Source organism: Symphodus melops (assembly GCF_947650265.1).
Source record: "Symphodus melops genome assembly, chromosome: 8".
NCBI classification, from domain to species: Eukaryota; Metazoa; Chordata; class Actinopteri; order Labriformes; family Labridae; genus Symphodus; species Symphodus melops.
In genome coordinates this window covers 27214792-27286880 of record NC_136698.1, presented here as the reverse complement: position 1 = coordinate 27286880, position 72089 = coordinate 27214792, and the positions used below count along the sequence as shown (strand labels likewise).

General features: G+C 41.7%; 2 protein-coding genes across 6 annotated transcripts in view; both read left to right on the top strand.

Moving 5' to 3' along the window:
* The window catches only part of kdr (kinase insert domain receptor (a type III receptor tyrosine kinase)), a 22399-nt gene extending 19609 nt beyond the window's left edge, over positions 1-2790 (top strand). For all 3 annotated transcript variants that reach the window (XM_079350761.1, XM_079350760.1, XM_079350759.1), the window contains exons 28-30: positions 7-91; positions 907-992; positions 1082-2790. In XM_079350761.1, the coding sequence (XP_079206887.1) occupies positions 7-91; positions 907-992; positions 1082-1298 (388 nt within the window). In that variant the 3' untranslated portion in view covers positions 1299-2790. The remainder of the gene's footprint in view (positions 1-6; positions 92-906; positions 993-1081) is intronic.
* Positions 2791-40320: 37530 nt separating this feature from the next.
* On the top strand, positions 40321-67511 carry kita (KIT proto-oncogene, receptor tyrosine kinase a; the record flags this gene model as incomplete). 3 transcript variants are annotated; one of them, XM_079350786.1, is made up of 21 exons in its annotated part: positions 40321-41002; positions 43825-44079; positions 46809-47093; positions 47174-47313; positions 48805-48976; positions 49748-49934; positions 50768-50883; positions 51158-51272; positions 52732-52913; positions 54855-54961; positions 55120-55246; positions 55791-55895; positions 56178-56288; positions 56943-57084; positions 57259-57350; positions 57466-57596; positions 58826-58948; positions 61784-61895; positions 61975-62074; positions 62638-62743; positions 64458-67511. In XM_079350786.1, exons 1-21 carry the CDS (start codon positions 40948-40950, stop codon positions 64638-64640), a joined length of 2946 nt encoding a protein of 981 aa, XP_079206912.1. In that variant the 5' UTR covers positions 40321-40947. The 3 variants fall into 3 exon arrangements, with proteins under 3 accessions (XP_079206912.1, XP_079206911.1, XP_079206913.1); XM_079350785.1 differs by having other exon boundaries at positions 48784-48976; XM_079350787.1 differs by lacking the exons at positions 62638-62743; positions 64458-67511 and having other exon boundaries at positions 48784-48976; positions 61975-62078.
* Positions 67512-72089: the final 4578 nt, after the last annotated feature.

Below are 72089 nucleotides of genomic sequence, written 5' to 3'. Positions count from 1 at the left end.
GTGCAGACTGAGCCAGCAGAGCGAGCGCTGCAGCCGGCCGCTCAGCGTCAAGACGTTTGAGGACATCCCCATGGCGGTCAGCAGCGTCATGGTCAGTTTCTGTCCCACTCAACGACTTCTTCGGAGAACTACTCTGAAAATTAACTTTTTGTTGTTGTTGTTGTAAATATTGAAAACATATTCAACGCAATCAAAGTTCAATTACAAATTACACAAAATCTATTGGGGCAAACTTTCTGCTTTGTGCCGGATCTCATGAGATGGACCGGACCCCTGTGGCGCTCCACGGATTTGGAGAGACGCCTTTTTTTTTTTCCTGCTGGAAGATTTTGCATTCTTAGATCAACTTTGAAACTATTATTAGATAAAATAGTTTGAGGAAGAGTTGTCATGTTACCAGATGGATTAGCAGCAAATATCAAAGATTATCTTCTGTCTGTTTTGATTGCACAGCAGCAAATTACAAATCCTACGCACCCAATCAATTTTAGGTCATTTTTGTTTTCAGATATAATCAAAATTTTAGGCGAAAAATGTCCACAGTTTTTGTGCAATTAAGACAATAAACTGGAATTAGGATGCAGCTTTGTAAGAACTCATTCTTCTCCTAAACACTGGTGATTAAATTAAATATATTCATACCTCTGTATCGTTAATGATGAGAACATTATACTGGATTATAATCCAACAACAAGACGCAGTTTGTCCTGCAGACCTGAAGTTAGACTCGGATAACGCTGCATTTTGTTTTCTGGGAAAAACAAAAAAAATCAGAAGCTTTAAAATAATCAGATCAAATTAATAATTAAAGAAGTATTCAGGTTTTTATTGATCCAGAGAAATGTTGATGATTGATTCCAAGTGCTGCAGCTTTATGTGTTCAGCTGATGTGTGGTACTTGTACAGGAGGGTCACACAGACAGCGGTATGGGCTTCCTGTCAGAGGAGGTGAAGCGTTTGAATCAACAACTGTCGACGACGCCCAACTTCAGGTGAGCGCTCGCTAACTGAATCGTTTCTCAGAGAACCAGCTGTGAATCTGATCTTCATCACCGTCGTCCTTCTCGCTTCGTCTCCTCAGCCAGCTGCTGCGCTGTAAGAGCAAAGAGTCCCTGGCCTCCGAGTCGTCCAATCAGACGAGCGGATACCAGTCGGGGTATCACTCTGATGACACGGACACGCCGATCTACGCCAACGAGGAGGTGATCATGAAGCACAACAAGCTGAAGAGACCTCCGCTGCCCAAAACCCCCGACAGATTCAATGTGGAGATCCGCTACAGCACGCCGCCTGTCTGACCCACAACCACTGAGTCCTTCATGTACAGCATCCGATGATTACACTTTAGGAGCGATCACAACACAGCTTGGTTCACTTGATTTACATACAGAAAAAAAGAGGAAAAAATATTATTTTTTTTAAGCTGAAGCCTCAGTTTTATGTCTTGGGGTCTAAAGCCCCGTTTCCACCAAGCGGTCCGGCTCGGTTCGTCTCAGTACCGGTTCCATAGACTGATCCCGGGAAAGATTCCCAAATAACCGATCCGTATCGTCCCACTTTTTGGGACCCTTCCGTCGGGGTGCCAAGAATGTCGAGCCGACCCGAAAAGGTGGAGCTAAACACTGCAGTCCACTGATTGGTTGAAAGAATCGTCACTTCCTGTGTGACGTCGGCAAACAAAACTCCGCCGTGTTTAAACCATTGACTGTAACACAGCTGATTGTTTACGTGTGTATTTGTCCTCGCCGCTCACAGCCTTCTCTGAAACAAAGCTGGATTGAGTTCTTGTAATAAAGAGTCACATGACAGTGACAGAACTGCTGGATGTCTCCAGCGTTGGTTTTGTTTGTGTCCCGTTTTTCACTTTTGTTGAATTTATTAGTTAGCGGTTAGCTGTTAGCGGTTAGCCGTTAGCGGTTAGCTGCTATCATGTGATGCTATTTACATAGCGGTTATCGTCATCTGGCTTACACGGCGCCTTCCAAATAGGGCACAGGTGGCTGTGGAAACACAAACAGGATCAGGCTTAATGGAACCAAACTGTACCGATCCGTACCGGACTGCTGAGTGGAAACGTGGATTAAATGACAAAAAGAGTCAGAATTGCTCGTATCGATTTCAGCTGTGAAATGGGCCGTAACAAACTTTTTATATTTGTCAAGTATGCCTGATAAATCTGTCACTGACACATTCAGAGTGTTATTCTAAATGTCTGAAAACATCGCAGAGAGAATTTCCTACAAAAAATGGACGAGAACTTTAATGTCTTACTATCGTCCCCCTCGGATGACATTTGCAGCTGTTTTTTTTTTGGAGCAAAATGCCAAAAATGTTGACTCATTCAGTCATTCAGTCCCTTATGTAAAAACATGCATCCCCCTTTTCTTGAGTAAAGCTCAGGAAAAAGTGAGTTGGTCTGATTAGTGTGTGAGAGCGGCTCTCTGCGGAGGAACGCTATCATGTTTACACAGCGAGTAAAAGGTCCGTGGAGCCGAGACGCGAGGACACGCCTACTTCCTGACTCACAATCCATCCACTTCCTGTATCACAGGAAATGTCATGTGGAATTTTTAGACAATTGGAGCAACAAATGTTTTCTTGTCTTTTGGTTTTTTTCTTTCTTGTCGGCCCGTTAAATGTCGGCTGATGAGGCCGTTCCCTCGGGTGAATCAGAACAGGTTTGTAGTCACATTTGTACAGATCTTTTCTTGCATATAACTGACAGTAAGTGTCTCACTAAACCTGCCTTAAATGTAACTAGTTTTATAAAATAAAAATACTCACAGATCAGGACTGTTTGGGTTTTTTGTTTTTTTTTGACGTGGAAAGTGTTTGTTCATCTTATTTCCTCTCAGTGTCTTACGCAAAGAAAACAATACGTTCTCAGCCTTGGACACTGTGTGTGTGTGTGTGTGTGTGTGTGTGTGTGTGTGTGTGTGTGTGTGTCCTATAGGAACAATGCCCTTTCAACCATGGGTATTTTCTTAGTTGTATTCAGCTCACAATGGCTGTTTTTGCCCTGCCAAGGCCGTTATGAAAACAAACAGAGCGCGGGCCACTTTTTAAAAACAACCTTTGAAAATGTCTTTAATTCCCATTTTCTCAAACTACTCAGTTTACGACTTTAGCTTTAGTTTGTTTATTTTGGGGATTTGCTGGATCCCACAATCAAGCTCACTTGGATCCAAGTTGTTCAAAGAAGAACTGGATTAAATCATCCAGACCCAGGAACAGACCGTTCAGGGTTACCACATCCAGATCACAAGAGTTCAAATGGGGACTTCACGTTGCACAGTTGGTCCAGAAGGGTGCACTGAAATCCCCACAGATCTTTTAAGATGCACTAAATGATCAACGAATGATCCAACTCGTTAAAATATCTTCAGAGGAAAAATCTTTTATAGTCCAATTACCCTTGTGTGCCTCGTCTATGTTGTAACTGAAGCAAAACAGAGCTGTAGTGCCAAATATATAAAAACAAATGTCTTCAGATATAAAGTTTAAAATGTTTTTGCCAAATTGATTTCCCAGTCTGAATGCTGGGATCGGGATGACGCTGATTTTTGGGTGAAATCTGACACATCAGTTCTTCTCCAACTTTTAAACACAGACTGGAGGAAGTTCAAGACGGCAGCACCTGATGATCAAGGTTTGATCACTTCCTGTCAGATCACTGAGGTACAACTGGGCCCAGATTTTCCTCCAGACTTCACCTGTGATCATATAAACCCTAAAACTGAGACTGAAGTTTGTTATTCTGCTTTTATGAAGCGTTTATAGAAAATGATCACGTTTATTTTTATCACATTTAAACACATGTGTCCAAACATCAATCGCCCGTCCAATCAGATTCTGCAGATGTGCTTCTTGTTTTACAGACAGTGTAATGGAACCAATTTGTGATGTGTTGTCAGACAAGGCAAAGCAGGATCTCAGAATATCTCAAGATAGCAGAATAAGAATTTCACAGTCAGGTCAAACAGAAAAAACACCCAAGAAAAAAACCAACAAGAATAAATGCAAATAAAAGCAACAAAGTAATAAAACAAGCAGATTTACAAATAAGAAGAGGACATCACAGCAGGGGAAAGACAAGCAGAGAAGATTTGGAGCTTCTATTGAAGATTATTGAAGATATGTGAAGATTTATAAAACATGAAATCACGTCTTTTAAAGTCGTCTTTTCATGTTCATGTTGTTGTGAGTTTGAATGAGTGTGAGTGCAGCCGGCAGGGTTGAGCGTGCTCGGGCTCGTTTGTTTGTTGGGATGCACGAGAACACGACTTGTTGTGTCTACAACCAGCAACAACAAACTGCTAAATATAGCACAGGAGAGGAAAGGAGGAAATGTAACAGTGACGGGTCGATTCAGAAAATCCTCCTGCTTTACAAAGTGATCTTTACACGGTGAATACTTCAGTATGGACGAGACGTGGGTTGTTGTTGTCTCATGTCAGACACTCCAGATAAAGGACCTGCATAAAGCAGTCCATGTTTGTGTGTGTTGTTTTGACAGAGTCAATCTAAGACAGAGGAGAAAGGATGCACGAGGCAGCTGGAGAAGGATCTGGAAAACGTTTTATCTGATTAGCAACTTTTTTTTTGTTTGTGTTTATTGGACAAAGTTAATCACAGACATGTTTAATTTAATACGGCTTTTATTACGTTGATGAAAGAGAAAAACAACCTGAGAAACCCGTCGACAACAAAGACAAACAACATCCACAGTAACTCTTAACTTTCCCAGAACACCGTCAGTAGTTGATAAAGCACGATGCAGCTGGTAGCACGGTAACCATCTGTCTGCCTTTTTGCACTCAGGTAAAGATATTTTTACCGTCACGTAAATCCCTTAAATGCGTCGACTTTAAATGTCATGGTTTCCCTTCAGTGCTTAAACTTTATAGTCATAAATTGACGAGTCGTCACTGCAGCATGTACAGCTGGATTACTCCCTCATGTTTTTAGGTTCTTTAAACTGAGTATTCTGTGATTTAGTTTTATGTGCATGACTGTATTTGTGTCTACAAAGATGGATGCCAGACCGGGAAAAGATGGTTTATAAATATTTCCAATGCAAACTGCATGAAATGAAATTATTGTCAGGACTGTTTTTTTTTTTAAATTCAAGAATAACTGAGCAGCAGCGCCATCTGCTGCACTGAAGCTGTACTTCCCCCCCCCCCACAGTGTTTCCTCTATTTCACCTCATTTAAATAATACAGAAATCTCCGATATATGAAGCTCGTAAAGTCATAGCATGATCTCAAATATTGTTACGTAACAGACAGCTGCTTGTGTGTTTATAGAACCGGCACATGGCTCTCTAGAAGATTCTGTGACAAAACAAATTGAACATCTTCTTCTGCAGGAACTCTAATTTCCTCAGGAATGGGCAAACAGGCTGAAGGCAGAGATGTGCAGGAAATGCTTTCGCAACGACAAACACTCTTAATATAACACACAAACACATTAAAGCCAGCAGACCTGGTAGCCTTGCATGATTTATAACTGTTGTTTCAGAGCAGGTCATGTGCTCACTGAATGAAGGATATTCATTTAGAGTAGTCACTTAAATACAAACATTTACTTTATACTGATAATAAATCAGCACAGGCAGCTTTCATAAAGCTCTCAGCGGATATGAATATGGCATTTTGTAAAAAAACAAAACAACAGAAGCTACTAAATAAGTGCACAGGGAGTTTAAATAGCTAACATAAAACAGATTAAAAAAAATATTATTTTGGGGGCAGCAGAACCCGTAGCAACTTGGGTTGGGAACCGGAGGGTTGCCGGTTCAGGTCCAGATGTGGACCAACATATGGAAGTTGGTAGTCAGACCGCTTCTCGAGTACTGCTGAGGTGCCCTTGAGCAAGGCACCGAACCCCCACCAGCCGCTGCACTCTGACATCTCTATTGGGATCGGTTGTTCTATTATTGGTGCTATATTATTCTGTATATTGTTACTTACAATACATTTTCTTTATTTTGCACTCTTATTGTATCTGCTGCTGGAACCTAAATTTCCTGAGGGAGTCATCCCAAAGGATCAATAAAGTTTAGTCTAAGTCTAAGTCTAAGTCTCTCCATTAATGCATGTCCACAGGTCCTGCCATGTGCATGTGTGTGTGTGTGTGTGTGTGTGTGTGTGTGTGTGTATAAAACCCCTAAGCGTACATGCACCAAATAAAAAGCATGACATCACATCACGTTGAGGCACAAAATCTTTGAAACCCAAAATAAACCACATATTAAGAGAATAAAAGAACATTTCGATAACATTTGCAGACCCTGGTTATGAATTGATTAAAAGCAGCATAAAGATCAGTGAAGTCTGTCATCAGCCTTTTAAGAGTATCATTAAAGTTGAAGGTCGACAGTACACACATGTAAAAAATGAAATCAGTGCTCCCTGTACTGGAACATCTCCTGCAGCAAAACAATCGTTTGAAAGACCTGGGAAAGAAAACAAAGTTAAATGGAGCTCTAATATTGAAACAACCTGCATCCATACTTTTTGTTTCCGATCAACATGCTGCAGCTGAAACGCAATAAATCGGCTTTATTTGAGTCCAATTAGTGTGAAGGAACCATCAACTTAACGATGAAGCTGAAGTAGCCTGGAATCAGTGAAAGAGTCCACTGCACAAACTCACATCTGTCATCGCCTCTCAGTTTCACTTCCATCGTCGGTGGCATGATAAGAAAGAAGAGTTATAATGCCTGTTTATGAGACGAGTAAGTCACGGTCCTGACTTAATAAGATACATGTTGAGTAAGTCCTGGATCCGTGATGTGTAGCCATGAGATGACTGAGGGATCATAATATGTGGCCACGGATACACTTAGTTAATTCCATGTGTTACAAATTTGTGGCTCTGAGATAATTAAGTCATGACTGAGAGATAAAAATGTGATTTAAGTGCTTTTTTTTACAGCAAAATATGAGAGGAAAAAACAATTAAAGTTAATTTTTTTTTTAAATATGCCAAATGTTTTATTATATTATTTCCAGTAAAAATTACATCGGAGGGAGGAGATTATATTTTTGAATTTTCAAAATAAAGTCGCAGACAGTTTAGACGATAATTTTAACGTTTTTTTATTTTTATTTTTTTTATTGAACCAGGAAAGAAAAAAAAAAACTCTTTGAGATTAAAAAAAAAATCTCTTCTTTCAAGAGGACAAAACAAGCAGTCGTCACTGAATTTTTAAAAAAAGTTTCTACCTCTAGCCTCATGACTTGATAAGTTTATTCGCCAATTTTTTTTTCTTTCAAATATTCAAAGCACCATAGCTTTATTGAAAATGTTTTCAGACACTCAACAGAAGGCTCAAAGAATCCTGACTGAGAGATTGTCTAACTCTGATTTAATCGAGCTTTTAGTGTCATAGAAGAAATATTTAATAATAAATAAAGCTGAAAACTTTACAATTAATACTTAATGTCACTTTTTCAATAAGCCAGTCATAAGATAAAGATTTATGATGATTTATTTACTTTTTTTTAAAAATGTGTTTTCTTAATATTTCTGACTTTCATAGTTTGCAGATTTGACCACTGGAGGAATTTAATAGTTACTGATCGATGAGACAGAAACATCATTTCAATTTGAATGTTTTAGCTGAAGCTCTAACTCCCACCACCAGGTGGCGTCCTTGCTCTAACAGCCATTGTCATTAACTTTTAAAAATCTACAGTCAGAGGTCACAAAGAGGCGAAGCAGCCAAGTCTTCTGTCTCTGGATGACAGCCCCTGCATATCACAGCGGGAGACCCCGATGCAGAATGACATTTAGTATACGTGAACTGAAACGAGGCGAGGTAGCGTTAACACAAAAATACACCTCACTCTTTCCGCTTGTCTTTCTGATCACATCAGACAAGATTAACTGGAACACTACACACACACACACACACACACACACACACACACACACACACACAGGCAGGTGATTTATGGGCGTGTTGAAGTGTCAGACTGAAACAGGCGTGACAGTCAGAGATAACAAATTGTGAATTTTGGTTCACAAACCTTAAAAAACAGAACACAACCAATCATTACATCGGCTTAGTTTCAGTTTTAACACACCTCAGAACACACACACACACACACACACACACACACAGATAGATCTGACAGATGTGTTTGTTTCCTGACAGGCCCATCGCAGCCTTATCTCTGATACTGTCTCCAGCCTGGAGCTTTTAAAGGCTGCTTATTTCAGCCTGTCACTCACCTGCCGTCCTTCTGATTGACTCCATCGATACACGACGGAGAATCAGCCGTGTGGCATTTTGTGTTTGGAGGGCAGGCAGGGAGGAAGGGAGGGGGGGCGAGGCGGCTTCAGAGAACAACATGCTACGAAATATTTCTAGGTTATTTTCGATAACGATTAACAGAGCTGCCAATCAAAATAAAAGTTTAACACCAAATATTTTAATAAAGGATTACCCTTCTTTTTTTGTGATCTTTTTAAATACAGTATTTGCTGCTTTTTAAGAAGTTTGTGAATGAAAGACAGAGTCGCATTTTCTGTACAAAAGTAATGCTGCTCAGTCCTCCTGCCGGTCGATCAGTATCACTATAATAGAACATTTAACCTTGATTAAAATTAATAAACTAGTTTTTTGTTTTTTTATAGTCTCATAGTTCACTTACGTGGTCTCCACTGCTCAGCTATTAATGTTCCTATTTACTGTTTTTTTTAAAAATTGTTTTACTGTTTTTTTTATAGTGTGCATTTTGGCCTGTACAGCAATTTGGTCAATCAAGGTTGTTTTAAATGTGCCATAAAAATTTGATTTGATTTGATATTAAAGCTGGAATATTTTCCCTGATGAAAGAGTAAAAATCCGATGAACTATTTTGTTGTTTTTGATTGAAATCAAAGCAACTGAAAACGACACATTTAGATAAAAGAGAAATAATTAGCATTATTAGCATTAGCATTTCTTGCACACAGTTTTTCCGCAGAGTTTACACTTGACAGCTTTTTGTTCGTTGTCCTTAAAGACAATGTGTCCAAACGACGAACGTTGCTTCCATTGGACGTCGTGTTGTCATGTGACTCTGCCCTGAAAATATCAGAAACAATCGACATGGGCAAGAAGACGTTGATTATAGGTTCTGAATGTCAGCTTCGATTTGACTTTTCCTGACCAGAAAATTAACTGCAAAGAAGGAAATCTAAAATCTTTGTGAGGAGAAATGTCAGGTCGATAAATCTCGATCCAAATCGAGGGTCGACCCTGATGTTGGCTTTTACCCGCTTCCTGTTGGACCGCCATGTGCCAAACACCAACGGTTAGCTTGTGCTAACACATGTAGCTGTCTCAGGTAGCGTGCAGTGAAGCTAGTAGACGTTCATGCTTAGTCCTGCAGAGGCCGTGTGCTTGTTGTGGTGATGAGCAGTTATAAAGTGCAGAGCAGGAAAGAGAGAGACAAGTCCTCTGACCTACACGACTGTAGAGGTCGTCTGTCACGTAATACGACCCATAGGAGCGTTTCCTAAATTAGCGCCCCCCCTACTGGTGAACGAAGAAATGCCACCCTGCACCGTCACACTGCTTGATGCGCTGACCAAGGTAAGTGCTAATTAACTATTCTTTTAGGAAAAACGTTAGCTAGCTTGGACTTGGGTTAGGGTTAGAGGTCAAACGTCATTCAATGACGAACACACATTCACCGGATCGAGGTTATTTATACGTCCACTAGAGGGCGCTTGACTCTAAAACGTAAATATGGGTCATAATTTGGCGCTGGCACAAACGACCAGTGGAGTCGTTTTTTAGTGGAGGACAGGCTCGCAGGAAAGAGACAGCAGGTCAGACTTCCTGCTAGAACATCAGAAAGAGTCCAATTTTAATGTTGTGGATAAAACCACTTTGGACTCGTAGGGCTCATGCAGCTCCAAAAAAATTCTGCATTTGCTCTGTCTAATTCAGAAAGCAGATAAAACGATGCTTTGTGAAGAGCTGAGCGGCACTCCCATGCTGATAGAGCACGTCTCCCTCGACACAGGAAACTAGATAGTAATGTCAGAGTCATATTTACAGATTTTATACAGATTATAAAGTCAAGGTATGCGCTCAGCTCTGGGCTCGACTCGTCCCCCTGGCGTGCATTAGTCCCATGAGCTGCACCAAGTAAGGTCCTTTACCTGCTTTTTGTAAACATAACAATGAGCATGGTCTTGTTACCTGCCCTTTTGTTAATGTTAACAGACAAACAGTAAGGTCCTTTACCTGCTTTTGTAAAGTGTCTCGAGATAACGCCTGTTATGAATTGACGCTATATAAATAAAGATTGATTGATTGATTGATTGATGTAAACAAACGGGCAGAGCTCATGATTGAGAAATTAAATTATCGTGTATTACGCCTTTTTAACTTTTGTTAATTTATTGCACAGCTGTGGTTGTTTTAAAGTGCTAAATTAAATAAAGTTGGATTAGATTGGACATGGGACACAAGCTGAGGTTTGATCAGCCTGTAGCCGGCCACATCTGATGAAGGTGTCTACTGTTAACAGCCCGTGACTCAAATGTACACTACTGATGATGTGTCCCGTGTTTCATGATTCTTAGGAATCTCATCTCATCATACGGGTCCAAGTCCATGACCTACTTTCTTATTAGACTGGTTGTTTCTTCCTCTTCTGATGATTGGAGTCCCTGACTGTGTTTAGTCCAGGTAAGTCCAGTATCTGTTTGTGTGCCTGTAAAGCCCTCTGCTCTAAATGTGCTCCATAAACTCGATTTGACTCAGCGTTTGCTCGGATGATCCGTCTCCCCTCGTTTGTTGTTGAAAGGTTGAAACTTCCCCTGAAATCAAAGAGACACCACTGATGACGTGTCCTGAGATTTACATCTCTCACATCACTCTCAACATCAAGCTTGTGTGTGTTTAAACCAGCCATCAGCACAGTGAACACTTTTACATCACGTCCCGGGTTTCATGATTCTGCTGTTATTAAAAATCATACAGAGGAAGAATTGTATTTCTGATGACTGGAAAGTCTTTTAAGCAGGTGATTTTATTTTTTTATTTATTTTTTGTAAACTTTGTTTATTCACTTTTTAAACACGTTAAAAAACACAAGAACATTCACAAACATATACATTTAAAAAAAACATTCATATATATATATGTATACAAACAAACAAACCAAAAATAATAAAATAAATAAATAAAAATAAAATACAAATACAAATAAAATAATAGTAATAATAATGATAAAATAAAATAAAATAAAGCAGGCCAGTGGAGAGTTAAAACACTAATGTGTGGCTGAATGAGTACAGTCCATGTATTGCAGTCAGAGTCAGAGTGCATATCCAACAAACACCTTGAATCAGTCTTTTGAAGCTCCAGGCCGAGGACCCCAAATCTGAATAAATCTGTTGTTATTGTCAGATGAGCCATAACGTATCTCTTCTAGATATAAACAGGACATCATGTCATTCAACCAATGATGGAAAGAGGGAGGAGTCTAAGCAGGTGGTTTTTGACTGTTAGCGTTGTTAGCATACTGCATGTATTTAAAAAAAAAAACCCAAAAGGTTGCATAATGGCTCATTGAAATATTTGTAACCATCACCTATGTACAGCGACGCTTTGTGTTTTGAACCTTGGCACGTTTGGAGTTGGGCATCTCGCCGCTGCAGGTGGTCATTGAGGTCACCTGATTAAAAAAAAGAAAGAGAGAGAGAGGAGAGCGAGCAGTGAACGGGTTTTGCGGTGGTCGAGTGTGAACGTGATGTTGGACATTGCTTTAACTTTTTTTTTTTTTTTTGTTAATTGGATTTTTTTTTTGTCTGAAGTCTTAATAAAAGCTCGTCTTAAGTTAATTTGTTGATGTTAACAATAATTATTCGTTATTAATCAGAATTCATTATTAATACAATTAGTTTGTTTTTCTCCTTTTTTTAGTTCTTCATTCCCAGTTTTCATCATTTTATCCCCGAGTCATTCTGGGGAACGTATCAGACGGTTACTTTTTTTAAACTCATTTTTTTTCACAGGTTTGCTGCGTGTCAAAGCTGCACAATCCTTTTATGACTCAAGGCCTGAAACATGAAGAAGATCAGACAACACAACACATCCTGTGAGGCCGTGTTTAAAAAACTGTGAGTGTCTGTTTTAAACTCACAAGAATCTGTTCTGCCTCAGACCGTACCCACCTGGGGGAACGACCATAGGAATACGATTTATTTTGGGACTTATTTTATGGTCTTTATTATTTTAGAGGCCAGGGGGATCGAGTCTGGAACCAGGGAGAGAGAGAGAGAGAGAGAGAGAGAGAGAGAGAGAGAGAGAGAGAGAGAGAGAGAGAGAGAGAGAGAGAGAGAGAGAGAGAGAGAGAGAGAGAGAGAGAGAGAGAGAGAGAGAGAGAGAGAGAGAGAGAGAGAGAGAGAGAGAGAGAGAGAGAGAGAGAGAGAGAGAGAGAGAGAGAGAGAGAGAGAGAGAGAGAGAGAGAGAGAGAGAGAGAGGAAAACCACAGGTTGGATTCAAACCCAGTCTCAAAACTCAATCCTTTCTGTGCAGATTCTGACTCCAAATGAGAACCAAGTATTTTGGGGTATTTAGGCTTCACTTCTCGACCGGAAAAAGGTGGTTTGCCCTCTCCGGGTCGGTGGGGGAGTCCTTGCCCCAGGTGGAGGAGCTCAGGTATCTCAAGTATGACAGATCGGTTGCAGCGTCTGCAGTCATGCGGTCGCTGTATCGGTCGGTCGTGGTGAAGAAGGAGCTAAGCCGAAAGGCGAAGCTCTCGATTTACTGGTCGATCTTCGTTCCTACCCTCACCTATAGTCATGAGCTTTGGGTCAGGACCGAAAGAACGAGATCTCGGATACAAGCGGCCGAAATGGGCTTCCTCCGTAGAGTGGCTGGGCGCACCCTTAGAGATAGGGTGAGGAGCTCGGTCACCAGGGAGGAGCTCGGAGTAGAGCCGTTACTCCTCCACATCGAGAGGAGTCAGTTGAGGTGGTTCGGACATCTGGTCCGGATGCCCCCTGGACGCCTCCCTAGGGAGGAGGCCTCGGGGTAGACCCAAGACACGCTGGAGAGACTATGTCTCTCGGCTGGCTTGGGAACGCCTCGAGGTCCCACCTGAAGAGCTGGAGGAGGAGTCTGGGCGTCTCTGCTTCGACTGCTGCCCCCGCGACCCGGCCCCAGGATAAGCGGCAGAAAATGGATGGATGGATGGCTTCACTTGAGTACAACAGGAGGAGGTGGAGACGCACTGTCCATCTTTTTAAACAGCCTGTGGTTCGGGCTCAGAAGAGAGCGTCTCGGCCCGAGCGGAAGACGCGGGCTTGTCCTCCTGCAGACGATACCGTCGGGATCGAGCAGCAGTCGACGACAGAGACCTCGGCGTCCCGATCCCCAGACGCAGCTTCTGGCTGTTTGCTACATGGCAGACAGAGACAAATAACAGGGACTGTATTGCTTCAAAAAAAAAAAAAAAAGTGTTAGCAAACATGTTGACAGCAGATAAAATCTCGACGCTGGAGCGAGTAAAGGGATCGACACAGTCTGCAGGATTTATCTTCTGGGCATCTTGAATATCAGAGGACAGGATTTCAATCTATCTGAGACGTTTCAGTGTGAATAAGATTCTTGAAAAGACGCACTGACACACACACACACACACACACACACACACACACACACACACACACACACACACACTCATTAAAGTAGTTGAGGGAAGAAAATCAAGCTAATGTACTAATAAGCGCAGATAGCGATCGGGCTCAGGGGAGAGGAGGGGGAGCCATGATAGGAACCACTTGTTTGGGATTCTGCTGATTCACTTCACGCTGTTTGTGCCATCTCTCAGGCGACTTGTCTCCGACGCTCAGGACAGTCGGGGCCCTGCGGGTTTTGTGCTGTTCTTGAGACACATCCAAAAAGGAACAGACGAACAAAAAGCAGCCGCTGCAGAAGGTGACGGAGAAATAAACAAACCATGAGAGTTGATTTGAGGTGAACTTTCCTTTTTTTACTCAAACTCAGATACAGTCAGAAAGCTTTTTTTTTTCTTTTTTTTTAATCATCATTCTTATTTCAAGCCACTTTTACCCTGCAGGTCAAGATAAACATATTAAAATACAGAAAGTCAAAAAATCTTTTAAATTTCTTTTTGTTTACTAATAAGAAGAAATTCATATCAGGCCTATTTTTTTTAAATTTTTAAATTTTTTTTTATTTTGAAATCTGATTTTTATCTGCGCTTGTCAAATTAGATATTTTCTGGGCCAGAAATCAGACAAAACAGATTTGAGTTACTGCTGTGGAAGTTTCCAACCAACACTAAAGTTGTAAGCAAATCAAAGGACGATAGTTTGGTGTGTCTGCTAAACGCCTTGTGGACTGAACGCCAGATTGGATTTGAAACGGCAAATAAAGATCTTCTAACAGCGTGGAGAGACTGGTGGAGACCTTTGGAGATCATCAGTCATGAGAGAGATTGAAGGAAATTGGATTGTCTCATGTTTTACTTTGCAGCAGCAGTGAGACAGAATCTGATTTTGATATATTTTGGCTGCACGAAGTGAGTGTGAGATAAGTGGATTAGGGATCTCTTTGGTTTGTTTGATATGTAACATCAGGCTCCTTGGTGAAACTCGACGCCTCGTCGCTCTCTGTGCGGTCTCCATCCACACAGCTCCTGTGGGACGCCGGGTTTACAATTCCACACGCAGCTCCTGGAAAACAGATTTGACTCTTGGACGCCTTGTGTGCGCTCCGATCCAGTGGCCCCAGTTCCTGGTTTTCCTCTGAGGGGCCGGCATGTTGCGTCATTTAACTCTCATGGTTTGTTTATTTAGTATTTGACCTCGTGTGAAAACAGGTTATAGCTCATGGTTAATCTAATGTCACAGCTGTAACACATATACTTTGCAACACAAGCCCGTCTCTGAGCAGATTTGCAAGCTATATGTTCTAAAATTAAATGTACTTTTTACAGTTAGTCAACAAACGCAATCCAAGCACACTTATATACCAAACGCCCCAAAACAAACAAGTTACCGATCATCCATGAAAGGGAAGCTCATCTGAGAAGATGACAGGATGACAGAAGGGTTTGACAAACACTTGAGCTTAAACTATAGCAGAGATAGTTTGAAGAAAACCAGACACCCTGATATCGAGTTCCAGCACAGCCACGTCGTGTATTCAAACATTAATGCCCCCACTTTGACTCCGATTACAGCGAGCGCTCTACCCAGTGTGAGTGAGCACGCTCACCACTGCAGCGCTTTCAGACAGAAATGATCATCGGCTTCAGTCTGCTTTGTTCCCCCCCCCCCCTTTTTTTTTTGTCTGTGTTTTTTAACACAAGAAATTTGTTTTCAGACTCTAAAGCGTCTGAAAGGCCCACAGCATCCGCATCACCCCTCCCAGTCCTCCCAGTCATCATGGAAACACAAGACAGAGCGCTGATTGTTGTCTTTGTGTTAAGTCTTTTTTTACCCAGTACCCCCCCACACACACTATTTTATTTTACAGCTTTGGGTCTGAAACATTGAACCTGTTGTTGCTTTATATAACAATGTTTACAGACAGCGGCAGAAAGTCAGGCTTCTTTTGAACTCATCGGGTCGTCATGCTCTTGTTTGGATTGATATTCTGTTAGTGGTTGAATATAAGGGAGCAGAAATATGTATTTATTTTGATGGTTCCACTTGTGAAAAGTTTGATTCACACAATAATAAAGCTCCTTTTGATGAGTCGGTCTAATCTCAAACATCTGATCTTTCTCATCGTCTACATGATAAGAACCCACCGAAAAAATACATTTTAACCCACAACACAGCGTTTATGTTCTAAGACTGAAGAAAGAGCTGAGGAACTCTTCATGCACGACAAAATATGCTGCACGGTTCTGCACCAGGATCGTATCAGCGTAGACTATCAGCACAGATACTTCCTGACGAATGTAAACACTGCTGTGGGGCGTCATGTTCATGCACGCAGCTCCACTGCACCTGACCCTCGTTTACACCGAGCTGAAAGGAAGGAAGAAAAAAAAATGAAACCAGCACGGATCTCTTGTTATGAAACACAAGTCAAATATGCTCAGGACAAAATAAGAAAAGAAAAAACTGCTTTGTCCACAGGGGGCGCCAAAAACAGACAACACAATTTCACACAAACAAAAGTACATATTTGTCTTTAATTAATTTCTCTTCACATAAAGAATATTTGACTGATAAACGAGTCATGACTGTCAACAATGAGAGAAACATGAGTCCCGCCAGCTTTGTTATTTTTGGAGCTGTGTTAACATTTTGTCTTCTGACCTCTAACACGCTTGTTTGAATGTCAAGTAAGCGTGGCTAGCATTAGCGTGCTAACACAACCGTACGGTTTCATGCTGGTGCTCGTCTGATGGTTTTAACTTCCTTAACTGCTTCAACTTCTCTCTGAGAATTTCAGGGCATGCTGTCTGTCATGGACCAATGGACCAAGCAGTCAAGATAAGCGAACGCAGGTTAAAAGTTCAAAGAACAAGTTTCTTTATTCAAAAATATTATTTAACAAAGGCAAAACAAACACCGTCAGGGTGTATAAGTAAATGACTTGTTAAAAGAGGTTTTCTCTAACTCTACTGAAAGCTTGTGCTAACTAAACAGTGTGTGAACTCAACTAACAGACCTGACAAAATGAGAACTGAGGGGGATATTTAAAGCTGCTGACCAGAACCAAAACCAACACACAGGGGAGGACGGCAAACAAAATAACTTAAAGTTAACCCCAAGGGACCCTGATCCCCCCTCCTGATATTTGAGCACTTGGTATGGTCCTCCTCCATAAAGTCAAGCTCCACCCTCACCCTCATCCTTTGCTCAACCAGGAAGGCGAGCACACCAGCCAGGTGACTCAAAAGGAAAAGAGAAATGAATCACTACCACTTTACTTTATAAACAAACAATGACTAAATAAGTTGAATGTGTGTACTTAAATCAAAGGCTTTAATAAACATGCTCAGCTAAAAGAAATAACCTGTGTCATTTATTCGAAATGTTTGCAACTAACATGTGAGTGCAATGTTGTGTGGCCTACAACCTTTTAATGTGTGGCTGTGTCCATCACACAGTCTCATGATGCCGTACGGCTGGATATGAAGCTCTAGAACAGGGGTGTCAAAGTCATTTTCACCAAGGGCCACATCATCACAATGGCTGCCCACAAAGGGCCACATGTAACTTCTATGTAACTAAATGTAATGTAAAATAAATGTAATTGCTCCTTAATGTTAAAAAAACCTCTAAAATTTATTACTTCTCCAAGTTACAAATATTAAAGTTGCATAGAAAAAAAGTGTTTGCAAAAATAAATCCTAGTAATTTTTTTAGGTTATGAAAATCCACGCAACTCCATCAATCATCAAACTATCCAAGTTAATAAAACAAAATAACATCAAACAAGTTATGACATTAACTTTGTTCAAAACATTTTTGTCAGTTAATTAACTGTAAAACCAAGAATTATGAGCCGCATAGAACACGGGTGACAGATAAGAAAAGGGAGAACTAGCCGCTAAAGAGGATGTTGTGGAGGAAGTGGTTCTACTGGTGAGTGTCGCGCGCGTCGCGTTGTAAAGTTCCACTGCCCCCCTACTGGCCGGGCGTGAGAACTACATCGTTTTCACTCAGAGACCTGCCGTGTAGACGGTCTGTACTTCCAATCCGGAGTGGGGTCGTTTCGATGCGTTTCTGTCACAGCCTCTCCGTGTAAACGGGGGCCAAGCTCTCGCGGGCCACATAACATGACGTGGCGGGCCCGCGGGCCTTGAGTTTGACACATATGGTCTAGAACAGGGGTCTGCAACCTTTTTTCGGGGAGGGGCCACATTTGGGCAGAAATTAGATGTGGGCAACTGTTGAGGGCCGCAAAAAAACAAGAGTACCTGCATGCGCTAAATAATCCTTATTTAAGAGATATATCACCTGCATTTGCTTATATTTGATCATTTTTACCGCATCTTAAACTTTGATTGTTTTTATTTAGCTAGTCTGCTGCAGGAAATAATGTAGAATACTGTGTTAAACCAACAACTTTGTGTTTACTTATAAGCACACTTGGCTCTATGTTTGGTATTTCTTTTGGCCATTTTTACGGTTCTGTCCCTCGCTGTTTTTGCGGACAGTCTTTTATTTTCTGAATGATCTCGGTTTTGTTTTTAAAGCCAGCCAACAACTCGTTGGATGTTTAAATGAACGTGTCTTACACATAATCTCCATCCGTAAACGGCTTACGGCGATCTCCTGCGCTGCCACAAAGCTGGCTGATGTAGACGCATCGGGAGAAGTAATTCCATTTTATAAAGCTGATTTTGCTTTTTTCTGCCTTAAGCATCAGTTCCGATCAGCCTTCTGTCCTGCCTCCCCTGCAGGATACTTTTTTTCGGAGATATTAGCATGCTTCTGGAAATGTCTTTCTACGTCGTACTGTTTTGTTGGAAGCTAACTTATCGCCACATATTAAACACTCTGGTCGTCCAGCGGTATTTGCTGTGCATGCATACAAATCAGTCCAGGCTCTATTGAATTCTCGGTTTTTCGTCACTTATTTTCCTCTTTTTAGAATCCATTTTGATCCGCTTGAGAAAGTGCGCGCAACCTGTTGCTATAGCAACAGCCTGGAAGTTTACATATGACGACACGTCCTCTATTTTATGGGTAAACAAAGGGGTAAGAAGTACTTTCATGTTCAGTTACAGCAGTTTTCCATGTACAGAAGCCAGTACGGGACGAACACAATTCAAGAAAAAAAGATGGTTTTTTTGTTTTTGTTTTAAGTGAAAGGCCAAGGGGCCGCAGGGGGGGTGCTCGAGGGCCACGTGTGGCCCGAGGGCCGCGGGTTGCCGACCCCTGGTACAAACATTTCTATCAAAAGTGTGCTTCTGGTGCACGGACTGACGATTAGTTCTCGAACCCCGTGTACAGAATCTTGTCTGCTTGCTGCGTTTTATTTCGAACATGTGAAGGAATAATAATAATGACTTCCATTTCAATTTATTACATAAATTAACGTTTAGACATTAATTTCATCTCGACTCTGACTAGAGGCTCCTTTCCCCCCCTCTCCTCTCTTTCCACGGTTTCCTACTGTCCTTGTTAGTGTCCTGTCCTTTTCATGGATTCATTCATCTTGATTATTTTTGTGGACATATCTTTTAATTGTGTCGACATCTACGAGTAATTAAATCACACTGTAGCAGCAGATTATCTTTGGATTGGAGCCAACAGTCTGTTGCGAGCTGAAACGGATGTCTCTGATATTTACGAGTCGAGGACAAGTCTTCATTCTCGCCTGATTGAGAAGTACACAAACGCAGAGACATGTGAAATACATCCACAAATATACCAACTAAAATATTACAGTGCCTTTGTACAGAAGGAAATAACAGGATGAGTGAAAAAGATGATAAATCAAATATTTAAAATACTATGTGAGCGGGGGCCTTTACCGCCCCCGACCTCAAAGAATCAGAAGATTCTGGCCCGAGGCATTTTTTATTATTTTCCTTTTTTAATGTGAGTGAGCGCTGAAATATATTCATGAAATAGAATAATGTTTTTTTTTTTTTTTAACAGCTTTGACTATTTTCCACATTTTTTTATTAACTATGAAAATGTAACTTTGCATCATTTTTTTGCAAACAAGCAGACTGCTGTTTAACCCTTTAATAACCTGAAGATTTTATAAAAACATAAACCAGGTTACAGATTTGATTCTGAAACAAAAAAACAATAAAAAAAAAACAGACAAAGAAGAATGAAAAGTATTTAATTTCCTTTTATTAAAGGGTTTGAACACTGAGCCAGTCAGCATGTGACAGTCACTGTGAGGTCTCGGTTAAACATGTTTGAACATATGTTTATGATGTATATATATTATGTTTTTATGTTGTTCCACGACAGCTGAATAAATCTGAGATGATCCACAGTCTGTTTCACAATGTTCTTATTGTTCATTCAACCATAACAGTCACACATAAAGAGAGAAAAAAAAGCCCTTAAACAAATGTTAAAGAAAAACAACCTGTGCATGTTTGTACTTGGAGAGAGTTATTGGAAGCTGAAGGTTTTTTTTTTTTTTTTTTTTCAAATTGTGTTTTTATTTTCTGTCTGCAGAAGTATTTTAATCCTTTTTCCAAATATTTTCGCCCTCTCCGTCTGTTTTTTGGGAAGAGATTTTTTTTTGCAACATGCTCATTGTGTGTTGCTGAGCCACTGTAGTAGTCATGTGCTTTTTTTGAATCGTGGCCTTGCCCCGGGGATGACACCCTCCTCTTCATGTGATCAGGGACAGTGGGCTGTGTTGGCAGCAGCCTCGGGCTAAAGATGAGATGATATACTCTTTTCATACACCAGCCTGAAATAGAAACAACTGCCCAAAGTATTTCAGAGATCGGCCATGATGAGTCCTCCACGTGATGTGTAGCAGCACATATTCACATTCTCATGACCAATCACAGCACCTTCAGTTTTCTGTCGGCGTCTTCAAACTTGGATTAGTCCAGCTGTGGTTCAAAACAACGACGACAAGCAGCTGGAGTTGTACTGATGAAGCAGATTTAACAATCAGGGGTGGCTTCAGGACTTATTGGCCCCATGAAAAGGTATCACATCGGGCCCCTCCTCCACAGCAAGAGGCCCCCGGTGTTGCCATATCTGATGCAACCAGGTTTAAGGAAATAAGCCCCAAAAAGATATCTGCCCAAATCAAAATCAAGATGTTCATAAACGTGTGTCGGCGACTTAGCAATGATTTTATGTGATTTTGATTTAATATAGCGAGCAATATTAAGATAAGATAAGAAGATAAGATAATCCTGTATTCATTTACAGTGTTGCAGCAGCAAAGCAGGATAGCAGAAGAAAAATCACACAGTGCAAAAAAAATTAAAATAGATAAAAATATAAGTGTAGAAAGAGAAAATATGCATCAATTAAAGAGCTCGTAAAAATATGCATAAAAAAAAGGAACAGTTTTTATATATTTACTGTTTGTTAATAGTACATAAAGTTTCACTTTAAACGTCACATTTCTGGTTTAAAGCTGAGCCAGTGTCTTCTCTTTGCCCCGCTCTCATTCCTGGGCATTGTCACTCTGCGTGTGTGTGGTAACCATGGAAACGGGGTTGTAGACACCATGGCAGGTCCTGTAAAAACGCGTTTGTGTTTCCCGTTATCGCGGAGAGAATCAGGAGGAGTTCAGACAGGGAGCCAAAGAAAAGCCCAAATAAGAAAGAACACTTTAGAAAACGAGCCCAGAAAAAAACCAAAAAAAAAACCCTGAAGATGTTTGAAAGCGATTTTAGGTAAAAAACACAAAGTCGATTAAAACAAGTGGGATTGGAAACGATGACGAATCACTTTACCTCCTTTAAAAGTTTTAAATTAAGGATGATAAACTGTTCTTCTTCAAATAAATCTTGAATCTATTTCTTCTACTGTCGACACGTCGGCCCTATGGATACTGCAACTTAAAAAAAAAAAAGAACTAACTGTCCTGGTTCTGTTTCATCTGGTTTTAGTTTTCATTCTGTCCTTATGTTCTGTTTGTTTCCCTCCTGTGTTGGTTGTTTCATAGTCTCGTGTTTATTTTAGTCTTCAGCGTGTTTCTCTGTGTCCTCCTGTGTTACCTGTTAGTTTATTTCCTGTGTTGTGTTTTATGTCTTTAGTGTTTCCTGTTTTATTTTGTAGATCTGGTTTTAGGTGGAGTCAGTGTCGGGTTTGACTTTGTACTTGTCCTCAGTGTTCTTTGTTCCTTGTGTTTCCCTCCTGTCTGATGACCCTGATGTTCCTCACCTGTCTCGTTAGTCTCACCTGTGTCTGATTACCATGTCTATTAGGTCTCTGTGTGTGCCTGAGTCTCTTGTTGGTTCATTGTCTTTGTCTTTTGTTGGTGCAGTTTGTCTTTGGTCGTGGTTTGGCTCCTTGTGGTTTTTGGATTTTGTTTTTTGGATACGCTCTGTTCCTCGTTTTGGATTTATTACGTAGGTTTTTGTTAAAATAAATCTTATTTATCTGCACTCGGCTCCTCCTCCCTGTTTTCTGCCCGTGACATTAACAGGATGAATATTTTTCAAGAAGGTGCATCGAAAGGACTCTTAAAAAAGAAAAACAAATATTATTTCAAGTTAGTGCCTTGTATGAACCGCAAGTAAATAAATATAAGTCCATTCACATTAGTTTTTTTTTTCTAAATGCACATCTTTGCACCTTGAAAGTTTAGTAAATCTGTACTTTTATTTTTCTTTTATATTTTTATCTATATGTATAAAATCTTTGTTCTGTTAGTTCACACAGCGTTTTCTTTCCGATTCCTCTGTTTGTCCAGCACATGTTGAAAAATTGACAACAAAGATGACTTTGGCTAAAATAAAAGTTGCAGGTAAACGACTGCACACTGTCTAGACTGGCAGCTTTCTGCAGTAAATCAAAGCTGTGAGGAGAGAGAGAGAGAGAGAGAGAGAGGGAGAGAGAGGGAGAGAGAGAGAGAGTCTGACACTCTGGCTGTCAGAAACACTTTCACACGAAGCTCATCATGAAAACTTCCGGATGTTTTCGGGAGTTTGCTGAAAGCACCCATGAACGCTGCGTCTCACAGATTGCCCTCAGGAAACGGCTCCCATGCGTGTCCGAAAAACATTTATGTGAAGCGAAACGGCGACAATGTCGACTATTGAGCGCCGTTTCTCCATACATCATAAAAGCCCTCCATGTGAGCGTTGATGTTCCATATGTTTCCTAAACAGAGAATGACTCAGCGATGAGGATTGAATGAACCCATGAAATTGTTCAGACCATGATGTGATTTTTTTGATTTGCCAGCAGTTTATGCATGTCAGATGGCTAATTAATGTGTTATCTGTTTTTACGTGTGCTTTTATTTTGAAGGACACAGTTTTTTTTTTCTCTTCTTAAAACTCTATTTATTCCCGTGAGGCCATCCACGCACCAAGCGCTCAACCACAGGAGCCCAAGGACACATCGGAATCAAACCCTCAACCTTCCGATTTGAGAGGCAGCGACTGTACCCACTGAGCCACAGCCGAGTTAAGGAGCAACACAAGGCATGCTCCATGAAGCGTCCGTGGTAATCATTTACACAATTATGACCACTTGGGCTTCTTGTAGGAGTTGAATTTGATATCAAATACAGGAAAAAAAGAAAGTGGGATAAAAGACAAAAAAAATATTTTTTTTAAAGGCCATTTTGTATCTTTATCTGATCGTACAGCTGAAGAGAGTCGGGAAGTGTTGGGTGAGAAGACGGGGGAACAGAAACTTGGATTTTTGGGATTCTTGAACAAATGATGTTGAAATAAAGTATTTAAAGTCCAAATGTCATTTCGCTGTAAAGAGATTCTTTATTTCTGTAGATACAAGAAAAAGACGTGATTGGATAAACAAAGGTCATTGATTATCAGCTCTTTTCTATAAAGTCAACCACATCAGCTGTTTCACAAAGTCACATCGAAGGCATTTTATGTTTGTTCACTAAAAAATAAACTTTATTAGAAACATTGATACCTATGACTTTACTGTAATTACATTCAACTACTTTATTTCAGTTCCTGTGTGTACATGTGCAAACACTAAATGTGGATGGATGTTCTGTTTGAACACACTTCAGAGGGCGATCTGCCTCATGGCCGGTAAATGTTTTACCATGAAGCCATCAAAACTACGTTATGAGTATTATGCACGCTTTACGTAGGCTAGCTGCAGCTACTGTTCCCTGCTCCTCGCCGCCACCAGTCACCGTGGCCCGAGAGTCAAAAAGCATTCGCCCGCTATCTTCAAGTTAGCCTCCTAGCTGTGGAGCCTTACAAACCGACCTCTCCTGCAGCCATTTCATCAAAGCATCCGGACGCCATGGTGGCGTTTGAATACACTCCTCATGCTAACAGTTTTAGACGCTAGCAGAGTCACACCTTGTAGAAATGACCACAGGACTTAAAGTACTCCGGCACCTCGCCGGATCTCCGACGTGAGGGCGTGAGTCGAGGAAAAAAACAAATTTGTTGTGAATGTGCTTGATGAAGTTCTTCACCTAACGTTTCTAGCCAATCAGAAACAGAGTAGGGCCGGTTTTGGCAACACTCGCCATCTAGGAATATCATCCATCAATATGATCGGCATTAAAGATCAATGAACCAACAGGTCACTCCGTACCCCTCACATATGTCACAGGACTTCATCGTCTGAAGGGGACCAGAGAGAGAGAGGGAGAGACAGAGAGAGAGAGAGAGAGGGAGAGACAGAGAGAGAGAGAGAGAGGGAGAGACAGAGAGAGACACAGAGAGAGAGAGACAGAGAGAGAGAGAGAGAGAGAGACAGAGAGACTGTCATCTGGACATCTCCCCGCCCACGGGTCACCTGCTGAGATCCCGGGTCAGAACTTGTTTAAAACGGCAGTTCTGTTGTTTTTCCATCCGGAGTCACCAGAGACACCTGCTGAGTTCAGTGCGGATGTCCACACCTTTGGAAATGAGTTTTTTCGAGCAGTATCAGCGCTCAGTGCAGGCAGGATCGAATGTGTAAAAATATGTTCCTGTTCCAAAGTGTTAGACCCGCATACCAATAAACTGAACAGGTCAAGTTCTACAAAGAACAAAAAAAAAAAAAAGTACCGCTAAACAACTCATGAAACAAAGAAGCTTCACACACGACAAAGCAAAGCAGAAAACTTCAATCAAACAGGAAGAATCAGTTCCATTGATATAAATAGATGATGAAAGGCACAGCTATGGGCAAATCTTTTTTTTTTTTTTTAATCTGAATCAGCATACAGTATGTCGTGGGGGAAAAAAAAATATATATTTATAAAATGATAAACTCAGACTTATCCTCTCTAAAGGCTCTAACTCTGACTTTATAACAGTAAACATGAACAGATCAGACACGAGGCTAACACACACTGCATGTACGTATATTGCATATTTCGATACGATTGCTGACTGTGTTTTTTAACCATGTGTCTTTATGAGCTTTGTCAATATTGGTTGAAACAGATGCGGCCTGCAGGGACGGCTGCACGGAGCTCATTCTCACACACTTTGTTTGCACTTGTTCCCAAAAAAACAAAACAGAGCACATCGGGACATTCAGAGTTTTTTTTTTTTCGTGTTGTTGCATCCAAGCAAAAAATATCAAACCAGAGGTGATGTCATCAATAATCCAGCCAACATAAAAAACATCTCCACTCTCTGTAATTTCCTGCGATGTCAACGCCATAAATCTCTGGATTCAGGCACCAAGCGGCCTTTCCTCTGTGGGAAACTGCTGCTTTTTGTTTTTTATATGCACGGGGTGATGAGAAGCTGACAGCTGGCTCTCCCTGCTCCACAACACAAAGCACAGACATTATTGCTCCAACTGTGTCACTTTGAACTTCCTCTGCTGTGAGTTTCATTGCAGACTGTTAACTTCATGTTGATAGGTTGACAGCACTTTACAAACAAAGCGTTATATGGGGAAGACATTTACAACCAGAACATGTGACGTGTATAAAATTGAAGGAAGTGGAGCTACAAAGTGTTCATTTATCTGTCCGGGATCTTTTCAAAAGCGGCAGTCGTTCTGATTTATAGTCCTGGGAACCATCACAGGTTTGATAATAAACTTATTAGCACAATTAAAATACTGATTCACCATAATAACATTTATTTTTTTATCTTTAGGAGAAGTTACTGGATGGTTGTAAAAATCTCACGACTGCTTCTTGACATGATTTAACTCCGCGATTAAAAAAAATTATTCCGCAAAGGTTCATTGTGTGACTTCAGGCCAATTCTGTCCTGGTTTATAATTGAATGAATTTTATAATTTTATTTTGTAAGCGGACCATGCACAATATTTAACATAATGATGTCTGTCTGATTATAACCTGATTAGCTGCTCCTGATTGGATGGATGATTTTCGGGCCTGTCTGAGGTTTACGTCCTACATGGTGCACATTGGGTTCTTATTGGAAAAAATGTGTTTCTGAACATTACATCTGATCAAAGACTATTTGAACCTCTGAGAAAATAACTTTTCCCACTTTATGCATGAAATCCCAAACATTAAAAAAGGAATCTCTTTGTCTCTTAAGTTGTTTTAAATTCACCCCTGTATGAGTGTAATTATAAAACATATTCAAAATAATTATTCCAGTGCTAATTGTTAATCCCTTATGTGAAATGACTTATTGTAAGTTTATTTCATTTGATTCTAAATAATAATAATTTGACTGTCAAGTCGGATATGGCAACTTAATTAAGTCCTGAAAATATACTTTATCATAAAACATTAGATTAGCTTTTTGTTTATTTTCAACTTGTCCTCTAAACTTTGCACACAGTTCAAACATTTTTTATTATCAAAAAAATTTAGGAAAATAAATCAAGTTACAGGGATGAACACAATGTCAAGTGGTTGAATGAAGGACACAACATTTAATCTAATTAAAGCAAACAAGAGGAAAGAAACACATCATGAGGTATGAAATATTAAACCTATTTCAAACTGACATCGCACTGAGACTGAGCCAATTTAAAAAGAAGAAAAAAAGAATGACATCACAGGCTGAATGCAGCTCAATGCAATCAGTTTAACAAAACACATGTTCACATATCTTCCATTCACATACATGCACATGCTGCTGACATGTCGCAACGTTACCTCCCCCTCCAGCAGGAGCGAGGACCTGATGCATGTGCACGTTTCCTGGGACTGCTCCTTTAAAGTGCCGGCTCAGCAGTTTTATCTTCCATGAAACACAACGGACTGGACGTGTCCGTCTCTGAGAGCTCATGAGCAGCGTTGATGTCCCGGCCGTGGCTTCAAGGCAGCACCGACACCATCTCTCCGTCCTCTGTACATAATCCAATGCAGGTTTCAATATTTGTTTATTTAAAATGATTCCCATCAGCTGACGCCAAGACGACAGCGAGTCTTCCTGGGGTCCAGTCGCGACATATAAAACACAATCACCACAATCTCAATTGCAAGATAAAAAAAACAACAACACTGAGAGCACTTAGGCTATTAAAAATAAAAACAATGAAATAGAGAAAAACATCCATTTTTTCTCGTCACATGACAAAACCTTGCTCCATCAATAATCCAGATGGTTTTACGGCTTTGAGAACAAAAACAATCTTAGTCTCGTGTTAAAACCAGTTTTTCCCTTGAAATCACGAATCTCACCTGGAGGATTGTTCCAAAGCACAGCTGACCTATAGGACACAGTCATCTTCATAGCATTAGACTTAGGTAGGTGTTCTCCAGTGATCTGCCGACTGTTTGCCCCTCTAGTGTAATGTGAATGTGTATCTAAGCAGTAAAATGTATCATAAAGAAATGCAGGAGTCTGAGTATTAATAATTCTGTGAAAGTATATTAATATATTAGCAGATATTGCAGCTGGACTCTCGTGCATGCTTGGATGGTGAAATGGAGGTAAATGCATATGATCACCCTAACTAGGTCAAGTTTCACTCTATTGTCTTTGACACTTAATGCTAATCTGCTCCTCAATAGTTGGGTACTTTAATGATAATCACCCTAATCACTCCTGGTTTCACCTTATTGTTTTGGACACTTAATGCTAATCACTGCTCCTTTATGTTGCGGAGTACTTTAATGGCCCAGTCTGCATCCCTGCATTGACTGTTTAATGACTGTACTCACACCTCTGGCACTACCTCAAACACCTCTGTACATGCACATGGAACTAGTTTCTAGAAGGTCAGCACTTTGTTTCTAAGGCTACTTAACTGTTTACAGGTCTCTTTTAATCAGCACATGTTTTTCTCTCCTTCACAGGTTATGTACATTATGCTATATACGTTTTAAGTCTAATGCTAATGCTAACTGCACAGGTTTAACCTGTAATTATGTTTACTCTTAGTCACATAGGGGCTGCTAAATCTTGTTTGGGGATTATTGTATACAGGGGGGGGGGGGAGGGGGGGCAGCGGGTGTGTACTGTAACTAATGTCTTGTATTGTAACTAATGTCTTGTGTCCTGCCTGTCTGTATACTGCTACTGGATGCCCTGAATTTCCCTCGGGATCAATAAAGTATCTATCTATCTATCTATCTATCTATCTGTAGCTCCCCTTCTGTGCACCGTGATATGAGCTTCAGATTCACCGTACATGCAGGTCATCATCACAGCTAACGAGCTCTGTGAGGCTCTCCAAATGTGAAGTTTCCATAAACTGATAAAGTGTGTCAGCAAGAAAAGCCATGTTTTCATGTAAGCTGCACTGACATGTGTCACGGTCAGGAAGGGAGAGGTGGACAAACCAAAATGTGACTGGTGTCGTTTTCTGCCAGAAACTTTCACGGTGTCGACGAGGAAATGTTTTTGCATTGTCATAGTCTTCTTTGTCCTCGTTTGCTTTTTGCCCCGTCTCTTCTCTGCACCTTGCTCACCACAGACTTATCAGTGCACCTGTTGTAAGTTTGTCCGGTGGAGTTTAAAACTCAGGTCTTCAATCATTCTCAAACAAGATCCTGCCTGGTGCTTTCTCAGACCACCTCTGCAGCCTGCGTCTCTGCATTTATCATCCCAACAACAACTTCTTTTTTTTTCCTTTTGTAATTGTGGCATTTTTTGTACTTCCTCCGAATGTCACCAATTAGTTCTTCATGGTAGAGGAGTGTTCTCCAGACCTTGCTGTTCACAACCTGAGACAGTATTTATTCTGCGTCGCTCGCTGGAGTCTTTTCTTGTATTTTCTGATGTTTGAGTTTCCTGTTTAGTTCTTCTCTGTCTTCCTGCAGTTTGTCTCATGGATCGGCACATAGTCACACAGCTTCTTAGCTCAGGATCAGATCGATATCGGACACCAGGATCGGAGCCATCTCAAGTGATGATTGGTCCTTGTGACTTCACCTCTTGACAAACAGGTTTTTTTGCAGTGCAGACAGGAAATATGCTTCTAGTCCTTATATGAGTTGCACGTTACACTGAGTTCAAACATTTCCTCGTATCCTGCTTGCGGCTGCAGAGGCCGACTATAATGAAGTATTTTAATAAAAACTCAAGATGAAGATTCAAATCCTCTAATAATTTTTAACACACGTCTCAGGGTGATTTTCTTGGTCTGTTCAGTTTCAGCCAAGTTTTCATCACCTTCAAGATAAAAGCAGTTTATAATATTTGTTAAAGCCAACACTGTATTATTATTATTATTATTATTCCCACACTCCTCCTCCAACGTCAGCTTCTTTGTTTTTCTTTTTTCCATCAACATTGTGTGCACAAAATTTGTTTAACTTCACGGCTTTGTTTTTCATTTCTCTCTCTCTCTGTGTGTGTGTGTATGTAATAAATGCCTTTCCTCTGAATGCCAACAAGTCCTTTTGTTACGCAGGACGGGCCCGAGTCCAAACACAACACTTCCACGCTCTAATTTTACCAAAAGTTTAAAAAAAAAAAAAAAAAAAGTCACTTTGGCAGCCTGACTGGCCCAGATTTGACCTTCTGTCGTCTTGTTCTGAGTCCAGCTGCCACTCCGTCCTGACCTTTGGGAATAATTGAGTTCTAAATATGATCCTAAACCTGCCTTATCGTGTTGACGGTAAAACAAGATAAGGCTCCTTATTCTGTTAAACCTGCTTTCCTAAAGAAGTCAACGCATTCAGACTTGTGTTGTGTGGTTATTGTTTTTTTAATTTTGTATTTCCAATCCTGATAGAAGAACAAATATATAATAATGTAAAATACGTGTCTTTGCACCTTTAAGAAAAAGCTAAAGACACAGCTCTTTGTTCAACACTTAATGATATTGATGATGAGGAGGAAGAGGAAGAGGAGGAGGAGGTGAATAACAATATTTAGGATGGTTTGAGCTCTCAAGAACAGCACTCAATCTTGTTTTTGTTGATTTATGAAGTTTAAAAGTAAAAAACCCTGAACGTGCTCTCTAATGTTTGTTTGCTTTGAATAAAATCATCTGCTGAATGAATTGCAAAAAGTTTGTAGAAATGCAAATACACCCTCACACACACACACACATTGTTATTTGTGGTCATGTAGTTTCAGTTTGCCTTCTTGTTTAATAAAATAAATCATTAGTTCATCCCCCTCCCTGTTGAACCCACACGGAGGGTAAGAAACAGAGACTAAATAGACACGAGGTAATCAGACACAGGTGAGACTTAATGACACAGGTGAGGACAATCAGGCTAATCAGGACAGGAGGGAAACACAGAGAGGCAGGAAGTCTAAAACCAACTACAAAGTAAACCACGAAACACTGAAGAACATAACAGACTAAATCCAGCTTGAGAACTGGTTTGTTTTTGCATCACAAGCATTAATGGCAAACTCGCCCAAAACAGGCTATAGAGGTGTGTGTAGGCATGATGCACAACACGGCGACTGTGAGGAAACTGATGGAGCAGCATGAAGGGTTTTAATGTCTCTGTCCTCTGAGTACACTTTGGTCAAATAGCAGGAAAGGGTTAGCGATTTAAGAGCATGGGAGACGATGCATCTGCTTTTACTTCACATGGAGAAATAAAACATGTGGTTGAGATGTTTTGTGCCAAACAGCCAGCGTCCTGTCGCAGCATCCTGTGATCTCTTACTCTCCAAGGAATGTAAATGACACAGCGATGCCATCCGCATTACTGCCCACTCACAATGCTTGCACACCTTTATTGACGTGTTGATTGAACTTGATTACAGACGGCAGAGTGCATGATTACAGACTGCAGGTGAAAGAACAATACTTTATTTTACCAAAAAAAAACATGTTCAGAAGTTATCAATTGTGCACAAGAGTGGTGTTAAGTGCATTTCTAACAAAGCACAAGCCAAAGGTCAGTCTGAAGTTTACTTCAGCTGTGTTAACCTGAAAAATAAACTTAACGCCAATTAGTTTGAAGTTCTGAAGTTTGCTGCGTGCAGATCTGTAATAAAAGTCAGGCTTTATAAAAGGTCAGCAGGAGAAGAAAACAACCTTTAAGACGTTTGTCTTGTTGAATGGATTGATCATTTTTGATGCTTTCCAGGAAGTCATAAAAAAAACCAAAAAAACGCTGATTTGCTTCTCCGACACTGTCGAAAAAGATTTGTTGAAATGTTTGACGTGGGTCCCACAGGTAACTGTTTCTGTCCCAGACACCAAAGCCTGCTGCTGATACAGAGTACAGACTCATTTGACAAAGATTCTGTATAGTCTGACCTACACTGTAAAGTTTATTTCATGATGGGCTTGTAAATAAAGGATTATGTGATCTTAAGGAGGAGTCTGTCCGTCATGTAAAATCAGACGGGGAGTCTCTGGGAATTTGGCTTGTGGTTCTGCTCAACTCTGTGAAATCATCCAACCAAATATCAAACATATGAGTGAATCCAACTGATTGGGAGCAGCTGTGTGAACAGTTAGTGGCCGTAGTGCCTCAGTGCAAACCGCAAAACTAAGGACGGGGATCGGCCTCACACGGGGCACCACTTTCAAATGAACGGTAAGAAATCAAAAATGTCTAAATTGGCATGAAGCTAAGCTGTAAAATGTTAAAACTGTTTTATAAGTGTTTTTCTTCTTCCAGCCAATCACAGTGCTTTTTCACCACACATTCATAACTGATGACGAATGCTATCAGTCCAAAGGATACTTTAACATGTAAACTGATGGAGCAGGGAATCAAACTAGCAACCTTAACTTTGAGAGATGATAGACTCTTACGTTGAGCCTCAGCCGCCTCACAGCTGATCATGTTTTGTGGGTCAAAGGTCAACACATACTGTGACCCCTTTGAATGAAACCTTTTCTGTCCTTAACTCAAAAGTTCAAAGGTCACAACATGAAACTCCTTCAAGCAAAACGTCCAAGAGCTGAACACGAGGAGGCGACGTGTTCTAACTTCAAAGTGTCGAGGGGCCGCAGGCACCATCCAGGACGCCGAGGTCACGTCCTCGCCGTTTTTTCCCCCTCAAGTTTCATTTCATTAAAACTGAAAGTAAACACGTGGCCGCAGGTCTATTTATAAGAAACGGCAAAGAAGCAGCGTTGTGTTAAGAGGCGGCATCAACACGAGTTATCATTTGTTGCAGCGATAAAGGAAGAGGACGATCAGGCAATATTTCTAAAAACGTGTTTCTTCCGCCCTTCCGTTTTTAAAAAATATCCAAATCAAAACGCAAAAACGAGGGAAAGTGCCCACATGAGCACGCCCGGCCCGTAGGTGGCGATAAAAGCTGTGTCTCATTCTCACATCAAACGCTAACCATAAAAGAAGATTGCGAGCATGCACAGTAAGTCTTTATTTACAGGAGAGGTTGCTTTGTAGACATGCAATTAAGCCTAACAGCAGCGAACACACGTAAACAAACCAATAGCCCGCCATCTTGGTTATGACGCATGGCGCATGCTCAACACGCAAGTCGACGTAATGACGCTCCTACTACAGAAAGCTGCGTTTTCACTGTTCACACGAATACAAGTAAACATAGTTTTTTTAAAATCTGCACCTTGGAATATGTTTTTCAACGTTTTCGTTAACAGTGACCGAAACTCCGTTTTCAATCGCTGTCATGTGGACGAGAGGCCAAAAGGGAGAGAAGATACGACGTTTTCCAAAATAATCCAGACACGTGTGGATGGGAGCCAAAGACAAACATTAAACAGTAAAATGAATGTTGACCTCGGTATTTCAACAATCAAGACGTCCTGGAAAAACCTTTTTCTGGCTGTTGTTCTGACCAGATTCTTGAGAATGTGAAATCTCAAAAACACCGAGAGGGGGATTTAAAAAAAACAAAACAAAACAGTGACACTTGGAGATGTCTGGTATTTAGTCTAATCTGGAACTGATAATGGTGTGGCCTCTCTCCACTTTAAAGGGATCATGCATTAACAGCATGGTCCCTGTTGTCAGACAGATTCCTCTGAAAGGAATCCAAGCTATGCACCTCTGCAGACCGGGGAACAACGAACATGTAGCAGACACTAACACAGTCCTACATATGTTCCTATGTTAGTTTCTGTCTCTGTGTGTCCACTGGGCTGCAGGAGGACGTCAGCCTCTGCAGCCGATTGGTGCAGAGATCAAGGGCGCCTGATTTAAATCTTCTTCTTTCTTTTTGGAGAGTAGCCTTTTTGCAAGACGTCTTTATTTCACTTCGTTGTCTTTGAGTTAGATCAGATCGTTTTGGTCCGACGCAGATGTTTTTATTTTTTTTATTTTGCCGACACACTCCCTGAAGTTTTACTTTGTTTTGTTCACTGAATGAAGAAACAGAGTTGGAACTGCACAGGTCGTTCTTTGGTTTACAGCTGGTTCACCCTCGGCTGGTCGTAACTTAAAAAAGGGGGGGGCTCGTCTGTTTTAATCCCAGTGTTCTCGATGGGTTGGTTCGGTAAGTTTTCTGTTTTATCCTCTCGTATATCCGGTTGGCGGTTTGTCTGTAAATCCGCACCACGCAGTTTAATCATTTCACCAGACATGCCGCGCCACATCGGCTGGAAAGATGTAGAAAGGTCGACTTATTGTTGCATGCAACGCCAAGAAGAAAAGTTGCGGGGTTAAAGTCTTATTACGCGGGGGACGCCAGCGGAGGAGCTCCCATCTTTAAGGTAAATGAAGGTTAGGAACAGGAAGTTGGCGGTTGAGGCGATGCAGCTCAGCATAAGGGCTTTAGAGCTTTTTAGGCCTCGCACTCCCCCCCCCCGTGACCACTTTGATGTAAGCAGACGAACTGCACAGGCGCTGACTTTACGAGAAGTCGACTCTGCTTTGGAGCAGATTGCGAGCACTTTCACATGGGCTGAAAGATGTCTGGTCACAGTGGGAACTGCGCACGCCGTTCTTTGGCGTAGCGAGTTTAAGAGAGGCGCTTTTTACGATACCACAGGTTTGACCTCAGCTTGTTGGAACAGTTCAAAATTTGAATTTTTGTAACAGCCCTGTCTTCTTACTCTTCATATCTTCCAGCCTTCAGTGATTAGAAGAGAAGATCCTGTCTGGTTATACGTCCCTCCTGTAAATGTTTAACGCCGTCCTATTCACGCCGTTTGTATTCTCCACTTTAAAAAAAACAAAAGATCCATTCATTTGTTCCAGATCGGTTAGGAGCTGGCGAGAGGAGAGAGGGAAAACATTCATGGAGTCAAGCTTAACTATTAACCCTGATATGTTCTTTGATAAAGACTTTGAATATGCAGATGTATCTCCAGCCACGGTTTTATTATCAGCTCGGCAGGATTTCTGTGACTCAACACAAATCTCACGTTGGGCGCCTTCGCCTCGTTTACATATTACAATGGCTTAAGAAAAACGTTTAGTTTGAAACCCTGTTTTAAATAAAACTGCTACGTTGGCCTGTATGGTTTTTTTTTTTCGTCGTGTCTGTCAGAAAGCTTAAAAGAAAAGAAAGGATTTAAAGTGCGTCTTCCTCCTGGATGATGTGGAGAATAGTTAAAATAGTTAGGACTAAAAATATAAAGAGAGATCTTCTATCTTAACAAAAGTATTTCATTCAAGCTAACAAGGCAAAGCCATCCTCACCAACAGTCCCAAGGAACCTAAGAGAGCTCAGAGAGCTCAGAGAGCTCCCAGAAAAGGAGAGGTTAGAATATAAAGACAGAGACAAGCAGTAATAAGATAAGAAAGCTGGGAGAGAAAGAGGGAGAGAGAGATCAGAGATCCTGGTGCCAGTTCCCCCGGTAGTCTAGGCCTATAGCAGCATAACTATGAGCTGGTCCTAAGCCGGCCCTAACTATAAGATTTATCAAAAAGAAAAGTTTGAAGTCTATTCTTAAAAGTACCTAGTGTGTCTGCCTCCCGGACCCCGACTGGTAGACGATTCCAAAGGAGCCTGATAACTAAAGGCTCTACCTCCCATAGTACTTTTAGAGACTATAGGCACCACGAGCAGGCCTGCATTCTGGGAACGTAATGTTCTGTTAATGAACAACACGCTGCAGGAAAATATGTGAAATTCTTTTTAAGAAAGACACCAGACATCATCTTTATTTATTTGGCTAACTTTACCGTCAATTTGACTTCACGAGAAACAAAAACCAGTTTTTTCTTTGAAGGCCCAACGTGGCCCCCTTTCCTCCACTGGGGCCCCGGGAATACAACATGTCCGACGTGTCCTTGAGCAAGACACTTAACCTTGAGTTGCCGCCCTGTTTGAATGTGTACGCAGTTCGTTGCTTCTCTGTGCCTTTTGAATTTCCCCTCGAGGATAAAAACGAAACCAAACGCTCCGAGTCAACACACATTCGTTGACAAACAAGAGGACGGACGAGGTTTAGTAAATACTGGGTTTTGAGTCAATATGACTGTGCAGCTTATTGTTTGCAAACTGTTAGCATGCGGAGTATGAGAATTCAACTGAGGGCATTTTTACATGCTCGTTTACTGATATGCAAACCGGAGTCATGACTGCACCGAGGCGCTCCACGTCGGGTCTGCAGGGACGTTCAGGTGTTGAGGCTCGGTCTCTCTCCAGTGTGAACGAGAGGTGTAACGCCATACATGTGGAGAAATGACCTCGGCACGCTGCCACAGCTACACAGTGCAGCAAAACACCAGATCAAAGGCGTCTGTGAATCAACCCTGTAAAAAGATTGCAAGCGGGAAAAGTTGCATATTGTTGCTTTACATGCGTGAAGATGATCTGTGCTTGAGTTGAACTGGTTTCTTTGGGTGACACTGGGAGGATACAGATCTTCTCTTGAACATGTTGAAGACAAAATACTGATCAAAAAGAAAAAAAGAAACAAACTACTGAAAATTAAGTGGAGCAATAAACACACGTAGGGAAAATATTATTGAAGTGCATTTTGGGAAATATAGGATTTAGTGAGCTGACAAAAGGTCGGCATGTTCCAGCCTCTGGTTTTTATGAACCTGCTGACGATTTTAAATATTGTTTCCAGTTTGAAATAGTCGATAAGTTCTCCACGTACCTCCTGCTTATTATCCATCGTGTCTAACACATGAAAACAAAATGTTGTTCAGCAGTTAAAAGGTGTGACTCTGAGCCCCCGGGGCCTGAACAGGGAACAGACTAATATTGTAGCTTCAAAACAATCAGGTGTTTATTGCTAATTTGTCTCTGGGTTTTGTGAATTTTCTGTGCTTAAAAAGAACTTTGTTACAGATTTTTTATTTTTTTTTCCAAGTAAAAACATTAAAAAAATCTGAAGAATAAACGCCGAAGGACCTGCAAGCAGCCAGAGGTCAGGGAAGCAGCAACTCAACATGCAGTCTCTGAGTTTTTAAAGCAAGCTGCATGGATAAAGGCGTGTGACCATGATGCCAATAACTAATCAGACCTGTTTTTTTTATACCAGGCTGTAAAGATGATAGTTTCTATTATATAAACAGGATTTTGCACTTTCGCATTGCCTTTAATTTTTTAGACCAGAGGATGAAGCTGGGTTTAAAGTGGGTACTGCAGTCCAAATTTAAAACATTAAAGAGATAGAGCTCCCCCCCCCCCTAAAGTGGATGTGCATACAGGTTGCATTACCACAGACACTGTAGCTTCAGTGTTTAGCCAGCTCTGCATCCGTCTTCAAACATTTCTGCGTTCTAACCTCTCTCCATTTTTCAAAAGCATCTCCAACATTTGTCCAAGTTTTTCCCACGTCTCTGTTTGAGGAGCTGAGGAGATAATTGCTCTGCTACACTTTGATCTCATGAGAATATTCACATGTTTATCAATGCAATAATTTGACAGAATCACAGTGTCGACAGCAGAGCAGAAACGAGTGCACAAAGTCTCTGTTCGTGCACCCATCGTGCATTCTCCTCATTTTCTCACATCAGCTTACTGGGAACAGATTTTTCCCACAATAGTGGGAAAAGAAGGACAGTTGAAACTTCATGATATGGATGAAGGTGAATTTGAAGGTCTTATGCTCGGATCAGATGTCAACGCTTCCTTTAATAGGGATAATGCTGCTCCACAATTCCTTTCCTTCCTTTCTGTTCCTGACTTCCCTTTAAGGAAACCATGATATTCCAGATCTAAAAAAGATGCACAGAATAAAAAAAAGAGGCTTTTTAATTAATTAAAGGAGATTTTTTACAAAAAAAAATTGTGAATCATTTTTTTACAAAATGCTGTCATTGTTTTTTGTTTTGTTTTTAAATTGACAGTGAGCTGCACTGTTTGCAGGTCACTCAGGCAGAAACCCTGCTCTGATATCCCAAAGGACACTTACGTGAATGGAAAATTGATAATTCTGTTTTACACGGGTTAATGCTTGGAGGAAGTTAAATTGGAGATTTGGTTTCAGTGTTTGGCCATTAGAGGCTTTAAGGGAGGTCTGCGGGGCTCGCGTTAGCCAAGATATTAAATGACACACAGAATCGTATCAGTCTTGAGGTTGAGGTCCGTACCTCTGATAGTGTTCAGACGTGTTCGGACAAACGTTTGTTCTGTGAGGAAATCTCTGCAAACAAAGATTTTAATATCAAACTCCAAAGAACCCTTTAAGAGTCGTAGATCTGCTCCCCCCCCCCCCCCCCCCCCCTCACCTCCGTGCAGGGACGTTTGCATGCACCCTTCATTTTGATTGATTTGCTCTGTCTTCAGCATGTGCATCATATTTCCTGACATTTGTTAAAAAAAAACGAAAAAAAAAACCAGAGGTGCTCAGTGACTTTTTAAGCCTCAGGTGAAAAAATCCCACAGGTGAATTGTTCGTTGTCATTTGCTGCACAAATAGGCCAAGTATCATATCAGTCACGGCCTGCGTGATAGTTTGAGGTGTGTGTGTGTGTGTGTGTGTGTGTGTTTGTGTGTGTGTGTGTGTGTGTTTGTGTGTGTGTGTGTTTTGGGAGATGGTTATGACCAAACCCACAGTCGTTTGCATGTGGCAGATGCATGTCATTTTAAAAGTGTATTTCGAAGGACTGTATAGAGGCCACGTTGATGTATGAACAGAAATATGCAAATGTTAGAAAAAGGGCGTGTTTAAAAAGAGGCGGAGCTTCAGACTTATGATTCACATCATTACGCTAAGAGTACGTTAGCTAGACGTACAAACTTAAAATATAATGTTCACAACATATTTCTGCTCCATTCCATTATGGACACAAACTAGAGAGATACTTTATTGATCCTGAGGGAAATTCACTCCTCTGACTATGTGAAAACTAAAGTGTAATATCTTCAGTTCTTCCTGAGGGAGCTGCATTCACACGCATTCAGGCAAACCCTGGACAGCCAATCACACGGCGGCCTGCCAGAGAAGGTCGCCAGGAGAAGACATCTTTGCTTTTGGAAGTCAAAAATATTTGAGCTTTTTTTTTTTTTTACATCACCACGAATGTTAATTAGAATCAGATGTCGCTCGCTCACAAGAAAAACTATGAGTAATTCAAAGTCCTTGTTTTCACCCCCTGACCGTGTCCTCTATCTGCAGACACATTCACTTTAACACTGATGATTCATGTCGTGGTTCCCCTTTGGCAGATTTCCACCCCTCACTTACACACCAGCATTTACACCGATCCATCTCCACACTGTGAGACGCTGCATTACTTTTTACAACGGACCAATCACGGCCTTTGTTCACTACCACAGTTTTTGCTGCTTGTTTTCAATACCAAACCATTTTCAGTTTCTGGAGCACAAACACCAACATCAGCTGCTCGGCTGGTTTTTGTTGCTCCAAGTGGAAAACAGTTTCCGCCACATCGGCTCGTTAATGTAACGTGTCCCCCTCATAGACCAATCCAAATCAAGAAGGGGCGGGGCTACTGGTATCAGTGTCGCAAACAGCACCGGAAAAAAAGGTCACGCAGGCCCTTAATAGTGACACGACATCCAACTAAAACATTTACACTTCATTTGTGAGTTCAGCAGATTCTGTACAAGCTGACCAACAAAGATTTATATTTATATGTCCATCTTTGATTTCATTTACTTTATTGAGCATAAGGTGCCTATAGACTGTGTTTTTATATTTCTGTCCTGTCCTCTGTTTGGGCCCCGGTTCTTCACTCGCCCCCCCCCCCCCCCCCCCATACGGGTTGTACCCTCTTAATTTGAAATGTGAAGACTTGAGTCGAGGCTGTTTCATGTTGGATCTACAAGAAAGAATCCTGGGTTCATTTTGGTGCCGTGACTCGAAGTGAGGGCTTAAAATCAACACATGCACTGGTGGTTGGTTGGTTCTTGTGCAGAGGTTACAATCCTCAAATTTGCCAGTCCGGGTTCAAATCCAACTTGTGGCTCCTTCGCCACGTCATTCCCCACTTTTTCTCTCTGTTCTCCATATCCGACTCTTTCTATCCTGTAAGGCAGGGGTGTCAAACTCCAGTCCTGGAGGGCCGGCTTCCTCAGACTGTTAGATGTCTCCCTGCTCGGACGCAGCTGAATCCAATGAGTGACTCATTATCAGGCTTCTGCAGAGCTTGATGACAACACGTTGGTTTAAAGCAGGTGAGTCTAAAAGTCTGAGGAAGCCGGCCCTCCAGGACTGGAGTTTGACACCTGTGCTGTAAGGCATAACACCCCCCCCCCCTAAAATAAAGGTTTTGAAGATATTTTTTACCTTCAATTTTTAAGATCCATTACTTTAAGTTGCAGTTACATCATGTCGATGAAGTCATCGTCTGCACAGTGATGAAACAGGCCTGCAGCATGTTGTGGTATATTCTTAGGTTTTTTTAGAAACTTGTTAAGAAAACATTTCTTGGAAGCATCATCCAAAGAGAGAGAGAGAGAGAGAGAGAGAGAGGGGGGGGGGGGGTGTAAAGTGGTGGACCAGTTTCTCTCTTCTGAGTAAACCCACTGTGCCTGAACAAACATATTATTTAGAAAATTAGAATGAAATTGATAAAACAAATAGAAAAGCCAATAATTGAATGTTCTGAAGAAAGTAGTCAGAACAAAGTTATAGTCATGTTTTCATATAATCATTTTGTTTATTTCACTTGGCCGGTGGAAGCGGATGATTGGCAGGTGTGGCACACTACAAACTGGTTGCAGGATATTTTATGCATAGTCAAATGTTGTGTATGTGCACAAATCCAGATAGTGTCTTTGTCCTTGAGGAGTCTTGTTCGCAGTATAGATAGATAGATAGATAGATAGATAGATAGATAGATAGATACTTTATTGATCCCGAAGGAAATTCATAGGTGCACAAACAGGAAGCAGGTCATTGACACCTGAAGGAGTTAAGTTTGTTGATATCAGAAACAGCTGTTCAAAAGAAGAAGAAATGTTCTTAATGCTCATGTCCCTCAACACACAGCATCAGAAGGATCCACGGCGGAGGAAGGAGGCAGCTGTGGAGCCTGTGAGAGCGTGCCAGGGTTTAAAAGAAATGCGGTGTGGTGTCAGGAGGGGGGCCAATACAAAGAGCTCGTTATCTGCTGTTTCCGACTCAATTTGGCAGTTTTATTTTTAAATCTCCGTCATCGTTTTAATTAAACTTTTTCATAAAAATGTTGGTAAATGTACTTTAACTGGGATCTATTTAATTTTTATTTTTTTTACAGAAGAGATCCGGAATGAAAGGGAGCTGCCTGATCGTGTCTCTCTCTTTGTCTTAGAGCGAGAGAGAGAGAGAGAGAGTGTGCGTGCGTGTGTTTGTGCACGCGCGGTTTGGTTGTCGCCTCCCACATCTCGTGCACGGCGTGTGTAATAAGCTCCTCCACTGGCTCCTACAAACATGTTGTTGACGCCTCGGTCACTCAGAGGTATACCTGCCCCGCTGCGCTCCTGGAGTACAGCATGTTCGCAGAGACACGACGCTGCTCCTGCCGCTGCCGCTGCTGCCGCGAGCTCCTCTGTGCGTCTGTGCCTTTAAACACTGAGCGCGTCTCTCTCTGAGCCCGCAGTGAACTTCCCTCAACTCGAGTACAACACAGCTCTGTTTACTACCCAGGAACTGGCTCACCTTTACAGCTAGACCCATGGAATTATAACTATGGAATATCACTGGATACTGCTGTCCGTCTTCCTACAGTTAACCTTCCGGCCAGGTAAGAAATTCTGCACTTTACGCATCTGAACTTGTTGCTCTTCGTAACAACCAGATGCTCGAGGGTGATTAGAACATGTATTCATCTGCGTAAAGCTCAGTGAGATAAAAAGAAATCCACTCCACTTGCTCCTCGTGGTTTTTTTTTAAAATGCCTTTTTCTTTTATTCTGGGAGGTGGTGATGATAAGGAAACTTGAAGTGTGTGAAACCTAAGCCTAACGAGGAAAGCGGATACGTTGGCTCATGATTTGGATGCAACTTTTAATAATTGATGTTTTATTCAGAGAACAGCAGTAATCACACGGTGAGGCTGAAGTGGGATGCGCTCACTGCTCGTCGGAGGCAAAGCGCGCAGTAACCGCCAGTATGGAAATATCTTGGCATCTCCTGATTCCTTGGAAGCATGCAAACGAACTGTTTGTGCGTCCTGCAGTTGTTAGGCCACAGAGCTACGTGTTTTCTCACTTGTTGGATAAATATTGTCACATGTGTGACTTTTTGCGCCGACAGTTTGACGTGGTGTTGGAAACACATCGCTGCTATTTTCCAGCCTGGCAACATCTTCAGAGCCAGTGTGGTGAGCTCACAGTTCATTAACACCTTATCGTATTGTCTACATACGGCAGTCTTCTCTTCGCTCTGGGTTTCATTAGAAGTGTGGTTTTTTTTTTACATTTAAAGTTGCCTTGTATCGTGTGAGGAAACACTTCTCACAGATATGGAAAGGTGTTGTAGCAGAGCGCGCGCACGAGACGTTTCTGTGAGTGTGACTCTGCAGGGTGCTCAGTGAGGAGGCATCAGGTGGACTTGGTTTGTCCTCGCCTGTTTTTTTAATTTTTAATTTTATTTAATTGACAGTTTGATACCAAATGACACGGGAGTCATTGTGGAGGAAAAAGTGCGACTGAAGGATCACGGGAAATAAAAAAAAAGTCCATCACACGCAAACATTGACAACTTTCTCCATCTGTATGTATTTGTGCAGTTTAGACTGTGGTGTCATTTCATGTCATGCATCTTTCTTAAAGATGTAGCTTTTTTTTTCTTGATCGCGTCAGTCATCACAATAAAAGAGAATCCATCCTTTCCAGATGTGCGCTTTGAAATACTGTTGAAGGAGGAACATTGTGCACGCGGTCAGTTTAAACTTTCGATCGGACGTGTGTGTGTGTGTGTGTGTGTGTAGTGGACATGTGGTTGCATCCCAGGGTTGCCTGAGGCTGCGGTGAAGGGGCCCATTGAGGGTCCTGCAGACGCCCCCTGCTCACTGATGCATCATCTGATTGTCTGCGACTCTGCATCATGTGATCTTATGAGACATACAATCGAGTTTGCCTGAAGCGCTACATGAACAGTCTTAAATCATGTTTTTGGCTCCTTCCTCACACATAGCGCCCCCCCCCCCTTCCTCCTTCTTTACGTTAAATTCCACAGTTGTTAGCCAAATATTTACGCATGAGCGCAGAGGCTGAGCAAACACGGGCCCGTCCGTGTTATTAGTCTCTAAATAGACCCATCGCTGCAGAATGATACATGGCTGTTTGCTGTTCTGTGATTCGACACATTTCAGCGTTACAGATGGATCCAGCACACCCTAACCACACCCTGACTTTCAGCAGTCAGAGCTCAGACTGTGGTGAGGGGGGGGGGGGTCATTGATGGGTTTTTTTTAATGTTTATTTATTATATTAGAGAAGGGGAGGATGTTTGGCAGCAGCAGCAGCTGTTTGGTCACAAAGCACAGGATGATGACTTTGTCCTCCTGGTACCTCAGATTCGTCTTTGAGTCGCTCCGTCCTTCACAAACATCTTTGGCTAACATTTTAAAAATGACACCTTTTTGTTGTCTTGCTCTCCTCTGAGACGTCAGACGTTGAGGGTTCAAAACCTGCTCCCACATGATGGTGACAGAACGTATGGGCTCTATCTGTGTGTGTGTGTGTGTGTGTGGGGGGGGGGGGGGGGGGGGCAATGAGGTTGATTGTAGATGAAAAAGATAAACTACGTCTGTGTTTCATGATTCATGTACGTGTTCCTCCTGGAGGAGTCCGGACTCTGCAGGAGAGTCTGAGAGAAGTCTCTAAAAAAATAAATAAATAAGTGTCTCTAAAACTTTGAGAAAACAAACAAACAGCGTCTCTGCACAATGCTGCTCTTATCTTTTGCTTTGTCTGTGTAGTTGGCTCTTCAAAAAGAGCTCCAACCCACCGATCCAAAGAAAAGAAACACTTCCGTTTTCCTATCTGTGCTTTATTAAGTAACATTTGTTTCAGTGTGTTAAACTGGAGGATGTGCAGCTCGCCCTTGTTATTTATTGATGGTGCATAATTGTCTGTAAGTTTGAGCTCTGGGAGATTGTAATCAGCCTTTTTTAAACTGAAGCATGATGCAGTGTAACTATAAAAAGAAATCAAATAAAAGTTCTTTACGCTGTGCATCAAAATCTTTAACCCGTGGACGACCTTGAGTTGGATGAAAACCGGACGCTATAAGTCGTGCACGTTCTGGCACTCAGGCATCTCTTCAGTGCGGTTGTTGTGCCGCTAACACATCTGTACTCCACGATGGTGTGAAAATGATTTCAACATTTCATTCCGGTTGCGAAACTGCACATTTTTTGTCACAATAAAGAAAAGAGAGAGAGAGAGAAAAAAAAAAGAGCATTGCATCCAGTTTTTTTCCTCCATTTGGAAACTTTTAACTGCAGCGTTTCATGACAGGATTTGTGGTGATAATCATGCTGGATCTTTTCCTCCTGATGGGGGTATTTTTCTCATCCTTGGTGTGATAGCAGTGGATTTGTCTCATTCTTTCCTCACAGGCGACACAAAGCCCACCATCACCCCCGCAGACCCCCACGTCGTGGTCGTGCTCAACAAACCCTTCGAGCTGCGCTGTCAGGGCGAGAAAGCCATGCAGTGGCAGCGGGAGGACCGGCTCAGGGTGCGGGGCGAGAAAAAGATCGACGGGATGTCCACCCTGCATCTCTCCAGGGCTCAGCCCGTTCACATGGGACGCTACATCTGCCTGGAGGAGAGTTCGCAGGAGCAGACCTCCATCTACGTCTACGTCAAAGGTAGCAGGGTGCAACGTTTGAACGTTTGTGAAATGAAAGTGAGATGTGGAGAGAGAGCCGAGGGAAGCTGTGTCTCTCTCTGTGTGTGGGTGTGTTTGTAGCTTCGCCCTGCACAGGTACAGGAGATACTGAAGCTGTTTACAAAGTGCATGTCTGAGTTTCCTTCTCTCTGTGACTCCACATCCCCTTGGCCTGCTGCCATACCTGCCGGCTGATATCATGTGCTGATCACTCACTCCACTCTCCACACATCCACCTCTGAGGCTGCAAACAATAACTACTTAGTGGATGAGAGGCTCAGATGTAGTACCATCAAAAAAACATTTACTCTGCCGAGAAACCTTGCACAGGTAAACAGTGAAAGCTTTGTCTGTGCAGGGTGGATCTCTGTGTTTAAATAACCAACGCCTGATAACAGATCCGCCTTTGTGCTTCTGCAAAATTTGGACCAAGACAAATCTGTGGAATTTTTTTTATTTCAACTTTTAAATCCTGAAGGTTTTTGTTCTGGTTGATTTGGCAATACTCAATTATAGTGAGAGCGAGTGTGGGGTCAATTCTTGGGGCAGAAAAAAAACAAGAAGAGGAAGGACTGGTGTGTTTGTGTGTTTGTGACAAGAAGTGCAGCCAAACATGCGAAAGACAAACGATCAGAGATACGCTGCGTTCCCCCGTGTGCCTCACGAGAAAAACACTTTGAGTGAGTGAGTTGGAAATGTCCAGTTTTGCGGCAGCTCCGACACAGTGTGACTGATAGTGAACAGTAAACAGAGAGGCTGTTATCTGTAATCCAAATGTTTTGTGTGAAATCTCAATTTGTGCAGATAATTTCTGAGCAGAAATGCCAAACAAATGCTCCTCAGAATGCTGCAGACATGTTTTTTTTTTTTTTTTGTTGGTTGGCTGCGATGGAAAAGTGTTGAAAGACAACATACAGAATCAGCGTTACGGTGAAACATTTACAAAGTTGTCGTGTTTGAATATCTAATCCCAACGTGGTTTACGGTCGCAGCGTTCTGCATCCTTCTACCTCTTAGCACATTGGTGTTTTTTATCACATGGGGCTGCGTGCACGAGTGTGAAAACATGGCACGTGCATGAAAACCAGCCAAACCAGGATGCTCCTGTAAATAAAAAAAAAAACAAAATAAATGGAAGTAGCCTTTAAAGATTTGAGAGTAAACCTAGCAAAAGTGTTTCAACTAAACTTTCAGCTAAACCAGCTCGTTATGACCTCGTCCTTCTGCAATGGTGTAACGGCACCAACTGGAGAATCAGAAGCACCAACTGTTATCCTCCATGCCGCAAACTTCTGCTGGAATGTTGGAATAACAGGAGTGGGTGTAATCTTTTCTTTTGCATAGTTTCTCTTTGATTTGGTTTTATATTTGAGTGGAGGGGAAAAATTTGAGATTTGATTCATTTAGTGTTTTACAGGCTAAAGTGAAGAAGCCACCAAAAAATAAAAACTTCTGTATAAAAAGTCAATTAGTCTTTTGTTTTTGGTTGAAATCCTGATTTCGCAGCAGCTTTTTCAAACATTTGTGTCTTTATTTAATCAGTGACAATGCAGCACACTCTTATTTTGAAAAATAGTTTTTTTCAGTAGCTTAAAACTGACTGTAAGTTTGTCAAACTTGTATAAACAGAAACTGAATTAGATTTTTGACAATTGACTTGAATGAACAAATTCAATGTTTAGAATATTTTTTTTATTTTTTTTAAATCATTTGAATATATTTTTTGGAAACAGAAGTCCAATTAAAAAAAATAAATAAAACAAGTCCCCGAATTCAATTCAACTTGACAAATTTGATTTCAAATGGTTTTGTGAACACTTCCAGCAGATTCACCTTTTTCTGACCAATCAGCATCTTTGTTTTGACCATGTGATTAAAGGGATCCATTGGATATGTGCACGTTAGATGAATGCCTTCATGGATGCTTAGTTTACCATTTAATGAGTTTTTTGCTGTTGCAATGCTAAATGCTATGCTAAATTAGCATACTAGCTTGGTACGATACAAAGAGTGTAAAGTGATGTTAACATTAGCCAATAGCTTAGCATGAGTGAGTGCATGATCAGTAGCTCGTGTCCAGCTTACACTGTAGCAGATGGGGCAGCTGTGGGTGGTCGTAAGATGTTAACTGGTCCCAGTACCAACACTGTTATACTCTGCCACGTTATTAACGGTGTAGGTGTTTAAACACACTCGTTTGATTGTAGTTCACACACCTTGCTACACGTATATCCACAGAAGAAACAAAGTGATGTTAGACGACAGGCCCGGTTTCAGTCCACAGAGGCAGGCAGACCTACACATGCACATACATGTGCACATCAGGCATCACTAAGATGATTCAATTTATGGACAAGTTGCAGTGATGTGACAAAAATCCCAAGGCCGTGCAGGAATCTTAAAGACTGGTTGGATAAGCGTTAACAGGTGTGACCCCCCCGACGCCGGGGTTTCCTGGAGGGAATGATTACTGGACAGCAGATGAGCTGTGAGCACCCGTTTTCAAACTGAGAAACAGCTGTTTTAAAGAAATAAATCCAAATTAATAATCTGGCAGGAAGTCCACACAGCAACATTGATTTATGTTTAACAGTTAAATGTTGTTTTTTTCATCATGTCCCAAACCAAAGCTTGAGCAGAACACTGTGCAGCCTCGCTTTCAGCTGAAGCTTTCATGTGCGATTCTGTTTTTTTTTTTTTTTTTGGCAGATCCTGACAATCCTTTCAGAAAATCAATGGTGTTCAACATTCTCACTCGTGTGGGAGACGACGCTTCCATTCCCTGCCTGGCAACCGATCCAAGTCTGGAGAACCTGCGCCTGGAAACATGTTCCAGTGCAGCTCTGGCCTCTGGACTCCAGTTTACCGCACGCCTGGAGCAAGGCATCACCATCCACAACCCCCAGAAGGCCTACGAGGGCTGCTATGTGTGCACGGGGCGGCTGGGGGAGGAGCCGGTCAGGTCACATGACTACTACCTGACAGTTCGACCAGGTAAAGACGTTTAAATGCACATTCACGGGCACGTTGTGATTCCTGATCTAAATGCACGGTTTGTTTGTTTTCCGTCTCAGTCCCCACCGCTCCTCCTGTGATCGAGCTGCTGGCGCCCAAGCGAGTCATTCTCACCCGAGGGGAGAGTCTCTCTCTCACCTGTAACACCACTAACGTCAACGGAGAGATCACGCTGAAGTGGGTCATCCCGCCTGGCTCGGTGAGACTCATCAGCATTCTCTGCGCCATGGGTAGCACTACTGTGGGCGGTACATGACCTCACGAGGCCAACTCACAAAGAACGGATTCCTCTGCTTCCTCAAATGTCACACAACGAAGCCGTCGTGCTCTCAGAGCAGCAGGCTCGGGTTCGGCTCGACTCCTTTTATCTGATCCTGCTTGAGCTAGCTTAAAGCTGTTCAAACTGGCGTCACATCGGCGGCCTTACAAACTGGGGAAATAAAAAAAAAAAGAGCGTCCCATTCTCGTTGAGATTTAAAGGCTTCAAAGAGAGCGGAGACGCCAAGAGCTGCTCTCAAAGGTCGTGATCAATCATTACATGTCCCTCCTATGACGACACATTATTTGATACCTTGGACTCGTGTTTTTTGCTTCGTTGGTATCAAATCACGCGTCAGTATTGTTTGATTTTCCACAACAACTGAATTTAGTTTAGTTTAGTTTATTAGTTCACTTGAGCAGCAGACAAAACAACAGAACAGATTTACTCACAGGGAAGAAAAGAAACAGGGAGAAAATGCTCTCAAAAGGAGGAGGGTGAAGTTCCCAGAACTTATGTGACCTCTGACTTATCAAACATGAAAGAGCAGTTTGTGACAATTAACTTGTGATCATTTAAATTATAAAGAAGAGAAGAATACAACATTTTTTACCATCAATGAATCCTTTGATAGGTCCTTAATAGCACCTATTTGATCATTTATGATCGTTCAAGTTTTAGAAAATGAAAAACAGAAATACAAAAACATTTACCAAGTGTTTTCTTAGCCCTTTGATAGGTCCATAATAACACCTATTTTGTCGTTTTTGAACGTACACATTTTTAAAGTAGGAAGAGAGACTCCAAACTAAACTCTGAATCAAAGTTTAGAAATCTGGCATGGTGACATCCCTTCTCCTCCCCTCCATCAGACTCCAAATACTTGCAAACGTCTCAATTTTTTGCGTTTTGTGCTGGAATACAATTTGTGCATTTCTTTTGTGAATCCGTGTGGAGACGATGCAGAGCGCCGTGAATCCGTTCTTTGTGTATCAGCCGCTGACTTTTTGATTCATGTTTTTGGTCTCTTAAAAGTAGCAAACAGTCAACCACTAATAATCAGCTCCTGGGGAGGAAAACTTTATTAATCAGGACATCGAGACACCTCGTGAAAACTACCTGCCAGCGACGTGTCTTAATGTCTTGAACATAATTATAAGCTGGAAACAAAAAATGGATTAGTTTTGACTCACAGAAAACAATCCTTCCAGGAAGAGGTTCTCTGTGTACCTGCTGTCAGTGGTTGGCTGTTCTTCTGCACACGGGTCATGCTGTATAAGCTTCAGGGTCTTGGCTGTGTGTGAAGTGCGGTGTGCATGCTTGTGTGTCAGATGCACGCTGGAGGTTGTGTGTCAGCACGGATAGACATGCAGACGGGGTTAATCTGTAGAGATCTCTGGGCGTTGACAGGGTGCCGTCTGGTATCCACAGCAACCAGCAAAGGTTGATGGCGTGTCACGTATCACGGCGGAGCACTTCACGCACGTGCGAAGCGGCACCTTGCACATCGTGGAGGTGGAGGCTCGCGACGCTGGCCGGTACCGATGTGAAGCGGAGAACGAGAGGGGCTCCAGCTCGCAGTCGTTGTGGCTCGATGTTTACGGTGAGTGCGTGAAGGTCATCACTGTCAATGTAGCTGCTTAGCTATACACATGCTAATGCTACTTTGTCCCTTTAGGCGCACTGTGGACACGTCTCTCTGTGGTCACAGTGAGGGGAACCAATGAGCTGAGTACTTTGACATCTCATGTGTCACTTGTTACCGCTCCTTTAAGCAGTTTTTATTTAGTTTTTCATCCACAGCAAGTTTTCCTTTTTCCACGTTTGAGTCAATATCGTGACCTTCGATCACCCAGAAGGTCATTACTATACTATAAGTCAAAAAGTCAAGGTCGGGTGGAATGCGAACAGCAAGTCAAGTGTTTTGAACTTGAGACCTAAAAAATATTTCTCTTTAAATTTGAGGTAATGGATTTTCTAAAATGAAATTTAAATATTGAAATTTAGCGATTATTCTTCTTTACATTAATTTTATTTGAATTATTTTTACTTGGACAAATTTTAAGTTTTTATAATGTAATATAATTTGTTTTAATGTTTCTTTTCTTTCCTCTGTCATGATGCTTCTGATGTCTTGTGTAAAGCACTTTGAATCGCCTTGTTGTTGAAATGTGCGACATAAATAAACTTTTAACACGATTAAACATTTTTAAAGTTTTTTGGTATCGTTAAAAAAATAAAATAAATAAAAAGCCGAAATCTCGTCTCCACTCCCCAGAGCTCTCGTTTCCTGCATCCGACAAAAGACCATCCAGTAAAAATCCTTAAATATTTCGATGCAACGTCTCATTTATTTTGTCGTTACATTTTTCAGAAAAGGGATTCATCAACTTATCGCCTGCAGAAAACAAAACCATCCAGGTGCGTTCAGGCGAGAGTTTGTCCCTGAACGTTGATTTTGAGGCTTATCCGAAGCCGCACACTTTCTCCTGGAGCCTCTCGGGCCAAGAGCTGATGAACACGTCGGACCACGTCATCTCGACACACAGCCACGAGTACAGGTGAGCTAACGCCGACACGCGCGCCGCTTGTAGCACGTAGCGGCGGGTTTAAAAAGTTCATTACACTCCACGTGTGGAATTTATCACCTCCTGTTCGGCTGCAGCTGAACTTCGTCACAGCTACCTGAGACATGAGGTCAGAACTCTTGAAAGGCCCGCGAGCTTCCTGGAGGAACCATGAAAAATCAGTAAAACATAGAAATGTTAGCTAACATTAACCGCGGCGGCTAACGCAGTTTAGCTCTGTGTCATGCTGTTTGGTGACTCTGTTGGACCATGCATCAGGAGAAACCTTTTCTTCAGAGCGATCGGGATCAATAAATCCATTATCAACGGAAGAGAGAGAAAGTTCAAAGAGCTAACCTTTGTTTAGCATTTACATTCTGTCAATGAGCAGATCAGCAAAAACTACAGACGACTGTTTGTGATCATTAATGCAAATATTTGAGCATTTTCAAGTTTTCTCACGCCGCTGAACTCAGGAGGTCGCTTTCTTTTCTGTTCAAACAAACCGGAAAAAAAACAGACTTTTACTTTTGGCTAATACTGGGATTTTTATTACTTATGTTGGGACATTCATGTCTGATAGGTAGAACGACTGATGTGTAGTTTTACTGATATCGAGGGAGGAAAAAGGTCAGATAACTTTCTATCTATCTTTGATATAGAAATACAGATATAGATTTACATACAGAGTCCAAAATGAACTTTTTGCACATCGTGGTGGCCAAACGATCCCGATAATTTTATCAGATCAGGAAATTGAGAAGTGATAAGAAGAAATCTGCAGGGAGGAATAACTTTTAAACATTTGCAACACTTTTGTTTTGCAGGTACAGCAGTGAGCTGCGGCTGGTGCGACTGAAAATGTCTGAGAGCGGAGTCTATACCTTTAAAGCCTCGAACCGTGACACATCAGTAAACCAAACCTTCTCCATCTTTGTGATCAGTAAGTTATTTCATAGATTTTCAACGTGGGATTTTTTTTTTGTCCCCTGAAGCCATGTAATGAATCTCATTACTGCACATTGCACTGGTCTTTGTTCACATGAGGGAAACGCTTTCATTGACCTTTTTCTTTTTGTGTGAAATGACCTTTTTCGCTCTCCGGTTCATAATCAAACCGCCCTTCGGGGACAAATAAAGTTAAAGTTAAAGTCGAGTGAATTCCTAAAGGTTTAATTCTGACCTGACATATTGTGACATTAACCTGTGTTTGTTAGGTAAACCTGAAATCGTGTCCCATGAGGGCCCGGTGGACGGACAGGTCCGCTGTGTGGCGGAGGGGTTCCCCGCCCCGCAGATCACCTGGTACTACTGTGAGCAGCCACATGCCAGGTACGACCTTTAGTCTTTGTCTCAGCCTATCACAGCTCAGCAGAACACGACCTTTTCACTTTCACTCAAGCTCGGAGCAGGAAGTGCAAACAAGCCTGCAGTACCTCGAGTGTCCACTTGGCGCTCATTACAGGCGGATATGACTCATCTGTGTTGATGATATGACGGTGTGAGGTGTAGCTCAGCTTATATTTTCAACTGATGCACATCCAGCACATGTCGACCTCAACATAGCAGGACTGTCCCGATCAGGAAGTCCGACTCTGGGACGCAAAGAGTCAACTTCAAAATAAAATACAGTGTGCAGCTGATTGAATATCACACTCACGCTGGATCAACGTTACATCCAAACAGGCACCAAATAAACGACATGTTGGAGTTTTAACCCAGGGAACATGAATCCTGCGAGCTCCTGGTGTTGAACACAGTTATTTCAGAATTCGGTAGTAAAATTGAATAAAAATAAACAAATAAAATGCAGAGTTCTCTTAGCCCAAAAATATCTTTAAAAGCTGAATAATATCCGTAACCCATCAGAAGACGAAAAACCTCATTTTTAGTGTCGCTGGATTTAGTTCTGAGACCTCGCAGGCGACAACCTGCAACATGCCGGAGAAAAAGTGTCCTGGTGAAAAGTGTTGAGCTGAGACACTATTCAGCCTGTGAGTTCATCAGGCTGGGTTAAGATTATAAAGCATGTTTCAACGGCCAATCAGCTTGTGGATAAGTCAGGTGGCCAAGTCAGCTACGAGCTCAGCTGATTAAAAAATACAATCTCTGAACTCATCGGCTATCATCTGATGATCATAAAGCCTCCGGGGGCCAACGGGCAACACGTTGTGCAGATTTGTACAAGACACCAAAAAAATGTGTCTTCAACATGGAGAGTCAAAAAAAAGTCAGACAGTTTGAAACTAAAGACGGTCTTAATCCCGTCTTTTTAAACGGTGCGGTTTGCAGCAGCTCTCCCTTTCTTCAAAACCTTGTTATGACTGAACGCCATTTTTCCTTCACGCTCTTCTAACCTTTTTGGAGGCGTTGCGCCAGATGGACTCGGCTCATCGCGTGTCAAACGTGAACAAGGTCTGAGGACGACGAGCGGTCGGTGACACCAATCCCCCAAAATGCACGAAGGAGTGAATCACGAGTGATAATCTAAACTTCATCCCGTTTATTTATTAACATGATTTAATCCAATTAAGTCTCATTACCTATAGACACGCACTGCACATGACCTGCAGAGTTATGAGACCCGAGAGCAGCCAGGGACGACTTCTACACGAACCCCGACTATTACAAAGCTAACAGAACTGAGACATGAGCGTGTGTGTGTGTGTGTGTGTTTGTGTGTGTGTGGGTCATTCTGTACGTTTCCACAGGAGACTTACGGGTAGGAATGTGTGAGGAGGCGAGACATCAGATGATCCTGTGTCAACACGGTGTAATCTTCTGCCTTCAGGTGCTCCCAGCAGGTGAATGCCACCCAGGAGGAGCACGTCATCACCATCACCCTGTTCAGCCCCAGGTTTGGGAAGACGGAGGTGGAGAGCAGGGTGAACATCAGCAGAGGGCGGTTCAACACGCTGGAGTGTGTGGCCACGGCGGAGGGCGAGCAGGCCTACACGCTCTTCTCTATCAGCGGTGGGTTCGATTCTCAACGCGGTGACGTGAAAACTTTTCAGAGAAAAGAATTTCAGCGCGACAACCATGAAAATTGTGACGCAACAGCGTCTCGGCTTTTACAGCTAGCATTAGCTTTAGCGGTTGGTTATTAGCTGAAGGGGGTTTAACTGCTGTCTATTTTAGGCTGCTGGAGATAATTGCTGGCTACGGTCACTCTGACTTTTTTGCGGCGGATGGTGTACTCGCCAGGGGGTGTTAATTTTTTTTCTTTATTACCTCGTATCATGAAGCGTTGCATAACTTAGCTTCAACCCTTTACAGGGCAAGCTCTGAAATTCAACAAATATAACCTCAGAGTGTTTTTGGGAGACACAACAGAACTTTATATCTGATGGGGAAAAAAAATTCAAAATTTCATTTCATTTTGAAAAATAAACCATATTTGGTTCAAATGCCACACATAGCAGGATCAGTGACGTAGGGTGATCTCTTCTGATTGGCTGAGTGAGGATCACATGCTTCTCGACCGTACTGAGGTGAAGAAGGGCGGCCATATTTAATGTGTACGGAAATTACCAAAAATAGTCACCTGCCCGATAAAGGGTTAAAAAACAAAGAGGGTAATCTCATCTAGCATAGCACGTGCTAACTGCTAACAAAGACATGGATGAAACACTCTGTTGACCATCTAAGCAGGTCTACACACGACGTGATAGTGGAGGGGGCGCCTCTCAGTCTGACACTGTTTTGTTTCTCGATTGATGTAATCCCCCGCGTGTCCTCACCTTCAGATTAGAATTAAGCACAACAGAGTCAACAGTACCTGAGAGGACACACTGACATGAACGCCTCCTCTTTCAGATTACAAATCTTTCTCCACCTGTTGTTGGGTTTCATTTAAACTTCACAGAGTGAACTCAAAAGTTCAGCGACTGACTGCGTGCTCTGTGGACCGACGAGGGATTTAATCCTCGACCCAAAATATTTACGGCAAGCATGATTCAGTGGAGGATTAACCCATAAATGTGGTTTTACAACTTGAGTTTGGACGTCTGTGATCTGTTAGGTAAACAGCAGGGAGAGATCCCGATGATATGATTGGCCCTGGATAAGACATTGTCTCTAACAGATAGGAATTAGCTTTAGTCCATTGTTTACTTCATGACTTCAGAATCCACTCAGTTAAAACGGCTTCCCCACCTGCTGCTCTAAAAGTCCCGAAAACCTGTCCGTACCTGAAGGTGGAGACCCGGGTTTATTCATGATACAGCGGGCATGTGGGCGAGCGTCATGCAGCTGCTTCACAGGCAGCAGCAGAGCCGGCGGAGGCAGAGAGTGTGGAGCTCAGTGGGAGTCCAGGCGGTGCGGGGCGTTCGGTGGGAGAGGTGGGTGGGGGGGGTGGGGGGGGCTGTGGGAGGCTGTGGAGGCGTCCGTGAGCTGCAGAACAGAAAACACAGAGAAGCTTTAGAAAGCACTGACAGGTTTACAGGGGATTAGTTCCTGCAGACTCTGCATTCTCTGATTTGAAGTGAAGAGAAAGCTTCTTATCTCTAAAGAGCTTATTACAGCCCAGTGTGCAGAGGAGCAAAACAATAAGGCATCACAGACAGGAACAGGACGCTGATTAGCTTTAATTACTCACAAACACAGCTGCAGGAGCATTAAACACGTTGAAATAGTGCAAAACAGAAGTAATGCCACGCTGATAAAGTGCAGACACCGTACGAGAGGGGCGGAGCTTCTGAGCGTTGACAGTTTGTTTACATGTTTAATTGGATTAGTTTTCTGTGATTTGAGCAAAGTGGGCTTCAGTGAGACTTAGCCCTCCATGGTTTACCTTAATGCCCCTCTGCAATGTCACTGCAGAGTGTAAACATGGCCGACCACTGAGGCAGACGCGTCACTGTTCCTGCACCTAACAACATCCTTTTTTTTTTTTTTTTATATGTGTCCCTGCAGAGAGAACTGTTCCACATGATCTGTTCACCCCTCTGCTGATTGGCTCCGTGTCAGCAGCGTGCATCCTCTGCCTCGTCCTTATCATGCTCTTCTACAAGTACATGCAGGTAGGGCAGCTCTGCACTTTACCGGCATGGTGACACACCCATCTTTTTTTTTTTTTTTTAATTCCAAATCTGGAGTCAGAACAAGCCAAGAAAAATGAATATTGAAATCCCCTGAATTGCATTTGAACAGTAGTTTATGTTTTGTTGTCTTGTGCCAGAAACCAAAATACCAGATCCAGTGGAAAGTTATCGACGGCATCCATGGAAACAACTATGTGTACATTGACCCCTCCCAGCTACCGTACGATCACGAGTGGGAGTTTCCTCGAAACAACCTGCGTTTTGGTAAGCGCCCTGCACACACCCTCCAAGCTGTCATTAATCTGTCCTCTCTGACACGCGCTGCAGCACTGAACTCCTGCTTTCAATGCCTAATGTGTAAATCAGCATCGGGGGCCGAGTGATGTGGAGATAAGTGGGTGTTTGTGTCAGTTAAAAAGCCAAACAGAACAGAAGGGATGACATCAGCTCTGCCAGCCTCAGGCAACTTCTCCCTGATTAACTGGCGCTCTGTTTTTCCCGTGTGGATACAGCGTCGAGGCCTGAGCCATGTCAGTGGTCATCAGCCGCAAACCAGTTCCACGGCTCATTAATAATAAAAAAAAAAATAACAACCCACTCCCTCACTGCAAACAGGATTTTGTTGACATATTATGGGTGTTGTTTTTTAACAAACCTCCTTAAACAGGATCCTGCGTGTCCTGGTGTCTGCACACACAGCCCGGGGGCTCAAACTGGTGTTGCTCTAGGAACACTGGCACGGGGCCAGCTTGTGGGAGGGATGCAAGGATGGGTTGTAACAGTTTTATCTGTCTTTCATTGTCTTCAGGGAAGACGCTGGGATCTGGTGCATTCGGGAAGGTGGTGGAAGCGACTGCATATGGCCTCTCCAAAGCAGACTCAGTCATGACGGTGGCTGTGAAGATGCTCAAATGTAAGTGCCGTCAACAAACTGCAGCTGCAGCTGTTCCTACTGTTTGAAAAATAAAGGCCTGCTAAGTCAGCGTGCAGGTGTTCATGCAGGTATTAGGTGGATGTTCTATATTTGGGTGGTGTTCACAGGGCTGCCAAATCGAGACGTTTCAGAGACTATTTTAAGTCCCATAGCCGCCAGCAACCAGCGTGCACACCATATCACGTTGTTATCATAGCTTTATTTACTGCTCACCGTTATGCACGTCAATCATGATCCAATTTTTTTTTTTTTCCCCCACAGCAAGCGCTCATGCTACAGAGAAAGAGGCGTTGATGTCAGAGCTGAAAGTCCTCAGTTACTTGGGAAACCACATGAATATCGTCAACCTGCTGGGAGCGTGCACCGTCGGAGGTGTGGCAGCTTTGTTGTCCTGCACGATCACCACAGTGAACACTTAACACGATGAATCAAGAGTAGAAACTGTAAAAGACAGAGGAGGTTAAAGGATTAATGTGTCTGTGTGACTGAAGCTTCGGAAAAAAAAGTTAAAAGAATGAAATAGGATGCACAACATTTTATATATTTTAAAAAGCATGAAGAGAAATCATATCTTGGACACTTTGAGTTTAGGTATAAAAATCAGACGTGTTAGTTTTGTGTTCACAAAAAAGAAAAAGAAATAAATAATGAAAAAATATATATTTATTTTTATATTTATATATATATATATATATATATATATATAAATATATACAAATAAATTTTTAATTATTTATTCATTTATTTTCTTTTTTGTGAAACAACACAAAATATATAAATATATATGTATATATTTATTTATTTTTTATTTTTTATTTTCTTGGCTTATTGCAAGAACTAATCATTTAATTGATTCTTTGTTTGACCATTAAAAACCATGGCTAATTCTAAGATGATTTCCTCTTATTGGCATTCGCAGATTGATAATCACAGATGAATTATGCGTCTTTTAAACATTTCGTTGATGAACATTTTGGATTATTAAACGAGTGATGTCATTTGCATTTCTTCCTGGTTTGACTGCAGGACCCACGCTGGTGATCACGGAGTACTGCTGCTTTGGAGATCTGCTGAACTTTCTGCGCAGGAAAAGGGAATCCTTTATCTGCTATAAGCTGGGCGAAGATTACTACTACCGCAACGTTGTGCCGCAGAGAGAAACAGCTGGGTGAGGGTCTTTATGTCTATATATGAAGATGAGGTTTAGTGGTGCGTGGAACAGAGAGGAGAGTATTTAGGACCCAGAACGTGCGTGGGAGTATACTGTATTTGGACAGCAGCGGGCCTGTGTGTGTGTGGTTGTGCTCAGCTGAGACCAGACTGCTCCTCTTCCTCTTCACAGTGACAGCTTGAACGGCTACATGACCATGAGGCCTTCTGCTGCTGGCAACGTGCCGCCCGGCTTCACAGAGAAGAGACGCTCGCTACGCAAAGGCAAGCCGGGCCAGCCATTCATCAAATTTCTCAGTCCGAAAATACACAGCGAACTGTTACAGCGAGACTTATGCAACTTCAGGATCTGATCTTCGTCTCATTTCGCCTCCTTCAGGTGGCTCCTACGTTGAAGAAGACGCACTGAGTGAGATGTTCGATGAAGACGGTCTGTCTCTAGACACCGAAGACCTTCTCAGCTTCTCGTACCAAGTGGCCAAAGGCATGGAGTTCTTAGCATCCAAAAATGTGAGCACCAGTACCAAACACAAGACCAGATTTATGCATTTGAGCTGATTTATACATCTAAACAACTATAACTGTTTGGGTTCAAACAGTGCTGTGTCAGATCAGACTTCACAGGAGTTAATCAGTGATACTCCTGAAACCAGCAGAATTATATCAACGTTTTTATTTCATGTATTTTTCTCTCGTCGTAAAGCCCTTTTACTTTGAAGGTTAAACACACGTTCTTTATTTCATTGCCTGATATTGTGTGAAAGTAAAAGCGGTTTATATCTGCCCCATGGCTCAGTTGGTGAAACAACTTTGTACCCAGAGTGAGATTTTAAAAGCGTAAAAATAACATGTTCTCCTCACCAACAATCTGATCATTCATACCCGTGACAGTGTTGAGTGCCTGACGATGGAAAAAAGTCATAGTTAGGCAAGTTCTCTTCTGTAGTTTGCTTCATTCGAGTGTTGACCTGGTAGATGTGTCGAGCCTTCCTTTACAAATAATTTTAAATAAAAACCTAGTCGACGTCCTGTTAGCGAGTCAATTCAAACTTACAGAGTATTAAAAAGTAGGAAAGGCGTGTCCAGATAAGCTCAGGTTAAAAATCAGCAGCTCAGGTTTCTGCAGCCTGTGCAGCATTACGCTAACGTCTCACAAACCGCTAGCTAGCAGCTAAAGTCTAAAAGTGAATCAAACCAAAGAATCCAGATGACTCGTTCACGGTGTGTGCTGTTCTTGCTGCTCGTTCAACACATTTAGCATCTTTTATGTTGACGTATTCGCTGTTAGCTTTTGCACAAGCAGGCGGCTCACTTTCGCCTGATAATCATCCTGTTGATTGATTTTTTTTCTGTTTCCTATCTATAGCATAGCACAGTGTTAAAAACTACATGTGTTTCCCCTGGAATTCAAACAGCTCCTCAAACACCTCCAAATATATAAAAGAACAAAATGTAGCATGTAGCATGTAGCATGTAGCATGTAGCGTAGCGAGGAAACAGATCTGAAATGCATGTTATAGCATCTGGATGAAATATTGATTAGTGGTGCAGGTGAGATAGTGTGGCCTGTTAGCTCCTGTATCAGTGTCAGAGGTTGAGTGTTACAGACTCAAGTGTAGAAATTCAGCACCAAACTGCATGAGAGAGGGAAAAAAAAGCATTTGATGTATTATTGATTGGTCGTGTATTTCACACGTATCGTGAGATGTTGAAGGCCGTGGTGCGTTTGTTTTTTACAGTGTATCCATCGAGACCTGGCCGCAAGAAATATCCTCCTGACTCAGGGAAGAGTGGCAAAGATCTGTGACTTCGGCCTGGCACGAGACATCACCACAGACTCCAACTACGTCGTCAAAGGCAACGTAAGACTCCCACTCCATCCTCATCTCCCATCAACCCCTCTGCTTTGAATAGTAATAACCTGTTTGTAAAAACTGTAAAAGCCCCAGAGAGTTAAAGGCATATGGCATGGATTTGAAGCTGAACGTTAAGACTTATATATCACAGTTAAAGTGCAGTAGAATTTAAAAAAAAAAAGTTGAAGGTGATGAAGGGAAGTCAAACCCGAGTCGAGGTCCTTATTCAAATCTAACAAAAATAGAAAAGATGCAAGGACACCTTTTGAATTCTCCATCAAAGGAAAAGCCAAGAACCAAATGAAACATCTGCATTTTTACACTTGATTTGTATTCCAATCCATGAAAAGCATTTTTTAAGTTTTTTTATTTATTGAATGTCTGTGGAGAAATTATTCCCAGGGTGCATTCAGTCATATGACATGTAAAAGTTATTGGCAAACAGTGAAGCTGTGTACATATTTCACAAGACACATTCAAGTGCAAACAGCCGAGCAGCTGCCTCTCTAGACTTCCTTCTTGCAGGTACATATTTACTTAGCGTGACTTGTGCGACAGTGCTGCGCTGTGTGTGAGCAGCTGTGTGAAGTTCTCCTTTCAGGTATAAAGTTGACACCAGGCTTAGTGGTTAACTACTGGATAGTTAGGAACTAAAACCCAGCTGCAGCTCCATCACTCGAGCCGTTAATCATATCAAGTGAAAAAGGCAGGTCGGCTGTCTACAATAAAAAAAGACTCTTGTAGTCAATGCTATCATGCACATTAGCTTTAGTTTGTTTGGTTCAGACGTAGCAGCATCTTTCACTACTGAGCGCAATTTTATAAGATTATGTTGCACCGTGTTTTTAAAGTTTTGCCGAAAACTGCAAACAGCATAAACGAGGTGCTTTATTTTCATTTCATTTAGTTGTTTCTTATGTCATGTGATGCATTTCTTTAATTCTATAAATACATAAATCACAACTTTTTATTCAATTGTGTCGTAACAAAGCGACAGCGTCCCAGCTGCTGCAACAACCTGATCCGAAGCGTTTGCATTGTAAACATATAACATCGTTATATTTAAATGAGTTGCATCAACAAACTTTCACCTTTTGTGGTTGTTAGATTATCACTAAATATTTACCAGTGTTGTGTCGTTCACATATATTCAGTCTGAACACATGAACAGACCCGGAGTAAAACTCACCCCACGGTTCCCGTCCAACCTGACCCCTGAGCCATGTAAACCATCTGCCACGCAGTCACACCTGACACCCCAGTGCTCCCAGTGCAGCGTCCTGCCTTTCAAACAGTCCGCCCCATCTGTCAGTCTAAAGCCGAAGACGTGGACTGAGACAGACCAGAGTGAGACACGCACAAAGCAATATGTCAAATTAAGAGTTAATCACATATATGCATCTATATTTGATGCAGAGTTATTTAGACTTTTTTGTTAAATTTGAATAGTCACTGTCTGTCCGTGGAGATGTCCTCATGTCCTCGAGTCCCGGCTCATATAAGCGTATCAGCATGACTCAACATTGTTTGCAGACATCAAACTCAGAGGTCATAGAACACGAGTTTACCTGCTGCTCTTACCCGGATTATTTGTTCTCTCATTCAATCAGAAGAACGGTTCCGCTTCAGCCTGTTGTTAGTTGTACATAAAAAAAGAGGCGGGGCCTAAAATAACTTGTGTAGCCGTCCTGCTTACTCAAATATTTCCTGACAAGTTAACACAACAGAATAGATTCAACTAAGTCACACCTATGATTACAATGGCGAAGGATTATGGTTAAGGTTTTAAATATAGTTTGAGCTTCTCCTGCTGTTTGTATTGGCAGTTACTGTTAAGTTGTATAGTCACTTGTGTTTTCATTGGACGGTGACTCAAAAGGTGTTTTGCAGGATGAAGGCAGCAGTGGATGCTTTTAATACTCTGTGGTGTTACAATCTTCATCGACTGATGACCACTAATACATGTAAAATCCCCCATGTTTGGATTTAGGTTAGGCAGGAGATCTTCTGCAGATTTAGTCTTTTGGTTAAGGCCAATATTGGTTTGAAAATTCAGACCGAAAAAAAAAATAAAAAAAAAATTGTACACAACATCTCCCTGTTGGAGCCCAAAACGTAACAACAACCCAAAATGTAACAACGAACAAACAAAACCCAAAATACAATAACTGGTCGATAATGTGAAAAAAATGCTGAAAACAAAATGTTGTAACTTTTTACCCAGAATGCAACAAATCCCCAAGATGTAACGCGTTGTGTTACATTATGGACCCGTTGTTACATTTTGGGTTTGTTACATTTATTTTTATTACTTTTCGGCTCGTCGGGCAGTTGTTACATTTACACTCTCACAGGCCCAATAACTGTACCAACCAATGTATTTCTTACATTTTTGTTTATTGTTACAAACTATTTTGAAACCTGCTTATTATTAACACACATGAATATATGGATACAGACTGGTGCAACCCCGTGGATATGAGTACCTGCCGCATTTTGAAGACCAAAGATGTGTGTGCTGTACCCGTCTGCACAACAACCTTAGTTGTGTTATTAGTACAGCTAAACTAAATCATTGGAGTATTGTGCTTTTTTTTTTTTTTGGACCCGATATATATTCTGTTTTCTGCAAAGGCCTCAGATACATGTAGCTGTCTGTCTTCTCTTTTTAACAATTAAAATACAAAGTTAACTTCATGGCCTTAAGACAGAAAATAGTGCAGCCAAGAGATCTTATCAAACGGACAAACCTGTGATGGTTGATGAGCTGTCTGTGATATGTTGAGTGCATGATGAGGCGTGTGTACAAGCGTTAAAAGGTGTCTTGTGCTTTTCTTTCAGGCTCGTCTGCCGGTGAAATGGATGTCTCCAGAAAGCATCTTTGAGTGTGTGTACACTTTCGAGAGTGATGTTTGGTCCTACGGAATCTTGCTTTGGGAAATCTTCTCCCTAGGTATGTTTGTCCATTGGTTGAGGTGTGTTCTTCTCTCTGTCTGAGTCTCTGTGAGTTAAAATCTTATCGCTGAATGTAGGAAACAGTCCGTACCCCGGCATGCCTGTGGACGCCAAGTTCTACAAGCTGATTAAAGAGGGATACAGAATGGATGCTCCCGAGTTTGCACCCAGTGAAATGTGAGTAATCCACAGGGAATATGAGTGTTAGCACACACTACAAGCTTCTGACAATCCTCACTAAAGTCCAGACATTTGATGGTTCAAGCGACTGTCCTGTTCCTGCGGTGGAACGTAAGGAGTGTCAAAAATAGATGAAAATTCAGGCCGCACCAGTTTGAAATCATAAATATACAAATGTAGTACAAAGATATCCTGATGATGATATCCATCTTGCTCTTTACACATCTCGTTTGTTTCTTTTTTCCTTTCTCGATCGGTAAAATTGGCGAAAAACTATGATAACCGACATGTTTGAGACTTTATGGATCATCTGTCATTATTTATCACAATAATACGCAGGTGTCTGTCACATTTTCAACATTTTGTTTACATTTTAAAATATGCTAGTGTGGGTCATGTGTTAAAGAATGACTGGAGTGAAGTAAATGGATGTGGTAAGAAAAGACTTCAAATGGAAATCTGTTTATTTATCTGTTTTTTTATTTATTACTAACAAAGAATGCTTAAAATGTCGGCTGAAGACAAATAAAGTGGTTTTGTGCGTCTGTGCTGCTTTGCAGGTATCAGATTATGCGGTCGTGCTGGGATGCCGACCCCTTCAACAGACCCCCCTTCAGGAAGGTCGTGGAGAGGATTGAGCAGCAGCTGTCCGATGCCACTAAGCATGTAGGTTGTTTACCACCTCGACACAAAATAATGAAGTGAGAAGTCTTGACACTTTGAGCTGGATTATAAGGTAGTGAAACAGACTGCAGGTGATGTCTTTCACACACAGACACAAGGGTTCATTTCTCATTCGAGGGTTTCGATCTCCAGCCTCTGCGAGGAAAACGTCCGATGTGTCCTCGGGCAAGACACTTAACCCCGAATTGCTCCCTGTGCTGCGTCAGCGGCATATGGATGTGCATGAACAGGATTAGTTACTTCTGATTGATGGTCGATATGCATAGCAACCAGTGCCATCACTGTGTGAATGTGTAAGTGTGACAGGCGGTGTAAAAGCTTGGTGAGTAGTCAGAAGACTAGACAAGCTCAGGTCCATTTAAAAGCAAAACCTGTCAACACTCAGATAACACTGATTCAAAGACTAATAACAGATAAACAGGCGTCTGGTAGTTCCACTTCTTGTGTGAAAACAGTTTGTGAAGGCACCTCCAGGGTTTATACATATTTTAGCTCGACATCTCGGTGACCTTTACAGCATGAGCAGACGTGTTTTAACCCTCAGCTTGATTTAATTGTGTCACACATAATGCCCTCTTTGTTTTTATTGTCTCCGCTCTCACCACATACTGGCTCTGAATGTTTAGTTTCTGGTGCGAGTTCTTACAGCTTGTTGATGAGTTGTGTTTTATTAAATATTAGGAGTGGGACTTTAACACGTTAATTAAGATTAATTAATTACAAGAAAACCATGTGTTACATTTTTTTAACGCTTTTAATCACAGTTTGCCTCATAAACAGCGCGGAACTGTTTGTCATTGCTCCGCGCTAGCTTATCGCTAGCTTAGCGTTAGCTTATCGCTAGCTTAGCGTTAGCTTATCGCTAGCTTCTCCAACTACAAACAGAAGCATTTGCAGCCTAAACTCGACTAAATGACTGTCTTCAGGACCTAAATTAGTAATTCAACGTCTGATAAACTTATAAATTCACTCTCTAAATTGATCGCTCTGGACTGTAGACCACTATTAGTGGTAGAAGATAAGGGGTTAGAAAATGTCCTACAGTTAGCAACGTGTGATCCAACTTTCCAGCTGCTGTGCAGAAAAACTATTTCCAACAAGCTCCAACAGCTTTATGAAACTGAGAAGCAAATAACACTGCATGCATTGTATTCATTCATCCACCAAAATCCATTTAGACTGAGAAGTGTTGCTGTTTAGGGCAAATATTGTGATGCACTTGAAATGCGCTTAATTAATTAGAAAGTTAATTAGTTCACGTTTTTTTTAATCAAGTCCCACCCCTGCTAAATATGCCTTGTTAGAGAACATCTTGACAGTCACCACTCTTTAAGTTTTTTTGTCCTATGGATGACATCTAGTTAAGCTTGGCACATCTGGAATCAAGTCATGTATATAAATGTCTGTCCAGGGTAAAATACAAATCAGTCTCTTTTTTTTTTACTTTGGAGTCAAAGACCATCACAGGAACTGTGAAGCACGCTCGGAACGTCAAGGCCTGTTAGCAGCTAATGGATGTGTATAGAGTACAGACAAACAAACATAATCCTGATGTGTTCGTCTGGATTTAAGAAATTTGATATTTCAAGTCAGGATTTTAGTCAGACTAAGGCATTAGCTCGGCTTTCTTGACATCATGTAAGCATAAATGTAAAATAATTACAATCACAAATAGGGCTGTCTCTCTCCTCTCCAGATTTATCTGAACTTCAGCTCCAGGATCCCTTCGACGCCCGGAGCCAGGGAGGAGCCGGGGTCTCACAGTTCGGCACCCGCCCGTCTCCCCTCAGCTGCCAGTCACAGCCCAGCGACACAGCCCTTACTGGTCCAGCATGAAGTCTTCCTGGAGGGCACAAACCTCAGAGCCCAGCGGGTGTGAGGACCCACCCGACCTGTTTGGCTGCCTCATAAAGTGCCTGTGATGTTCAACTACAAAAACCACCCGACAACTTCACCCGCCCGCCGCTCCAGCATCTGTTGAAACACGTCGTAGACGAGACAGTAATTCTCTCTACAAGCAGACCGATCAACAAAGGACGAACGGCATTTTGTTGTTATCACTGTAATATCCTGCTGATTACAGGGAGGACAGTCTGACTAAAGCTGCCCTGATCACAGCGAAGAACACTTCAGGAACCACGTGACTCCAAAACTGTCTTTTTTCGGACATTATTACACTGTTATCCGTTTTATCGGGTCCTGATTCTTTTCCACACATTTCAGAAAAGTTGTGATTTTTAGCTTGTCGTATACTTGCTATCTACTGGACATGTTTTGTTTGGTTATTTTTTTTGTTATTTTTCTGCCATGGATATGTATCTAGTGTTTTAATGTGGTTGGCTGTTGCAATTTTAGGAGGAAAAAAAAAAAAAGGCACTCGAGGCACTTGAACTTCACATCAACACCACGTAAAGCAGCTGAGTTTTATTTTTATACTCTTTTATCGTCAGTATTATTTCCAACTGTTCACATTCCTGTTTATATGAAGGAGATACTTTTTGGGGGCCAATAAAATGTAGATATGGAGAAACTGTTATATAAGCTATTAGACTGCAGGGTAGCTCATGATTATGATGTTTTCAGACCAACAGAGAGCTCATGTGTTTTCTTATGGCCCTTCATACAAAGTCAATGCTAAGACCTACATTTGTACGCAGAAACTCACCTGTGATGTAGAAAGAGTCGATCAACATAGCATTTTAAAAATGGCACCGAACTTGATTAGAAAAAAACATTTAAAAAAAATGCTTGTTGTTTCTTGTTGGCTGGTAAAAAAAAAAAAAAAAAACCTGACAAAGCTTGAGTTTCTGCATTTAAATGTAGTCATCATTTTGACTTCCTTTCAACCTGTATATTACATTAATTCATCATCATAGGGTCCATTTAAAGTAGCTGGGAACACACAGCGAAAATGTAAACAAACACAACGGCTCCCACTGTCACACCTTGTTCACTAACACGCTCATTTTTTATTTTTTTTTACATTGCTGAACTCTTCAGCCTCACGAGTGCTTTAAGTCAACTAAGTCCTACATTTCTGTTCTAAACTGGTGTCGGATGTCTAGAGAAACCGTCTTTACTGGATCTGATCTCGCTCAACATGGAACACGGTCAAGCTTTGGTACGCTGTCGACTGCTTATGTGTACATATCTGTAGGTAATGAATTCAGCCATGAGATGACAGCGGTCATATTTGACCCGCTCTTGAGAAGCCTGAAAGTCGTGCTGCTCGTCATAGCTCCTCAGCATGCGTCACAGGTGTAGAGTTTGACTTTTTGACAGCTGGACTGCTGGAGAGTTCTCTTGTAAAAGTGTAAATAACTGTCCTGGTTTTATAGGGTCGCTCTCTGCACACATCCACTTAATGATCTGTGTGTACAAGGTACTGCGATTTATAAGATCTGCTTTTCAAATTCTCCCCCCTTGATGGCAGACGAGGAAACAAGGCGGCCGTTAAAGTTACCACTGTAGACCTGCGGTGGAAATCATTATTAAAGCACGCTGCTCCAGCGTGAGTTTGAACAGTTTTTGGGTTACTTTTTTTTTTTTCGAACTGAATTGGGTTGTGGTCAAAACTCAAAACAAAATCTAAAACTTTCTGAATCAGAATCTCAGGACATGCTGGGCCACAAAGGATGCACCGTCCATGTTTTTCTTTTTGCACCTCGGGACTGACTCCTCTGTCATTCTGCTGTCTTCATTTCCCCCAGAGTTAAAGTTGCTATTGATCACTTTGTCGACGTATTTGTTAAACTTAATTATTTAAAATACTGTAAAAAGCCCAAGTCTCCAGTTCTCATAACCAGGCTGAAAAAAACCAAGCTAATGATCGTAGCAACAAGTTTAACATCAATCAGTTTGCTTGCTCAGTGATCGGGGAAGTCTGGTCACAAGTTGAAGATGACCTGCAGTGATGCTTCTGATTTAAGTTACACCGGCGTTGAACTTTAAATGCGGTGCATAATTCTGTGCAGTCACAGAGAAGAGGAGGCTCTTCACCTCTCTGTCCCACATGTGGCTGGTGCAAAGCTCGGTCTGTTTGTCGGTCGTCTCATTGTTCTCAGACCCGTCGTTGCTTTCCCAGCAGTCCTTGCAGCTGTTTCCGCCATCAAACGTGGGACTTTCAGCACCTATCAGCCTGCAGTCCGTCCATTATTAGACCCCCTCTTCCTCCCCACTGGATGTGGAAGTTGTAAGGAGAAGCATCAGGAAAGTGTCCTGTTTGTGTGTATGATGAGTGTGTGTGTGTGTGTGTGTGTGTGTGTGTGTGTGTTATCAAAGAGGTGCCACTACTTAAAGATTCATCATGTAGTTTAGGCTAAAACCCTACGGTCTTACTGCTTACTGTGTTTTTGTAAATACAAATGTGCGTTTATTGTAAAGTCGATGCTGTTGAAGGTACATGAAAGCAGAATGTCACTGAGCTGTATTTTCTTATGTATGTAAATGTAAATGGAAAGGCTGCGCGTGTCTCGAATCATTCCTTACAGACACTTTTTGCTTCGTTAAAATTTTTTTCACAAGAACGGATCGAAATGTTCTTTTTCAACATCAACACTCAATAAAAATCCAGGAACTAGATTCTCCAACCAGAAAGGAAAAGGTTGGGAGTGATAGTTTGATTGTTGTCTCCTCCCTTCATATTTTGCAACATATTTATTAAACCTTAGGCTTGAGTGTTACTGTGTACATATGACGTGTTGCTAATACATGTGTCAATGTAAATAAAATTGTGTATATTGAATAATGAAAGAAAGACGTTGGGTCCCTTTGCTTGCAGAGACGCATCACGCTCAGCAGACTTTAACTATGTGCAGCTCTGGTCATTTCAGTTCGAGATATTCTCGTCTTTCCGTTCTTGACATATGAGAGCAATATTGGTTAATGTGCAGAGGATAGAACAGGCTGTACCCTGAGGCTGTTATCACAAGTGTTTCAGATCATCTGTTCTGGAGCTCCACTGGATCCCAGTTGTGCCGCATGCCGACGTAAACGCTTTACATCTAATCTGGTTCTTTGAGACTTTCTTCCTGCTTTACTCTCAATTCATTGGCTGACCAAAAAGGGACATCTGGCCGTGAGGGGAAAGCCACAAGCAGGACTCTGCAGCACTCTGAGCAAACAGGCCCGGTGCACAAATTTGCGTAGGCAGAGTCCATTGTTACAGGATCTAACTGATTAGACACAAGCAGGAAATCCCACCATTGAAGTGCAGCGACTGAATGCAAGTGTTTGTTTGTCAGACTTGAGGAAGTTTTACACTGGAAAAAAAAGAAGAAAAAAAAGAAGCGGAAAAAAGCTGAGATAAATCTTTGTAATATTTCAGTAATATTAGGTCAGGGGGGGAAATAAGGATACGCAACATAACGCTTCGATTATTCAGCCGCTCCAGGAATTTTCTGATTTTCTTCCAGATCAATGTGATTTTACATGCCTGATTTCATGCTAGCTTTTTTTAGATTTAATATGCAGGCTGCAGTGTTTCAAGGCTCCCCCCCCCCAGTTTAACACATTATCTGTCTTGTGACATTCCTTCTGGTCGATTTCTGTCAACAAACAACATGTTTAAGAATTGACGAAACAAGAAATGAATCACCATAAAATATATTTTTCTCACTGCAGCGGAGTATAACATTGCTATTCATCCGTGCAAAGTCAGGCTTGTATCTTATCTGTTGCACCCTGCTATATTTAGTTATTGACATTGTTGAAACAGTATTACACATTTGATAAGAGACACAAAACGTACATCACCGCACAAACATTCTTTAAAATCAGTCTGAACTGAAATTTGTCACAGAGCCTCTGCATGGTGGAAAGTTTTAAACGCACCCTGGGATTGGTCAACACAAGCTGACCCCGCACTCTATTAGCAGGGCTGACCACGCTGGAAGCCCCAGCACACACTCAAACACACACACATACACACACACACACCCAGTGGCTACAATCATTTTTGAGCATACTCTACATGGAGTTGTCTGAAGCAAGAATACATCAGAGCGAGTCAGGAAACAATCCAATCCTGGACCTCTGCGGCGGCGGTGCTTAAAGATTTACGTCTCTATTTGTAATTTGGGGATTTTCTTTGTTTACTTCGTTGCTCTTACTCTAGTCTGTAGGACTGACATGACTGATGTACTATGTGCTGTATGATACAGCACATAGTACATCAGTAGTGATAGTGATGTATCACTATCACTACTGATGTACTATGTGCTGTATCACTATCTGCACTGTATGTAACGTAGAAGATCATGTTGGGACATTTAGGGAGGGGGGGTGTCGCTATTCTGGAGGGGTGGGTAGAGGGAAGTGGATTACGCCCTTTTGTTTTTGAAAATAAAAATAATTGATCACAAAAAAAAAGATTAACACAAGCTGTGACGAAGTGGCATAGTGGACAGCTTAAAAAACTCGAAAGAAATCATGGATGTACAAGAACAAGAAGATGACAGGTTTCATTCGTGAGGATTCCCTGTAAACACAGTCTCGAGCATGCTCGCTCAGTTAAGCTCCTTATGAGCAAATAATGGAGGATGAACAAACAAACAAAAAAGAAAGAAAAACAAGGACAGGCCTCCATGGTACCAGTAACAGTAGCCATATGTTTATATGTTTAAAAGTGTGTTTTGAGCAGCATGTGTGCAGTGTGCATGCTCTTCTCATTGAACTGCAGATGCTTGGGTAATTTGCGGCAGGGATAAGCTCATGATTTGCACATCTGTATTAACCGTTTTAATTTGTTGCATGTATCGTCTGCAGCAATTTCCTAGAAATAAAAGTCTCCCCCCGGGAGACGAGTAAAGAAACCTTGGCTTTGATGCAGCGTTCCAAAGATATTCGAAATTCCCTTCAAGATAATAAACAACTTCTGTAGTTATTGAGATCAATAAGCTCACTGTTCTCATGAATATCTTTGATGGATGTCAAAGAAGTGAGTACACCTGTATGCCTGTATGATGAAGCACAATGGGGGGGAAGGGGGGGGGCAGCTAGCTTGTCTTCACTAGCTGGGCCAAGCATATGTAACGCTAAACAGACTTGAGATTTATTGTGTTGAACCATCAAATGCAAATATAATGCAATTGTATTATTGCATTATACTTGCTACGGCAGTAGACTGAGCTACTGCCGGGGGCGGCAGTAGCTCAACCGGAGGGTCGCCGGTTCAAGTCCCGGCACGGATCAAGTCCGGAAACTGGTCTGGTAGCTGGAGAGGTGCCAGTCCACTTCCTGAGCACTGCCGAGGTGCCCCTGAGCAAGGCACCGAACCCCAAAAACTGCTCTGGGGCGCTCTCTGTGGGCAGCCCCCTCACTCTGAGACCTCTCCATTAATGCAGAGTGAAAACCTAATTTCCCCTCACGGGATTAATAAAGTATATAAAAAAATAAAAAAAGAATTGTGGAAAATATACTTATATGCTGAGACTGTGCCTTGAATTTCCCTCGGGATCAATAAAGTATCTATCTATCTATCTATCTATCTATCTATCTATCTATCCATCCATCCAACCATAATATGATTATGAAAAAATTGGCCCTTGACTAGAAAGTAATTACACTCGTACAGTACGTGCCACACCGCTCAACCCTCAAATATTTTTTTTTTTTCCTTTTTCCCAGGAGATTGCCTGGACAGGCAGCACTGAAAATGGCTGAATTGGTGGAAACATGATCTTGCAAGGTTAAGATCAAAGAACAAGCTTGTTTCCATTACAACTGGCAAATGGAAAGCAATAGTAGTTCAGCATGTGTGTTATTGTAATGAGACATCAAAACAGCAATATGTCATTATTCCGTCTTGTGTGTTAAAAGATTTAAATTGCTGATGCCAAATGTTTATTTTAGCCTTAGTCATGCTAACTTCCCTGCCAAGTTGGAAGAAAAGTTGACATTACTAAGGCTAAAGTGAAAAGAAGATGAATGCCTCTAAACAGTGTGGTAGTTGGCGGCAAGATAAAACAGCAGTGAAAAAAAAACACGCAAGTGTCAGCAGCCAATTTTTTAGATTTAAAAATAGATATTAAAAGTGTGTCCCATACATCAATTCCTGCACTTTACTTGTCTTCGCTAGCTGGGCCAAGCGTATGTAACGCTGAACAGAACAGATCTGTCCACACAGTCAAAGGAACTCATAGGAGCATCTTGAGAAATTCAGAACAAAACAACACAGACTCCTGATCAATTTCCCCACCACTTTATCCGAATTATGTCAAAACAGGCACCAGCAAAACAACAACAGTTCTGATTCTGTGGACGCCGTCAGTTACCTGGAAAATCCCAGCCCCATGATGGAAGTGTTTAAACCGGTTGTCTGTCGCTCTTCTGATTGGGCATGTCATTTACAGCCTGAAATATGTTTAAATAAGGCCCTGATTTGAACATATTTTATCACATGTTAGAAATAGACTGGCACAGGAATGAGTCCTAAAACCAGGAAGTGAGTTAGCATGTTAGCTCCATGGGTTCTGACCTCTAAAATTCAATGTGGATTTTTGAATGTGTTTGTGTTTAGACGCCTGAAATAAGTTCTGTTAACACAAGCTGAAGAGATGTTGACGTTTTGTTAGACGAGATAAACTACGTTAGCTAAGACCCCACTTGCTAGCAAGTAGCTAACTAAGACTACGGTGGTTGCCATGGAGACATTAAACGTCATCACGCCGGGAACTCTCTCACTAATCCTCCTTACAGCCTCTAGCTCTAGTAAATATTAGTTTAATAAACAACTTATTAAGCTAACATTTAGCTAGCTTGTTAAAACCGCTGATAAGATCGATGAAGCATAACGGTGTTGTTAGCTTGTAGCATAACGTTAGCTTTTTACTTCTCTGGGCTGCATTAACTCTTCTAACTTCACATAAATGATGTCCATCTGTAAAGATTATCCAGCTGAACTAAACAGCATCAGAAACGTGTGTTTGACACAGATTATTTTCTGCAATCATCCTAAATCCAATGCAAAAATCCCATCGGAGAATTCTTGTTTGAACCCATGGCGAAGATACTTCCGGGTTGACGTACATAAATATGTCATTATGTCATAAATATTTAAGTATTAGAGCTTTGATTTTCAGTTAAACAATCAGATGTTCCTTATATCATCATGCATCAGGTTTTGTATGAATTCGGTGGATGCTTTAACCTCTGATTAACCCGATATGAAGACATGTCATCTCTTTAATACCAGAAAACAGTAAAAGATCACAAAGACTTTTAGGGCTCCAGGTTTCCTTCAGGGCTAAACGTTGAGTATAATACTGTGCTGAAAGCTCCTGTTATCTGTGGGATTAAAAGGTCCTTGTCAAAGCAAAGCAAGACCATT